General features: G+C 32.2%; 3 protein-coding genes and 1 long non-coding RNA gene across 7 annotated transcripts; 2 read left to right on the forward strand and 2 right to left on the reverse strand.

Annotated features, from left to right (window-relative positions):
* Positions 1–30,583: 30,583 nt before the first annotated feature.
* Positions 30,584–32,085, reverse strand: LOC115875547. 2 transcript variants are annotated; one of them, XR_004049027.1, is made up of 4 exons: positions 31,307–32,085; positions 31,176–31,250; positions 30,776–30,953; positions 30,584–30,717 (listed from the first exon to the last, which is right to left on the reverse strand). It is a non-coding gene; the product is annotated as an uncharacterized LOC115875547 (long non-coding RNA). The 2 variants fall into 2 exon arrangements; XR_004049026.1 differs by lacking the exon at positions 30,584–30,717 and having other exon boundaries at positions 30,729–30,953.
* A 2,381-nt stretch (positions 32,086–34,466) lies between these two features.
* On the forward strand, positions 34,467–36,488 carry LOC115875548 (cathepsin L-like proteinase). Of its 3 annotated transcripts, XR_004049029.1 has the most exons (4): positions 34,540–34,729; positions 35,330–35,507; positions 35,567–35,616; positions 36,124–36,447. XR_004049029.1 is itself a non-coding variant. In XM_030891039.1 (3 exons), the coding sequence occupies exons 1-3, from the start codon at positions 34,678–34,680 to the stop codon at positions 36,343–36,345; spliced, it is 324 nt and encodes a 107-aa protein (XP_030746899.1). In that variant the 5' UTR covers positions 34,467–34,677; the 3' UTR covers positions 36,346–36,488. The 3 variants fall into 3 exon arrangements, 1 of the variants encoding a protein (XP_030746899.1); XM_030891039.1 differs by lacking the exon at positions 35,330–35,507 and having other exon boundaries at positions 34,467–34,729; positions 36,124–36,488; XR_004049028.1 differs by having other exon boundaries at positions 34,542–34,729; positions 35,330–35,616; positions 36,124–36,488.
* Positions 36,489–38,828: 2,340 nt separating this feature from the next.
* Positions 38,829–42,522, reverse strand: LOC115875549 (pre-rRNA 2'-O-ribose RNA methyltransferase FTSJ3). Its single transcript, XM_030891041.1, has 10 exons — positions 42,323–42,522; positions 41,287–42,249; positions 41,071–41,223; positions 40,860–41,010; positions 40,545–40,660; positions 40,236–40,490; positions 39,691–39,882; positions 39,431–39,636; positions 39,189–39,376; positions 38,829–39,137 (listed from the first exon to the last, which is right to left on the reverse strand). The coding sequence occupies exons 1-10, from the start codon at positions 42,387–42,389 to the stop codon at positions 38,900–38,902; spliced, it is 2,529 nt and encodes an 842-aa protein (XP_030746901.1). The 5' UTR covers positions 42,390–42,522; the 3' UTR covers positions 38,829–38,899.
* Positions 42,523–43,002: 480 nt separating this feature from the next.
* LOC115875550 (RNA-binding protein cabeza) lies at positions 43,003–60,714 on the forward strand. The gene is made up of 11 exons (XM_030891042.1): positions 43,003–43,161; positions 43,476–43,652; positions 44,150–44,305; positions 44,421–44,484; positions 47,954–47,982; positions 53,855–53,967; positions 54,216–54,374; positions 55,951–56,125; positions 57,949–58,113; positions 58,856–59,042; positions 60,570–60,714. Exons 1-11 carry the CDS (start codon positions 43,152–43,154, stop codon positions 60,631–60,633), a joined length of 1,299 nt encoding a protein of 432 aa, XP_030746902.1. The 5' UTR covers positions 43,003–43,151; the 3' UTR covers positions 60,634–60,714.
* The last annotated feature ends 234 nt before the right edge of the window (positions 60,715–60,948 follow it).

A 60,948-nucleotide genomic window follows, 5' to 3' on the forward strand; every position in this document is an offset into this window, starting at 1 on the left:
ACTTGGCTTAAATTAAGTGGTGCCCAACAATATGCAAAAATAATTAAATGAACCTACACCTATTGTTCACCAGACGAAGAGCAGCCGTACGCTGTGGTTTTCTTTTTAATTTTTACCATCTTTTTTTATAATTTTTCCTAACCTTTTAAAAAGTCGCCGCAAAGTTTATTGTAAAAGAAAGGTAGTTGACCGTTAACTAAATGATTTAGGATAGACATTCTTGGTGCATGCTACCTATGGAAGGAGAATTATCTTACTGTATTGTAATAAGTGGTCATTATAGATTGAGAGAAGCGCCAAAAAATTTTAGAACATGAAATGGGTTACCGTCTGGAAACTCTGTCATGCTGTTGTTCCATGACAAGAGTGTATCTAGTAAATCTATTGACAAACACTGCTCATTCACGCCGGCGCGGCGCCGCCGATTTGAAGCCAAATGAGATCGGACACTCGCCGAGTCGGTAGGCCATTGACCACGATATGGCCGAGGACCGTGGTTCGGATTCCACATAAGGAAAGTAGGTCCCCGTCCAGATTAGTCCTGGCAGCAAAAAGGAGACGTTAACTTAAAATTATAGAGTGTAGAGGTAAGGAAAAATATTTTCGTGCATAAAAAATGGTCATAAAAAAGGAAAGACTTAAGGTGGCGCTGCTGTAGCTAATATCTAAAATTTAAAATATGCGCCGAAAAATCTTAGAACAGGAAATCATTCAATAGAGATAAATATTCGACGTGAAAGCGCGGTTTTCAAAGAAATACAAATTTTATTTTCATGTCACATGAAATAAATTATCGATTTTTATCTTCACAACAATAGACTGGATCTCTAATACATAAAAATAATTGTTTTATATTCTAAAAAATAAAAACAAAACTTTTTTTGCTAATGTTTGGTTATATTACTTTTATTCCCTTATCTATAGCTACTTTTCATTTTTTACATTTATGCGTCATTAGCGCCAGTGTGGTCATTGGGGAACCCTTATTCTTCCCATTTTTGTGACCACTTTTTCAAATAAAGTCCCATAAGAAATATTTCTCCTCATCTCTACGCTCCATAGCTCGATCCCTTATTGCGTATTAGCGCCACTATGTTTATTTAATGAGCACTTATTTTCCCCTTTTAGGTGACCACTTTTTCAAACAAAGTCCCATAAGAGATGATTCTCCTTATCTTCTACTATCCATAGTGCTACCGCAAAAAATTCTCAATCTATAGTCAACCTCAATATACATAAACAATTTTTAATAAAATGTAAAACTGTCAGAGTTTCAATAAATTAAATCTACAACAATCGGATCTAATCTAATTGTTTAGATGTAAAACAATCAAAAAGAACTACAGCACATAGGCTGGCTCCATGGGCCTTCTTATACACCCTTCTCTGTAAGACGCACATCTGTAGTCCTATCTTGGAGTAAAAAGTGTAAAAAACTGCGCACTACCTCTAAACCCCATTTCCAATTAGTCCATCTTATGTTTGTTGACGGAGGATTCTTTTGCTATCTTTGCATGTTTAGCATCGTATTCTGACCTGCAAGGCGCCTTCATCAGTCGGCAATTCCCAGTCTCATTTTACAATATGGCCAAAATCACAGAGTGATTTTGGCCATATTCTGGGTTACCCATTTTGTTCCCATTTTTCAATTACTTCACTTCCCTGTTGGGTATTGGATATTCAGCATTCTTCGTTGAACAAGGGACACATTTAGGGTATAACAACTCTGTTTCGAGTTGGACTGCCAGCTACTCGTTCCAATGAGCGACTTCGACTTTTATTCAGGTCCTCTTATTCTCATTCCTTCTGCTTCAGTTCCTCTTCAGGTTTTGCCTATAGGTATATTTGTTTACCCTTGCAGAGCACTATACTATCAAGTATACCTATCATCATCTGGCTAATATCTCACCATTTACCTCTGGTGATACAGATATAGATATTTCCATCAAAGCCCCATTCCTCAAGGCAGAAGATCAACATCATACTGCCTTTTGGCGAGGCGAACTGACGATAGGTGGAAAATAGATTATAAACCGATTATAAAGATATGCCGATGACTCCTTAATTCTTGCATGTTCAGAGGAAGTGCGGAACAAAATGTGTGGTATCAAATTATTCGCAAAAAAATAGTTTTTCCAAATATGCTAATGAGCCACCCTCGTTCGATTTGAAAAAAATGAGATATGCTTAAACATACGATTTGAGCATTTCCTAACTGGCCAGGACAAGACACTAAAAACATTAGACGATCCAATCCATTTTTCCAAGGCTCATTGATTAAGAATTAGTGTTTTTAACATAGCCATGGCACTCTAGATTGAAATTTAAAGTACGATTTTTTATTAAGCGAAAATGTCAAAAGTTGGTATAAGATATGTTATTTCATTCAGAATGTCATTTTCTATCGAATAAAATACCGATGGTGCTACTTAAAAATCAAAAGTTGTAGTCATTTCCGGTGAAACAGGAAGTGACCAAAAACAATTGAATATTGAATACGTCAATCAATCCTGATTTATGTCATATACTAACATACCAAGTCTCGTTATTTTATCTGAAAAAATAAAAAAGTTATAGGGTTGAGCCACTTTTGAGACGCACCCGATTGATCTATAAGGTCGCGGTGATTAACTTCCCCGCTCACATACAATCTACAAACAATTTTGGATAAGAATAAGAAATACTGGGACATCTGTTTGAAAAAATTGCATACCTACATATCTTTGTTCTATGAGACGTTTCTTTAATGATTGAATTAAAGCTGTTCCAGAGAGTAGAGCGTGTGGTATGCTGACGGCGACAACGCAGGAACATCAACGGCAACCGCAGCAGCAGTAACAAGTGAGTGTACCGACGTGGTGCGAAACTGGGCCGCGCCAGCAGGGGTCACCTCTCGGTACAAATCGATGCAGCTCCGCCAGGCGGCTTGCAAGGTCAAGGCCGCTGCCGACGACCGTGAATAACGGCCAACCGGTGGGCCTACTATGCAGTGGCGCTTGTCGAGAATGCTTCCACCAACGCTACGAGAAACATAAAAAAGAATGACAATGATAATATGATAGTAACAATAATAATAGATAAGTTGTTAAGGACGCGAAATTTATCGATGGCTCGGATTGTCTGTCGCTTTGATACAACAACTCATCGGTTACTCCTGCAACTACTAGGTACAAAATCTTTCTATCAACACTTTAATTAGGTGCATAGAACAACTTATGAATAAGATTATCACGGAGTCTATAACATCCAAAAGGAGACTATTTTAGTCGAGACTATATTATTTTGTTTATCGCTGATATCTATGTCTGTGTGTATGTTTATCGCTGATATCTTTGTGGTCTGCCTTCTAATGCGGTATTGCGGTGGACAAAATAACGTACTAATTCTACACATTTCGGCGCGATTTCACAATGTTACGATTCCAGGAATCCGTCCAAGAATAAGCAAAAGCATCGGAATAGAATTAGGGAAATTGATCATTCTTCCAATTCGAGAATTTTTTTCCAGAAAACATTATAATCCCTATCTAATAAATAAATAAAATCAGCGAAGGAAGTACATCTAGCTCATCAACGCGTAATTGGTTGCACTAGTTACATACCTTCACTGTAGAAACAATTCCCTTGACTGTCCTTGTAGAATGTATTGTAGAATGTATTGTAGAATGTATTGTAGAATGTTTAGGAGGGGAGTAATCATCGCGACCTTACAGATCTATTGTGTGTTTCCTTTTCTTGAGTTATAATTCATCATACAGTCTCAGAGCTTTAACAAAAGCCAGTATCTGAAACGGCTCCACAGAGACCAGATTTCCATCCTCGACATCAGCCGTACCAAAATTCATGGCACGAACGGTCGTCGTCTCGGCGCACTCAGTGATAATGTGTTCTGGTGTTTCCCCATTTTCCCCACAAAACCTGCAGTCGCCGTTGTTTCTCAGCTTCAGCCTACTGAGGTGTTCGTTGAGGAGACAGTGTCCTGTTAGAAACCCCGTAGCTCCGAAGATTGTTTTTACTTAAATCAAGGAAAATCTTTGATTTTCCCGGTCGTAAGTTCTGAGAACTTTTCAAACTTTCTTTAACTTTTTCTGGTGTCTTAGACCGTTGGAGGACACCCATTCCAGATTACGGATGGTGTCATCCAAATTCTTCACATCAGTTGGTTCCCGCTTGGAAACAAACATCATCAAATTCTTCAGCTTTCAGTTGGTTCCCGCTTGGAAAACAGAACGGATCTGGTCCAGTTAGTGGGGAGTGTTCTAGCTAGATCATTTGCTTTTTCATTGCTTTCTATCCCTTGGTGAGCAGGCACCCAAAGTAGGAGGACTATATTTTCTTTACCTAATTTGTTGAGCTTCTCTAGGCATTCTTTGACCAACTTCGAATTGACGGTTACTGAGTTGATCGCGTTTAATGCTGCTTGTCTATTGGATAAGACGGCCTTACTAATGGGCTCAAGTAGATCAGCAGCAACCCATTACGGGTACGCACACAAAGAAAGCTGGTTAATCAGCGCTTATTTCCATGGAAAACCAGCGCCAGAGCCAGCGCCGAAAACCACAATATGCACACCCAGCGCAGACAACTAGCGACCAAGAATTAAAAATTCGTTCCGGTAAAAAGTCGGCGCCGATTTACGCTGGAAACAAGCGCTGACAAATTTTTTTCTGTATGCGGATGTGTTTAAAAGCGCATTTAATTATTGGCGCTTGCTTTTTACGTTCATTGTGTATTATTGAGACGACTTGTAGGCGCTGGTAATAAGCGCTTATAACCAGCTTTCTTTGTGTCCGCACCCTAACGCTGGAAAGAAAAGAAAATGAAGAAAAATGTGGAAGCAATAAACATGTTTAACTATTTTATGTTTATTTACTGTTAGCTTATGTTTTGAAAAAGTTTTGTTGAAAATGGTTTGTTTTATTTTAACAAGTTTTGAGTATAAATATTTTTAAGAAAGTAAGAAAGACAATCAATCGCATACCGTTGGCATAAATTTTTGGTAAACTAGACATTTGGCCCAGGTTTCAAAAAAATGTTTCGCCTGTGCCTCTTTTTTACCCTCTCGTCATCTATTTTTTATTTTGAAAGTTGGCAACCCTAGCTATATTGGATCTCCGCAAATGGAAACAGTGTTCAAACGATCTCACTAACTCATCATTTCATCAAACGTTACAGGGAGAAGAACCTTATACTAATATAAATGCAAATTTACATTACTTCCTACATCTCTGACTGGCGTTTTTTCTTTGTCGTTAGTTTTTAGCATAGTAGGTCTTGCTTAGATTTTTATCCAATGACCAGCTATAAGTTTCTTTTTAAATAGTCGAATGACGTCAAAGCATCAGGGCCACGAAAGGACCTGAGCTGCATTGACCACGGACGCTTGTTTAAATTTCAAATAATAGACCCTACAGGCTCATTGTCTGCAGGTAGGTGTATGAACATAATGGCGCAATCCTATATTTAAATTCGATTCGTTTTGTTCGATCACACGGTATCTCCCCTTAATCAAAAATAATAGATACTACTACACTACTAACCATGACGACGACTGTCATAAAAAATCAGCAGTAAATAAAATATAACTTAGACAATAAAAAATCATGCTAGTCCACTGAAACAATTTTTTGAGACCGACTAAAGAGGTGTTCCAATTTTCAATTTTCCTCCACACAATAAGACAATGCCCATAATAATATGAAGTCACCAAACAATTTCAATAATCTATAATCTAACATTAGTGGAATGATAATTTTTTCGACCTTCAACTATTCTCATTTACTAATAGAGTTATTTCACGATTAAACAGGTAAAAAGAAATAAAAAAACGGTATTACCGTAATGGTGTCGGAAAGCGTACCTAGCACCTATCTCCGTCGGAATTTGACCTTATTCAGTGGCGGCTGGTGCATATGCATAATCACTGCAGCGCGTCCTCAAAGAATAAATATAAATTCACAATTTAATCTACTAACTATACTGTCGCTCAGTCATTGCAGCAGTCTTTAACTAGACTACATGACTAATGATGGGATTCCGTTTCTCATAGTCCTCACTATGAGAAACGGCATGTCACATCGCAAGTCCGCTTTCCCTATCCCTGCAGCAGCGGTTTTAAATCAGCTAAAATTGTCCAAAATAAATCGGTGATTTACAGTGCACAGTAGAGATGGGATTTTGCTAAATAAATCGATAACTATCGACTGTTACGAATACCGAGAGGTAACTGCAAAATTATCAATACAATGATACTAATCTATTTATTGATAGCATTTCCATTAAATATCGGATATTGTTGTCTATATAGATATACCGGGTGCGTCTCAAAAGTGGCTCACCCCTATATCTTTTTCTTTTTTCAGATAAGAAAACGAGATTTGATATGTTAGTGTATGACATAAATTAGGATTGATTGACGTATTCAAATGTTTTGGTCACCTCCTGTTTCACCGGAAATGACCACAACTTATAATTTTTAAATGGCACCCTCGGTATATTTTTACTTTACCTAATGTTATATTCATTAATGACACTCTGAATAGAATGACATATCATATATCAACTTTTGACATTTTCAAATATGGTTTATTTGAAATTGCAACATGTGGTTATAATAACAACAATTTGACTCGAAATACCACGTGTGCGATACCAAATTATTTGTAAAAAAATGCCCCCCACGTTCCATTTGAAGAAATTGAGATATAATTAAAAATACGATTTGGGCATCTTTTAACCGGTCAGGACTAGACACTAAAAACGTTGCAGCCATCCTAAGACTGATGTTCTTTTCAATATAGCGATAAGTATTGATAATTATCGATATATCGAATAACAATCAATACCTTCAAGATTATCGGTATATCGATAGGCATCGATATATCGATAGTTATCACTTAAGTAATAATACAATAAGTTCACTTTTTTGGGGTTCACTACTACACCCACCTTCAAGTGTTCTTTGGTGTTTCTGTTTTTAGTACGGAAATACTAAAAACACTTTATTTTTTTACTGGGAACCGCCACTGACTTTAGTGCTCTCTGTGTCGGCTTTACATCCTTTCGCCTCCCATGATGCGATACATGTATACAGTATAATAGTATAACATACATATTTGCTTGTTTATTAATAAAATTATTATTGGAGCTGCGACGGCGACCTTGGCATTAACATTCGCGTCGCGATAATATTGCCGTACATGACACCGCACTCTTGCAAGCACCGTTGCCACTTCAATAGGGTTTCAGTTGAAAATATGAAAAAGAAAACATGAACAGTTACTAGCAAAACAGAATGGCTAAGTCCAATTGCAGGTGAGACTCCTGCTTAATACCTATCGTATCGTAACATTGGTAAGATGACATTACTGCTAAAACAACAGAAAAAAAAATAGGGGTAGTTATAGTTATGGTTGTATGTGATTAGCGTAGGCCCAGAATACCTACTTCTATAACGTCCCAAAACACTAACGCGAATGGCCACAAAACGATAGGTGGCCAACAAATCTCTAGTATAGTGAAGAAATTCACCAGGGCACAGAAAGAGTTCATAATAGAATATTTGTCAAGAGAGAGTTAAACGTGTTAAGTACCATCAGTTGAGGATACACAGCCGCAGGGGGGCTTCGGGAGCTCAAGCTCCCCTTAGTCAGTCATGTAATGCGATATTATTAATTTATTATGTCAGAAACAACTCCGGAGTATGTACTTTGAGTAAAATTTTGTGTCTAGACCCCATCCCTTTCCCGAATCCTGGATCCGCTCCTGAATACCATGTGTTTAAGTATTAGGACCCATGGGATGTGTAGAAACATAATATAGCACGTATAGGTATAACAGAAACATTACTTAATACCAGAGGTGGATGGGCCATATGGGAAAACGGGAAAACGGGTGGATGGGCCATATGGGAAAACGGGGGTTCCCGGTGGGCCGGTGGGAACATGGGCCGGTGGGCCGGTCCCGATCAGAGCTCAAAAAAAGATTGGATTAGCAAAAATTAAATGGTTAATCTTCTAACTAAAGTGACGTAAGATTCTTAGTGACTCCATAACTAACTAATCAATTTGCATCAGTATAATTGTCAGTTGATTTTAAACATAAACACCAATTTGTAAAATAACTCTTGTAAGATGTCTTTCTCTGAGACACTTATAATTTTAATAAACATCTGTTGTTTGTTCGGTTTGAAGATTTCTATTATACATGGTTGATTTATAAGTGCAAATATTTTCAGGGCTGGTAGATCTCAATAAAAGAAACATAATCTATTCTCTTTACCGTGTTTCAAATAAATCTAACAGAGTTATTAAAGTTCGAAAAAAAAAATTATTTAAAAAAAATTGAGCCACCTAAATTTTTCTGTATTTGCATCTCTTTGAGTGCCGTAATGTCAGATATTAAGAAACTATACTGTGGGAAAATTTGCGGTGAACAGGTTCTAAAAAGTTTTTTTTTAAATATACAGGAAAATTTTAAAAGAAAATGCACGCCCTTTAATATCTTTTTTTGCAAAAAAAAACTCATAGACGTGTTCTTTGGGTCAAAATATACCAGCCTTGAAAATATTTGCACTTATTTAAGACTCACCCTGTATAGTTTTACCACTATTCTTTTTATTAATAACTAATAAATATGACGATATGACTGACTGGCAGCAGAAAAAAGAATGAATAGCATTAGGTAAATTTAAATAGTCTCGATCTAAGTGTATACTAAGAATAGGTAATAGTAGTACCGTAATCTACGGTAGCGTAGATTGACAACTGGGGGCCTCGGTGCAATATTTTTAGACATCCCCTTTGTAAAAAGGTAAACGAATTTGACGGGAACCCTGCGGTTGACGGAGAAAACATGAAGATGGCTATCTCTATGCTTGGTTTAAATCTTAGATTAAGAATAATTTGAATTGGGGACGGACTAAAATCCAAGTCTGAGATCTAAAAGCCAAGTCTAAATTGTTGTTTAAAATGTTGCTAAAATTAATTTACTAAAAATTACTGAGACAGCAGAGATGAAGAGTTAAATAAGGTTTAAACTAGATTAGATAATAAAATATTATTATGTCTGGAAAATCCAAATATTCTTATTATGGACATAGCATTACCTCAGAACACATTTATATCCACTGCTACCTAGGCAGGATGTGTATGGATATAAATGTGCCTACACCTAAAAAACCTAAGCAATACCTAACTGCCTAGATATTGCCTAGGTTTTTTTCGTTTGAGACATGGCATTATCATACAAGATGCTAAATATAGAAAAGTATAGAGGAAAAGTGATAAGAACTATATAATAATAATAATAGCTCCCGTATATAGCGTTTAACGCCTTCGGAGTAGCAAGGTACAGCTTGCTATACTAGAGCCGTTCGGTATTCAAGGAAGGTAATGTGGCTAGCACTACGCTTCAACCGCCTATTATTACCTCAGGATTGTGAATCCCAAGTACTCATTTAAGGCTGAGTCAACCTAGGTACCCAAATTATTTTTATTTTAATAAAAATAGTCGGCTGATGAAATGCCGGGTGTGGGAATCGAACCCACACCTTGAGATTGGTAGACGAGAGCCTGTACCTCTACGCCACCGGGCACATAAGAACTATATAATAACCTAAAAAAACCTAAAAAATGCAGCAGTTTTAATTTTTAATGGCGACCGCGGTTCATTCAGTTAAAAACTCGTATACTCGACGAGGCTACTCCTACTGCTGTACCAGAAAAGAGAGAATTTCTTTCTACAATGTGTAAGAAAGTATATACCTGAAAGGCTAAAAATAATGTATTTCACAGAGGATTGGGCCAGCTGAATTGAATGAATCAGGCAGTCTTAAAGTTTCTCAAAATCGTGACTCAAAATCGTAGCCTATTCAAGATCAAACTACTGTTATCGATAATGGAAATAAAGCAGTAGAACCCTGTAAAACTGAGCCATTTTGTAGTAAAAATCGAGGTAAAAATTCAGATGTCCGACCCAATATTGATCTTTATGAAAATTTTGATCTAGACAATTTCAATTTTTTAAAAAAAAAGGAGGCAAAAAGGCTTTTTTTCGCACGAGCGAAATACTCACTTATGCATATAAGTATTAATAAATAAAATATGTTTCTTCGTTATGGTCATTTTGTTTTTGTGGATTTGGGCCGGTTGCCTATTATTCCCGGGCCGGTTTCTACTTCCCCATCCACCCGTGCTTGATACGCAGCTACAGCTAAACAAAGACGAACTGAAAAGTCACTAAAAAACTTGCGACACGAACTCTATTTTAAATTCAGGTGAAAAATTTGATTTACAACCCAGAGCGGTACCTATAGATACAGCGGCATATGTATTTGAGCCGACCCTGTATGTAACCATATTACCAGTAAGTAATCTTCCAACCTCTGTTTTCGTCGTAATTACATACAAGACCTTTGCGTATGTAGTGTGTGAACAGATGGCTTATTTAATTGTTATTTAATACAAAATATGTTCCGTTTGGGGTAACCATTGCGTGCCATGCCTTAGTATGCACCTGTTATGTTGAACATCTAGTGTTTCAGTTTGTTAACCTTATTTCTTAATTTTGTACACCTTTAATTTTATTTGTAATTATTTCCAACAGCTTGGAAACTTTCGGTTTTAACTACCATTTGGTTAATGTCTACTGTCTACTGTTGCTCTTTTAATTTAAAGATCCTTTAACCTCAATAAGTATAATCATTTCCAACAAGCAGCAAAATTTGATAAAGATAATTTACACCGATAAATTAGTAAAATACCTACATTTTGGTAATTTATCTTTAATATCAAGGATTTGTAAATAACAGTTACAAATATTACAAAGTAATTAAACTTTAGATACGTAATCAAAGGCGCGATTTTTAAATTCATTGTTGCCAACCATGGCAACATATTCGTCTCCGGGCTGACTAACTGGAATTTAAATTTCCCGTTGGGGATTCAGGTGGTAGCTCTGCTGTAAAAAATGCGAAGTTGCCACATTTATTTATTTATTTTCTGATATTGACATTCGTTTTGACACTTTAGTATTGTATTATTTGCATTACGAGTTTTTGGTTTAAATAAATTGTGTATAGTCGTAAAAAACTCATCGCAACTTTATTAGAATATTTTGAACGGGAAAGCGGTAGTAATGGCCCTTTATGTCCTTTAAGTGCTGGTAAGGAGGTGAGTTTTGTTGATGTAAATAATAACTGTTTATACAGGGTGGCGCACCTCATTCGCCTCGGTTGATTATACGCAGTTCTTCAAAGAAACGCTTATCAGGAAGATTCCTATTTGGATATCTTCTTGAGCTTTCAGAACTAAGATCCATATCAAAGTTATATTTTTTCTTATGGGACACCCTGTATTTTATACCCAAAAAAAGGTAAAATATCTTTAAATATCTCAAAAACCAAAGGTTTAAAAGTTAAAGTTAACTAACAGTTAAAAATGCATCCTATAATAAAAGAGTTTGTCAACACCCTGTACATTACTTTTCAGAGTTAATTCTTGTACTGGGTTTAAAGGTAGAGAAATAAACTTATTAGAGAAAAATGTTATTCCTTCCTTAAATGTGTACAGGGGTATCAAAAATTGCTGGTCTATTTTAAATATTTATTTTACATAAAAACTTTGTTATTTCAAATGCAGAAGCAATTTTCCTCACAAAATAATATCACTAGTAACATATCTATTCGTTCCGCCAGCAGATACTGCTTTATTTCTCTTGATAAAGTAATAAATACTTACTTATTAAACTCTTGTAGGTAAATTTAAATAAACTGTTATAAAATATAAATAATAATGTCCATAAACTAATGTCGGCTTTGAAAAGAGTTACTAACTGTCACTAGAAAATTGCCATGGCAACACCAGCCATCTTGATTACAATTTTATTGAAAAATCGCTTTTTATTCAAAACCTGAGCTAGATAGGTATAGGAAACCCTAATATAGTTTGAAAGAGAATTTGAATCTGCTTCGATTTATTTAAAAAAATACAGGGTGTTGCGTTTGAAATAACGAAGTTTTTAAATAAAATATATCCTTAATATAGATCAGCAACTTTTGATAACCTTGTATAAATTTAAGTAACCAATACCATTTTTCAGTAAAGTTTATTTCTCTGTCTTTAAACTCAGCATAAGAATTAATTCTGAAAAATAATGTACAGGGTGTTAATAGTTATTCTATTGTAACATGCAAATTTAAATATCTCTAAATATCTCAAAAACCAAAGATTTTAAACGTATTTAACCCTTATAATAAATACCTTTTTTTGGGCCCAAGAATCCAAAAATGAAATAAAATACAGGGTGTTCCATAAGAAAAAATATAACTTTGGTATGGATTTTAGTTCTGAAACACCCTGTATATTTCAAAATATTTTTAAATTGTGCACATTGTCTTCCCACATATATCCATAAAATATTTTGTTTCTACATCTTTCCGTTTTCGTATAATCAACCGAGGCGAATGAGGTGCGCCACCCTGTATATTTATAATTAATTTATTTTTGTTTCCTAAAATATTTTGATTAAAAGAAAATTCCAAACCAGAAATTCTTTTTTAAAACTAAAGAAATTTCTTTGCAGTGGAGATATAAACTTAGATTTAAGAATAAGAATGCTCCGATGCTGCGTGTTTTCGACCTTAAGTTATGCTGTCGAAGCGTGGACCCTTGAAAGTGCCGAAATTAACAAACTGGTGGCTTTCGAAAGCCGGTGTTATCGTCGCATGTTACGGATTTCTTAGGTCGATAGAGGATAGAGTTACAAATATCGAGGTGTTACGCCGTATGAATAAGGTAGAAGAAATACATAAAACCCTTAAGAGAAAAAAAATCCAAGGAGGACGTAGTCGGGGCAGAAGACGAACATCCTGGTTGAAGAACCTCAGAGAATGGTATGGAATGACGTCGAATGTATTATTTAGAGCAGCCGCATATAAAACCAAAATAGCCATGATGATTTCCAACCTCCGTTAGGAGACGGTACTTGAAGAAGAAGAGTTATTTTCAAAGATATTTAAACTCGTTAAGGAGGATAGTATGATCCGTTGGCTTGAAAAAAAGCGTGTCCAGTTGGCTTGCAAATGACAATTAATGATATTTCTGAAATTGAGTTTAAATATCTTTGGTTATTTTCGAAGCCTTCTGTTTTAGAGTTTTGTCAATATTGCAGTGATATTATCAGTGATTTTCGCCTCTTCAAAGCAAAATATAAAAGAAAAAATAATGGTAACGTCATCATGATTATAATAAATTGCTTCAACAAAGCGTGCAAATTTATAAAAACTTTCTTATTGTCCCGTTCACGAAGAATGCCAATATACTATTAAGTATATATTAGTAAGTTTTTTTAAGTAATTTATTTCAATTGCTGGGGAGAGCGTGCACTACTATAAATAATTACTCTATAGATGTTTTCAGTGTATGTACAGAATATCAAGGATACTAAATATAAATGTTTTATTTGAATTGTGTCTGGGCTACATAGCGATGTGTACATGCCTAAGCGAATTGCTGGAGAACCAACAAGCAAATGCACAGCAATATTGAGGCTACAATTGGCATAGTTTGGTTTAGCTGCGGGATGTACAAAATTCTCAGTAATATATACATAATTCGCTTAATAATAGCACAAATACTTTAGTTATTAATCAAAAATATTTATTATCGTACCATTAAAAATGCTTTACTAAATTGTAAAAGTTAATCTAAGTACGCAACAGTACCTATGTTTGAAATAAACTAAAGCAAGATACAGAAACATAGTAAAGTTCTTTTGAATACTAAAATGTTTTATTTTTTTGACTATGTATTGACTCCTAACTGTAATTTGTAATCAAGTAAAATATACAAAATTTAATGAACATATAATTTACAGAAATACCTACACCGGTGGTAGTGTACGCAGTCGAAATATATAAAAAGATAGGACTAACCGTTTTTTAAATAACAAATATTGTAATATGTAAGGGGCGTTTTCACCAAGTTTTCACCCTCTTGGAATTTGAAATTCGAGAAAACCCTCCTTATCGAATCTCTACACCTCACAGTCAATCCATTGGCCAAAAATCAGCTTTAAACGTCAAGCAGTTTAAGCAGAATCGTGATTACTCAATGGTCATATTTTATGAAACACCCTGTATACATTTTTAAAAAATCTTAAAATATGTAAAACAACGGAATTAAATATACGTGTTTAAGAGTTTTTCCGGAAAACTCACCGGTTTTTAAATAAAAATATTCTAATATTTGAGGGGTGGTTTCACCCCCTTAGAATTCGAGTTTCGAAAAATCCCTTCTTATCGAACCTCTACACCCTAAAGTCAATCAATTTTCCAAAAATCAGCTTTTTACGTCAAGCGCTTTAAGCAGGATCCGTGATTAATTAATGACCAGATTTTTCGAAACACCCTGTAAACATTTTTAAATATCTTAAAATATGTTAAAAAACAAAATAAAATATACGTTTTTAAGCGTTTTTTCGGAAACTTGACCGTTTTTTAAATAAAAAATATTGTAATATTTGAGGAGTGATTTCACCCCCTTGGAACTGATGGTATTTCGAAAAATCCTTTCTTATCGAACCTCTACACCCTAGAATCAATCTGCATGCCAATATTGAGCTTCTTACGTTGAGTGGTTTGAGCAGGATCGTGATTAATCAGTGGGTCAGTCACTTAAGGATTTTATATATTAGTATAGATTGTATCACTTCTTTCAAAAATTATTTTAACCGGGGATATTATCAAAAATAGGACATTCATAAATATTATATTCACTTCGTGAATGAAGTGAATTCATTTTTACTAAATTTCAATCAGTTCGAACAAATTAGATCAGAAAGAAGAAATATGCTACTGATGAGTGATAATAATTTTATAGGGTAATATTTATTTCAATTAGAACCGGTAGCTAATCGTTAAATTGTTACATCCTTATTTGCGATAGTCTATTACATAAAATAAAATTCTCCGCTATCTTTCAAGGTCCGACCTTGAATCATTACTGCGTCAAATGTCAAATGGCAAAGTCAATAAGCAGGGGTCGAGAAGAGGGACAGGGGAAGAAAGGTAAATAGTGGAAAGAAATAACAGTACTATCAATACCTATTAAATTAACCCTTCAGTCGAAGCTCGCTCAAAGAGCTTATAATTTATAGATAGAGTATCTCACTGCTCAATGAATAAAAACCGTGTAGGGACAAAAAATCTAAACTAACTGCTATCTATACGTCATTTTTGTAGCTCCAAAATAACTGGGAAATAAAAATATAAGTTAAGGTAACCAAACTCTGTCATGATGGACAATCCGTTGTTTAGACGCTATACCCTGCTGGCAAGCGAAACCTTGGGTCGGCGTTTACATGTATAGTATAGGAGTGAATCGCTATGGCAATCTTGAGATTCGGAGAGAGCAACCATAATACATAACCACTTAATCTGACGCTAGATTCCATGCGCCTGGGAAAATACCTACCTTCTGTCTTTATTCAGTACCTACATCTTATTTATTGGTGTTGACCGTACTCTTCATACACACGAAAATCGGCACCTAAGACCACAAATGCCAGCCCTAGTATATGTCTCAAACGTATCGGTCCCTGAAAAAGCTAGCTGCGAGAGCGTTGAAGTCATGATTACTAAATCCCGCTCAAGATCATCTGGTCACGCATGCAGGATGCAAGAAAATCGCCTACCAAAATCTCTTCTTTACGGTAAGCTTGTAGACGATAAGAGGACGGCGGGTGGACAACTCAAAAGGTACAAATATTTTCCACGAAAACTTAAAGGGGATAAGCATTCAGAATCAGTGGGACAGTGGGAAGAAGCAGCGCACAATAGAACGCAATGAAGAAAAATTGTAAACTTAGTTAACAGCGACAACCAAAAAGTAAAGAAGCAATTAACAAAGTCATGAGATTTTTGAATGTCCGGAGTGCGGAAGTAAGATAACATCACGTCGTCATGAAAGAAAACGCCTTGCGTAACCTTCTGATGCGTGTCAAATACTCGTCAGCGAGTAATAGTAGTAGTCAGTAGCGTAGCGTAGGCCCCGCTGCACCCGCAGCGGCGGGGGGGCCTCGTGATTTTGAGGGCCCCGCATTATTTGTTCCTTTTTTACATTTTATATGTTCCTATTAATTTATTTTAATTTGAATCATATTTTTATTAGAAAAATTCTATTTTATGTTTATTTATTTTTATTATTTAGTTTTCTTTTAGTACCTAAGTTTTGTTTTATGTTGATTTATTTTGTAATGTTTTATTTTTTATGTTCCTTTATTATTATTTTTTCTTATGTGGATTAAGTTAAATTTTTGTTTTTATATATTAAATGACTTGATATACCTACATAAAGCTATATTATGTTTTTTAGTGTTTTGTTTATTTTAATATAATGGCCCCTAAAAAATCTTGCGGGGGGGCCTCACATTTGAAGTTACGCTACTGAGCAGCAGTAGTAGTAGTAGTAATATCTGTCCCCAAGACTTGTCTGTCAAAAAGTCTAGCATTCAATATTGTCCGTTGAAATGTTCGTGAACTAAATTCAATCAGTTCAAAATTATGGTAAATTCATGGTTGGAAGCAAAATGATGCTGAAGATATAAAATGGGTGTAGGATTTTCTTTGGAAGATATTCACTACTCATTGGCGTAACTAGAAGGCCCAGGGACTAAAAATCCCTTAACTAAAACCCTACTGGTTCTACCTTCTTTAAAATTGTTAAGTAATTACAAAATGCAGTATGATTGAGTCCGGCGAATACTTTAAAGCGGCGCGGCGTGGCGGGGCGGTTAAAAGTTTAGAGATTCTTCCAAAAAATATGCGAATTTTTGGTAGAATGAATATTTTATAGTTTCCACTGTATTTCTTTTAAGTTTTTTTTACAGATCCTGATATAACTTCCCTGTCGTAAAATAAACCCGGTAGCAAAATCGAAAATTTATAAACAGGTGCGATCATCGTGATCGCACAAAACGATGTATTTTTATTAACCTTAGAATGACCTTTGTTACGTAGTGACCTTGAATCTGAGCATATTTTTGGGATATTTTTATAAGTTTAGGTAATTGGTTTAGTGCCGAGTATAGGTTTACGGGGGCTTTCCAAGAATATCTAAACCACCTATTATTAAATTTCTCTTTGACATTTTTAAATTTTGGTTTTAATTTTTACTGAATCTACCAGAAGATTAGTATTTATCGTAAAATGTGGTAGATATAAGTTAACATTATAATAAAAGAAATTATCAATAATCAATAACAATCAAAATAGAAAATTCAGACCAATCCAAGTATATTTTTTCCACAGTCACAAAACAGTTCAACGCAAATTTCATTTAAACCTGCTGGCGGCTCAGGGTAGGCCTCTGGGGCCGCGCCTCACCATTAAAATGGAGGAACGATTTATTTTTTGTATCTATAGCTTTTTATTCAATCCCAGTATAACTTATAGCAATTCTACAACACATTCTAAATAAAGAGGACGCCGAACCGCCGCGCCGCACAGTGTAACGAAAACTAAAATAGAGGGACATTGGCATTTTTCTTCAGTTATCACTATTCTTGCTGACATTTTCTGACAGAAATTAAATAATACGACTAGGAATTTTTGCTACAGGGCGAAAGGAGTAAAAAAAAGCGTAATGGAAGGTCAAGAAAATACGAAGTTTTATAAAAGGACTTTACAGGTATATTTTTTTTATTTACGAAAAGTTTATAGCTCTTATGGACCAAAAACGTTATCAAATTACTGTCGAACAATCATTTATCTCCTGCTAATATGTCAAAACTCAATCAACATTCCTAAATATTCAAATAATCAGGGATAAATTAGATAAGACTGCAAAACTCAAAGAGAACGACACAAGTGGCAAATATCATTTAACAGTATTAAATAATATGATAATATGCGAAAAAAACGTATTCAACTTCAACAAAGGAAACCATAATACACGCCTCACAAAAAATTTCGCAACACATATTTTTCGTAGTATTTATTCTTGAAACGCTTCAAACATTTTTATGTGAAGAACTTAAATCTAAGGTCTGCCTGAGTTATGATATACTTTCCATTCCTTAACAAGTTGCTATTAATGCAAATAACTTTTGAGATTATTGTTAACCAAGAGAATTTAAGAATACTTTGCAGTTTTCCAAATTAATAAGTGATGCGATAATTTATGTGGGGTGTATATTATTCCAAAATAACATAATATGTAAGGCACTTACATAAAACATGCTTAAAAATAATTCTCAATTAATTCTCCATCCATATACAAGAGCTCTTTCGCTTCCGGAAACAAGTCTACTTTTTTATTTTTAGAGTGATTTGGTCGCAGATGTGAAAGTAGAGGATCTGAGTATATCAATAAGTTGTGCAATATAACTTCAATAGGTTGGCACCAACAATGATGCAGCATTGAGGGTGGAGTGTTAAATATATCGAAGAAAATTTTGCCGGTTTGAAAAAATATTCTTTTAAGTAATTTTTCTCCAATGTTGAGATTTTCTGAATTCTTGTAAGCTGTCCCCCACCCCAATGTAAGGATGGTTCCTCGCCCCTAAAATAGCATTCAGTATGTTCATAGCAAGCGTATAGCTTTTTCAATAAAGAAATTATAGCACAAAAAATTACGGATAAAAACTACGGTCGAATCAATGGAAAACGTAATTATTGCCGAAGAAATTTATTTTTACTTCCAGGTTCGGATCTAGGTGGATGAAATTTTTATGTAACAGTATACTAGAAGGTTCACTCTATGACATTTTGTATAATATCTTTAACCTTGCGCGAATGTAAGCGTTTTTTTGAAAGTCATAATAAACATGTAGAAACTAGACTTTCAGGTTTGTTGTTGGTAAAAGACCTCTCTTTACGGAAAAAATTGTTGGAATTGAACAACACAAGGAAACTTCTGAAAATAATAAATTTCATTGTATGAAATTTTTGTACAGATTTGGTAAATTAAGGAAACCATAATTTTAACCCGCCATAACTCCCCGACTAAGAGGTCAACTCAAGAAATATCTCACATGGTGGGGCTCTGGGATGTCCTTTATTCATCTATATAAAAAAATTGATGAATTAAGTGTTTTGTTTTTTGGGCTAATGTCCCGCATTTCCCGATTTCGTTACACTGTGCGCCGCGCCGGCGAAACGGCGCGGCGCACAACCCATCCCATCGACACATTGGCGCATTAAATCGACGCATTGGCGCACCGCATCGGCGCATAGTAAGTATGTGGGACTTTGTACGTGTTCCTAGGATCGAAATATACCACCGTTAAAAATATGCGCACTATAAGCACTTATTTAAGACTCGCTCATAAAGAAATGTGAATTTGAACTGTGAATGTTAGAACTGTTAATGTTAGAACTGTACTTGTGTTTATTTCAGTATTAAACAACAATAATGCGTAATATTAGTAACACGCACTAAATTAGTCTGAAAGCTTTTGTTAGGAATTAGGCTACAGACATAAAGTTCATACCAAATAAACTTTTAGTCACGTGATCAAGCTTGACAGGCACAACATTGGAAATATTTTAAGAAGCAAAAATAAATGAATTATTAATATATAAACAGTTATTATTTTTAACGGCTATTAAGATATCTTGCACACTTCGCACTAAAAGAGGTTCTAAAAAGAACAATGTTCGAGTGCAAAGTCTGCTAGTAAACATTTTTAAACTTAAAGTATCACAACACTATTTATTTAAACTAAAAACTCACAATAAAAAACTAAAGTGTCAAAACGAATGACAATTCCACTTAGTCAGCACGGCGCAGAATATGTCCATGGTTGGCAACAATGAATTTAAAAATCGCGCCCTCGATGACGTAACTAAAAGTTTATTTGATATGAATCGTACTACCGTATGATCGAAAAAGAGCAGCATCAGTGATGGCTATGGAATGAGGATCGCTATCATTTTATATGTAAATTTATATGGGAAAATTTCATCGATCGTCATTTCCCAGCCAACTAGATGCCGTTTTTTTTTCGATTACACGATATTAGACTGCATTAATACGTTGTGATCATAATTCCGACAGAACCCGGTATCCAATCATTTAAATAAAACGGATTATTAACTAATTATTCATTTTTATCAGTTTGACCATGAAAACGATTGTCAGGAGATTCTACGCTTTGCCCTTGAACCTAGCCGCCGCCGTCGACGTGCTTTTGTTATTCGTTCGAGCACCTACGTCACTCCAATGTCAACTTGATAAAAATTGTATTATTGACGGTTTTAATAACGGTTATTATTCGAAATATTTCTGGCTCGAGTTTATTAAAGCCAATTGTCGCCTTTAAATTACGATTGAAAACTCATTCCACAGTAGAGATAGGTATAAAAATTCTAGAAAGGTAGAACGTGCAAGAATGAGAGATAGATAGGTACCCAGTTGGCAAATTTTTATCATTTTTTATGTTTTACTCGAAAAAAGACACGAATGATAATCACCAAAGGAAAGGCTAGGTTTTTTATTTTATTGACCTTTTAGTAATTTTTATAATAGGTAACTCGCTCCTGGTAATAGCATTAAACTATTGATTGAGATTGAAAGAATTGGGAAGACAAAGGTTGCGCATCTTCTTATTTCTTCAATCAACGATCAAACTTAAATTTTAGCAGAGATTTATGAAGAGCAAAAATATTGAGTATTATTTAACTTGACGTTATCAGGCTATTGTTAAAACCGAAAAAATATAAATTATAACATCAAAGCATAAATAACTATAATCACAAACTGACTTGAGTAGGTTTATGCTGAAGTCTATATTTCTAAAATATTATTTTTCCTGGCAGCGCCAGTGTTACATTTTAATTCGCCATTTCGTCAAGTAGAATGCAGATCATTTAAAAAAATAGAATAATAAGTTTTATAACTACATAATAGATATTAAAAAGTCTGAATACGAGCCCATCTGTAGAAAAATATTTAATGATTGTTCTAATCCAGAAAACCTCGGTTTAATTAACTTTGGAAAACTTTAAATGGAGATTTGTGGAATAATTTTAAGTGATTGACTGATTGACCCCACACCTGGTACAGCTGACGGAATTTTTATACAAAGAAAACTAATTATTTAGTAAGTGCCATGTTTATATAAATACAAAGGATAAAGTTAGCCGTTTGAAATTTAACAAAGTTGCGTTAGTTTTGATTCTCCTTGGACACGTCCTTGGATTACTACGTACTCTGATGATAAACCTGTGCTGGGGGCATATAAAAAGGATCTTCTATAAAATTAGATATATTATTATATAAAATACTTAAATAAGTGGAATTAATTTTAGGGGTCGTTTATTTCGACCCCAGAAACACGACGTCTATGATATGTATATTTTTCCACAATTTTTTTTGGAAAATTTGGATAGTTAAAAAAGCCAAACATAATATATATTTACAACATGACAACATTGGCAACGTAGGTAATAGATTAAATTTACAGGAAAGAAAACTTACAGATTAAATAAGATTTAAGCAAAAACTCTTTTTTTTAATTTTTAAAGTAAAATAACTCGGTTATTTTGGACATATTTGTAAAACGGTAAAGACAAAATATGTTTTTTATTCAAGATCTGCATATTTGCACTTAAAAAATTGGCGCCGGGAGGCACGTATAGCCGCCCATCCTAAAATGTGTTAATAAAAAGTTGGTAGGCAGTCCTTTTAGTTTCAATTATCTCAAAAACTGCAACTTTGACTGATTTTGATGTTATTACAAATTTTGTTGCAAATAGTATTCTTAATCTTAAATTGAAAACCGCGTTTCGCTAGCTACTGTAATTTTGGAGTTACGATTTTTTAAAATGTTTAACCCCCTCCCATACCCCCTTACCAACCCCCCACCCTCACCAAAAACTAATGGCCAGATTCTCAGGTGCCACAGTATTTTTGTGCCAAATTTGGTTAAAATCGGTTTAGCAGTTTTTGAGTTATCGTGTTACAGACAGACGGACAGACAGACACCATGAAAATATTTTGTATATAGGTTATTTATGACCAAAATAACTCATTTTGAGTGAAATTAAAAAAAAATTGCCAATCTTTAGCCTACCATACCTGTTGGTGAGGTTAGGTTAGGTTATGGTCAGCTAAAAAGAGGCTTGTTCACTGCCAAATATTTCCAATATTAATGTATAACTCCGAGTCCTGGGCGATGATACAATCAGAAACGAAGATTAGGAATGAAAAAAAAAATACGCAACTAAGATGTACTGCTGCCGACAAATCACAGTTTTCCCTCTTCCCTGGACTGCCCGACGAACCAATGAATCCATAATCCAAGAATTTATCACAGAACTAGTGATGGGCAAAACTGTTATTTTTAGATAACAGTTGAAACTGTTATAGTTATTTATAAAAAACAGCTTAAAATAACAGCTTAAAAATAACAGGTTTCTTTATTTTACTGCTAAATATCTGAAAGAGTATGAGACGGTCATCGCCAGGCGTATTAACGCACTTGCAAGTTGCAACAATGACGTGCTCGGTGGTGGTATTTCCAGGGTGTCAAAACATTTCTAAATATCGATTGTTATCTAAAATACCTCTCTAAAAACGGTGGTTATTTACAAATAAGCGCTGTTTACAAATTGCGATATAAAAAAGCCAAAATTCGGCCACTCGTCTATAGTATATACCCCTCGATCCGCGTAGATCCTGAATTGCGTAGCAGTGTACAGGGTGCATCTCACTCGACGGGCGAGAAGCTCTTAGTTATGATTTTACCATTTGCGGTCAAAAAATAGCAATATAAGAAAATGTGTAGTATATTCTTCATAAGTAAACCAACTACACACTAGAGTTCGAATGAATTTTACACTTAAACTAGCGTGTACCCGCGCCTTCGTTCCCGTCGAATTAATAATTTCTAATGGAGATGATAAAGCAAAACAAGAATTTCCATTAACATACAAATTGGATACAATTTTCTCACATTTGCCAAAAAAAGCTTTCTAACGTCGAGCAGTTTAAGCAGAATCGTGGTTAATCAATTACTCAACTTTTTGGAACACCCTGTATGATTTTTTAAAAAATTTCAAAATATTTAAAAAAACAAAATAAATTATGCGTGTCCAGACGTTTTCCCGAAAGACTAACCTTTTTTTAAATAACAAATATTGTAATATTTGAGGGGCGTTTTCACCCTGTTGGAATTTGAGATTCGAGAAACCCCTCCTTATCGAACCTCAACCCCACAGTCAATCCGTTTGCAAAAATCAGCTTTAAACGTCCAGCAGTTTAAGCAGAATAGTGATTACTCAATGGTCATATTTTATGAAACACCCTGTATATATTTTTAAAAATCTTAAAATATGTAAAACAACATATTAAAATATACGTGTTTTAAGAGTTTTTCCGAAAAACTCACCGGTTTTAAATAAAAAATATTCTAATATTTCAGAGTAGTTTCACCCCTTAGAATTCGAGTTTCGAAAAATCCCTTCTTATCGAACCTCTACACACTAAAGTCAATCCGTTTTCCAAAAATCAGCTTTTTACGTCAAGGGCTTTAAGCAGGATCGTGATTAATCAATGACCAGATTTTTCAAAACACCCTGTACACATTTTTAAAAAATCTTAAAATATTATTCTGAAAATTTTTCAGAATAAATATATACCTAAATATTGAAACTTAATAAGTAAGTACTGAAACATACAGCGCCATAATATCTCGACCTCCGTCCGTTATGCTCGTAACAGGTTGAAACAGAATGTATCTAAAACAACTGATGCATTATTCCCCAACCTGTTTCGAACCTCCATCGACAATCGACCGATGCAGCAGCGTTCCTTTCCCACACCTATTATCTCGTCCGCCGCCCTGTTATACTTGTAACAGGTTGAAAAACAACATATCTAAAATGACTGCTTCTCCAACCCGTTGCGAGCCTCCATCGACAATCGACCGATGCAGCAGCGTTCCTTTCCCACTCCTGTTATCTCCACCGCCAGGCGTTATGCCCGCAACTGTTTCAGAAAACCTGCTTCTTTTATATCCTATTATTATTTATATAATATTTAAATACGACCATTGACGGTATCGACCGAAGCAGCTACGTTCGCCGTAGCGCTTTCCCCACTCCGTTGTCCGTTGTCTCGCCGCCTGTATCGATGGTTGACGAAATAACATGTTTTCCATCCATACTAGTTGTTTTTTGGAATTGCTTCGAGCAGCATAGAATTTCGTGGTGATGCAGAGCGCCGACTTCGTTTTTCCTTTCACGAGCGGCCCATCTCTACGTGTCGTTATTTTATATCTGTTATTTTTAAAAAGTAGTAACGGTTGCGTTATGTTATTTATAAATAATTGTTATAAAATAACAGATAGTTAAATAACAACCCATCACTACACAGAACGTCTTTCAATTTCTATACAATAAGGTATATTTAAATATTTCGGTCATGTTATGAGGAAGGATACTGATTAGAAAGCTCAGCCACAATAAACCATGACACAAGCAGGTACATCATGAAGGCCATGAAGCACAAGTCGGGGAACTGTAGAGACTAACAACAGACATCACTTGACCACTACAGAACATTCCTCTAGTAGGAATAAAGACAGACAGAGAGAGAAAGAAAGACTCACCCTGTATTGCAGATAAAAATTTTATCAGCCTAATCATAGACCTGTACCTTTGACTCTACGTTCCAGAGTCCAGAGCGCTAACAAAAATAATCAAGATCAGGAATGACATTCGCGCCAATGTCATTGGTAGTATAAGTATACTCCAACTTTATTGTAAAAATATATTTAAATCAACCAATATTCCAATTTATTAAAATATTTTTAAAGAGAGATCGAACATTTCAAACAGGAAACCTGATATGGAAATATTTCAGAAGCTTGGCCACCCTATATACATCTTACGGAAAATTGAAAATATGTAGTTCTATAATGCGACGTTACTTTTTTATGTTTCCAATAAAATTTCAACGGCGTAATCATACTCCGCTACGTGCCGGAGCTCTAAAACAAAAATAGCCAAGGTCAAGAATGGCAAGGTCACTGGCGACGGCCGCGTCGAGGCCATTAGTAGGCGCTCAGGGCCGTTATCCAAATCGCCTCCTCCCTCCACACAGTTTCAAACAAATTAACCTGTCGTATCAGGGATAAAAATAAAGCATTGTCCGTGATATTGGATCATTTCCATCGGGGACGCTTATTCTAAAGTCTATTTTGGTAGTTTTTTACTTATTTATTCATATTTCCATATTTGTTTTATGAAATTTAATATCTTCCTGGACTGACATTATTGTCTTGTATGCTAAAATTTTCTACGACGCGACGTTTCTACCATACGATCGAAAAAAGGGCGTCAGCGTCAGATATGGCTTGGAAATGAAGATCGCTATCATTTTGTACGTAAAACTTATATGGAAAATATCATCAATTATCATTTTCAAGCAAACTGGATGCGCTTTTTTTCATACTGTTCTCATGTTGACCACTGTACCATGTTTAATGACATGGCACTTGGTAAAATCACTGTGGCATCAACTCCTTCAGGCTGCTGATGAGGGACTTCGATAAGTTTATGATCCCAGTGGTGAACTAACATGCTGTTCAGATTGTTGTTGAATTTGTGCAAGTGTTATGCAAGGCTTCCTTTAATTTTCTCCTAAGTGCTGCTCCTTATCATTTATCACTAATTATTTTAGTGTTAACAAGTATGTGCTGCTTTGCTCCATACATACCCCGCGATAAATGAAGTATTTCGGTACCTAACTTAAAAAAATGTATTTTTTAGATTAGTTTAATCCAATAATTTAAAACTTTTTAAAATTTATAATATTTAAAGAGATTGAAAATGTTTCACAATAATAAACTACCTGTATTATAAAAAATATATTATTTTTCTGTAGTATTATATTCCTATTAGCACAGAATATCTAGCTAGGCAAGCTATCTAGCTATTAGTCATTTTGTCAAGAATATAACTTGCGCATTTATATTTTGTACTGGACGAAAACCTTTGGCACAAACTAACTTATAAGTTATAAGTTAGTCTGTGGTATTGGTTAATACATTTACATACAATATCAATATTTTATTATTGAATATATTACTAAACGTTCTCCAACCCAGTGTGAGTACATATCAATGTAAAAGTAAAACCTCCGACGAGGGGTAGGGGATAGGAGACTCAAAAAACTCACAATCTTTTAGGATGTTTATTTCAAAATTTAATTCGATTTAAAATTGGGGCTCCAATTATGAACACAATGAATCTTGATCATTGAAATTAACCAAGTACTACATATTTATATTATTTTAAAAGACGTTGTAAATATTAGTGTTAAAATTAAAAATAACCAAAAATAATATTTAATATAAAACCTCTGACGAGGGGTAGGGGACTCAAAAAGCTCACAATCTTTTATACGACGGGGCCCCAATTTTAAATCAAATTAAATTTTGAAATAAACATCCTAAAAGATTGTAAGTTTTTTGAGTCCCTTACCCCTCGTCAGACATTAAATATATTTTTTGTTATTTTTAATTTTAACACTAATACTTACTACGTTTTTTAAATTATATAAATATGTAGTACCTGGTTAATTTCAATGATCAAGATTCAAGATTCAATGTGTTCACATAATTTGACAATATGGTGAATGCCAATGTTATTATTTATAAAAATAAAATAAAATAAAATAATTTAATATATTTTGCTTTAGTGGGCCGATTTTGATGATTTTTTAAGCAATTTGTAGCACAATATACAGTACGTCTGTCCGTTCTGTAGCTACGGGGTATCCGTGAGAGGGAAAACGATATTCTCTCGATGTTTTTCGTAAAAAATTAGACGACGCGTCCCATCAATAAAAATTCGACAAATTAGCAAGTAGCCAATAAAATGAGTGGGCGGAGCGATTTGCGGTGACGTACTCGTCAGGTTGACGTATAAAATATATTGCTATTTATTTAAATGTTTTTTGTCCGCATTCCTTTCATAGACACAGATCCAGCAGGCGTACAGTACGTCTGTCCGTTCTGTGGCTATGGGGTATCCGTGAGAGGGGAAACGATATTCTCTCGATGTTTTTCGTAAAAAAATAGACGACGCGAGCAATATATTTTATACGTCGACTTGACGAGTACGTCACTGCAAATCGCTCCGCCCGCTCATTTTATTAGCTACTTGCAAAATTGTAGAATTTTTATTGATGGATTTTTTTACGAAAAACATCGAGAGAATATCGTTTCCCCCTATGGTTTCCCCTCTCACGGATACCCCGTAGCCACAGAACGGACAGACGTGCTGTACTTTATATTGCTGTTTATTTAAATGTTTTTTTGTCCGCATTCCTTTCACAGACACAGATCCAGCAGACGTACTGTATGTTAACAAAGCAAAGAATTTAAAAATTATTTTATCATCTAGGTACATCTTTTTTCGATAGTTTTTTTTATTCATCTCAATATCTTTATTTTTATTGGAGATATTTGGCTTTTGAATAAGACAGTAATGATTTACAGCTTCTTAGTACTGATTTTGGGTCCTCATCAACACACTTATAAAATAGTGTTTATTGTTTTTGTAATGTCACTGTAATTGAAAAATCATATTATTATTGTTATTGGCTGTTTATTTACTCTAGTAAAGATGGTTTGAAGTTCTAAAATATCTGCTAAAGTAATTCTCCATCAGACAATAATAATATGATTTTTCAAAGACAGTACATAAACAAAAAACACTATTTTATAAGTCTGTTGACAAGCACCAGAAGCAAAGTTTTAATGTGAAAAATACGAAAAAATGTTAGTGTCTTCTTCAAAAGCGAATATCTCCATATAAAATAATGCTATTGAGATGAATAGAAAAATAAAATATCGAGAAAAAATGCAATTAGATAATAAAATGATTTTTAAATTCCTTGCTTTGTTGATGTGTTCCACAGGGTGTTTCAACCTTTCACCAAAATTTTAACATTTTGTCTTTGCTCGTATAATTGACAGATGGCAACTTTCATTTTTAATTTCGAAAGAGATACTAAAAAGTCAAATAATTTAGCTACAAATTGCTTAAAAAATCATCAAAATCGGTCCACTAGAACACTACATATAAAACTTTAAAATACATCAAAATTTTAAGGTGTCTGTTTTTTTAAGGTTGTCTGTGTTTTTCTTGCCGGTAAGGGTATTTATGGAAGGTTTAATCTCCAAGTTGCTAGACTTTGTGAAAGGCACAAATAACAGAAGTGAAAAGGATAAGACTGGAGAATATTGAACAAGGCGGTAGCACATAATATACAGGGTTGTTCACCACATACGACACGGAGTATTGTAGCTAAACGATTAGATTTTTACAAATTGTAAGTTTTGGGTTCGTTGAAGGATTATTAGAGCTACAATTTAAAAATATTTTTACAAGATACAGAGTGTCCCAACTAAGTAAAAAATATTATAGTTGTATTTTTTTAAACGGAACTCCCTGTATATTATTCTATTTTTAGATTCTACGATTAAAATAAAGGTAAATTTGATTAAGGTGCATCATACTTAAACATTACCGTTTTTGAAATATTTTCAATTTTATGAAATTGCAGTAAAAATTTTAAGGCTTCATTTCTCCAAGGGCATCAAAGTTTTTAATACTAAATATTTACTGAAGATTATTTATTGACCAGATATTGTGTTGCAATAATAAAAAATTTACTACCTTATACAGAGTATCCAAAAATGTATACTGTAAAATGGGGTGAATAGAAACAATTTCGTAGGCTATTAGCGATATACCGGTTGATAAAAATGTGGTATTATTTTCCCGAATATTTTAAAACATGGGTCTTTGTTTGTTCTTTGTATATACATATAATTTGATTTTTGAAAAATATGCATATAAATATTAAATAAAAATAACATTTGTGTTTCTATTCACCTGCTATTCGGGAGAATAGAAACACACATTGATGTTAAGGTTTTTATCTATTCTATTTCCAACAAGGTGATTAGAAACAGTAAATTATTACATATTTATTATACATACAAAAATTATTAAATATTTAAGTAGGTTTAACAATAATTAACAATACATATAACAACTTACATGTACCAGCTTATGTATTACTTTAAAAATAAATATTTTATTTATAAAGTTTTCGCGCCATACAAAATAGGTGATAAATCGATCTCACCATATCTCACATTTATTGATCAGCTGATTGACAGAAACAGTGCTGCCACAGATAAAAATATAGTTTTTACATTTTATTGTGTATTACCTATGGAGTGTAGAGGTAAGGAGAAACAACTCCGTGCATTAAAAAATGGTCAAAAAAAGGGAAGAATTAGGATGGCGCTGCTGTAGCAAAAACCTAAAATTTAAGACATGCGCCGAACATTTTTAGAACAGTTGATTCAAAAGACATAAATATTTGACGTGAATCATATACGTGAAGCCGCGGGTTTCAAAAAAATACAAATTTATTTTTATGTCACATGAAATAAATTACAGATTTTTATTCAGCAGCAATAGACTAGGCTCTTTTTATTGCTCTCATAAGTTATTTCGCAAATGTCATTCAAGACGACGAAAACATTATTCTGATCGTTTTAGCTTAAAAATTAATGTTATTATAATTAAGAAAAAAATTATTTAAAGTAATAATTGGTGATGGGTTTTAAAATAAATATAATGCAGCTTTAAAATAACTTCATACCTACATTTATTTAGTATAAAAAGTAAGTCAACATGTGGTTTTATTATCAATTATTCAGAAGCAATAGACTGAGCCTCTTTTTATTTTTTCTCATAAGTTATTTCGTAAATCTCATTCAAGATGAAAAAAAAGCTTTAGTTTAAAATTAATGTAATTATAATTAGGAAAACTTTATTAAAAGTTTAATTGATGATATGGGATTTAAATAAATATAATGCAGGTCTAAAATAACGTAACACACTTTATTTAGTATAAAAATTAAGCCAATATAATATAATTTTATACTGTACAAGTATTTATTTACGTTTTGCCCCATCGTAGTTGCCATTCATTCAGAATAGTGGATTTTAAATGTTCGATAGTAGGATGGTTTAACTACCTTAATATCAACTACTTCTAGACAAGAATGGTGTGCAGTATTATCTTCTTTTTCACTCCCAGCTATTCCAACATGGCTTGAAACGTGAAATAATATAATTTTATAGCCCTTCCAGATGCTCATGTCTTCCTTGTAGTTCACCCAATAGAATCGTTCTCGCAGCTTCCTCTCAAGTTGGTAGTTGCTATTCATTCAGAATAGTGGATTTTAAATATATTTGGTAGTCGGATGGTTTAACTATCGTAACAATAACTACTTTTAATAATTCTTTTTCTCAATTCTTTGCACTATAATTTGCATCCAACGTATTGTAATATTTTCCTTTGAATTTCGTTTCCTATTGTCCCATGGCTTGAGACGTAATGTTATAGCCCTTCCAGATCCTCATGTATATGTCCCTTTTCCTTGTAGTCCACCCAATTGAACCTTTCTCTTAGCTTCCTCTCAAGTTGGTAGTTGCCATTCATTAAGAATAGTGGATTTTAAACATGTTTCGTACTCGGATGATCGGTTAACTACTGTAACATCATAAATAAATTGTATACCAACACATAATGGCCAAACTTCAACAGACTTTAATATTCATAAACCTCATCAGAAGAAAATATTTTTTGATCCAAAGTTTTTTTTTGTTATTAGAATAAATTACCTGCAATTTGTTAATTCATTACAACATTGAATAAAAGATGCAAAGTGTTTATACATACTATAATAGATAAATCTTCATTTAAAATTATGTGATAGATCTGCTTGCTTGTAGGATCTAGACTCATAAACTCAATAATTTCTTTTATTGATATAACCAATAAAGTGGTAATGCTGAAATTTTGTTTTTGATTTGAGCAGTAGGGTCCATTATTTCCATTATTTGATGCTGTTATTGCTCTACAAAATGTTGATCTTTATCAAGGGATGTTTATGTGTATAATATTATTATTTATGTGTATAATAATACTGTATGATCGAAAAAACACGGCGTCCAGTGGGCTTGGAAATGAACATCTCGATGACATTCTCCATATCATTTTACATATAAAATGACAGCAATCTTCATTTCATAGGCATCGCTGACGCCGTTTTTTATTCGATCGATCAAATTGTACTTACGTGTGTAATATTCATTTAATGGTTCCTGTTTTAGTTGCTGGTGTTCATATTTTGGTTTTTTATTCTGTTGTTGCTCTACAAAATGTTAATATTTATGTGTATAACATTACTCTTTCTTTGAATAATAATACTTATGTGTATAATATTCATTTAATGGTGCCCTTCTTGCTTGTTGCTGTTGTTGCAACTCAGAATTTAAATTAACCTGAGGCAGTAGGTAGAGCTTCATCCTCCAACATTTTCCTATGTAAATACTGCAAGTGGACAGTATTTCTGATGACAATTTTATCATAAACTTTAACATCTTGTTCTTTAAAACGAAACTGCCATACCTTATCTGTAGATTTCAAAGCAATATCTAAATGCTTTTGACCATCGCTGTAATCTAATTCTTGTTTGAAAATCAATACCTAATATTATCCTGATGATTTTAATTTTTGATAGATTATTAAAATACAGCACTTACAGTTAACTATATTTCTTGAAAGTACCTACAACTTTATTTATTTCCTACTTTTATTTGTTTAAAAAAATGCCAACAATTTGTGCATGTCTGTCAAACTTTAAAATCATTAAAAATAAATTTTATTCAGGTTGTAACTTTATAGAAAGGATTGTAAAAATATACTTTGTAACATGTATGTCAATAATCTTACGAAAAATGTTTACTACACTTTTGATTGACTCTAATTTTTACATATAATACAAATAATACAATACTGAATTATAATTATGTATTTTACAGGCTTTGCCTTTGTTCTTTATTTTTCCAACAGCTATTCAATCAACTTCGCACCACACACACTTTAACCATTGTTAAATAATAAATAAAGCACAAAATATTGATAAACAATAATTATTTTATATTCTAAAAAATAAAAACAAAACTTTTTTTGGGTAATGTTTGGTTATATTTATTTTTATTGTCTGATCTATGGTTACTTTTCATTTTTTAGATTTATGCGTTTTTAGCGCCACTGTGGTCATTTGGCGAACCCTTATTCTTCCCATTTTGTGACCACTTTTTCAATAAAAGTCCCATAAGAGTTATTTCTCCTTACCTCTACACTCCATAGTATTACCCTTGTTTATAATCAAGGGTATTACCAATGATAGAAAAATTAGATATGTCGACTCTTTTTACTTTGAATATTTTTAATCGTGATTTGATTTTTTTCAGAAATGTTGTTTCTATTCACCACTATGTTTCTATTCCCCCCATTTTACGGTATTAAATAATTACTAGCTTTAAACGGCAATAGCGTGTTTAATTTAATTGGAACACCCTATATATTTTGCGTGAATCAGATGCATAATGTAATTGTCTATCAAATTGTATTATACCATTTTTTGCCTATCTCTTCAAGTTTTCGTAGAAAATGCATTTTATTATAATTTAGACCTCATTTATCACTATACCCATGGAATATTGACATTTTAGATTATTTTTAAAGATGTAACAAATTTTCCAAGAGTACAGATACTAATATTGTCGATATAGCTCGCTTATTTCATAAAAAAAATAAAAAAACTGTTTAAATATTTTTGTTAAAAAGGACCAATTAATATGATCCCAGTATTCAGACTACATTAATTGACTGTTTATGTTGATTAATAATAATTGCTCCAAATACTAAAAAACTGAATTTTGTGTGTGTATTAGACAGTGTGGTAAAAAGTAACGGCCTTATAAATTTTATTTAATTTTTTGACGAATGCTGATTTATAAAAACAGAGACGTTTATTTTCATAATTTATTATTATTTTGATTTCTGAGCCAAATCCACATTTATTTAGAATATTTTATTAATTAAAACAATTTAAAAGTATGTAATTAACTAATTTTTGGTCGGAAATAATGGTGGTATATTTAATTCGTATAGTCTTTTATAAAGATTTAAACAGTTTTTTTGGTATATCAATAGGCTTGCAATATTTACCACTTGTACATTTTCTGCATATATGTTGCTTAAAAAAATCTGAAATGTAAATATTCCATGGGTATAGTGATAAATGAGGTCTAAATTATAAGAAAATGCATTTTCTACGAAAAGTTGCAGAGATAGGTAAAAAATGGTATAATAAAATTTGATAGACAATTAAATTGTGCATATGATTCACGTAAAATATACAGGGTGTTCCATTTAACTTAAACACGTTATTGCAGTTTAAAGCTAGTAATTACTTAATATAAATTTTTGGACACTCTGTATAAGGTAGTAAAATTTTTATTATTGCAACACAATATCTGATCAATAAATAATCTTCAGTAAATATTTAGTATTAAAAACTTTGATACCCTTGGAGAAATGAAACATTAAAATTTTTACTGCAATTTCTTAAAATTGAAAATATTTCAAAAACGGTAAGGTTTAAGTGTGATAAACCTTAATCAAATTTACCTTTATTTCAATCGTAGAATCCAAAAATAGAATAATATACAGGGTGTTCCGTTTAAAAAAATACAACTATGGTATTTTTTACTTATTTGGGACACTCTGTATCCTGTAAAATATTTTTAAATTGTAGCTCCAATAGTCCTTCAACGAACCCAAAACTTACAATTTGTAAAAATCTAATCGTTTAGCTACAATACTCCGTGTCGTATGTGGTGAACAACCCTGTATAGCTAGCTACGCCGTTGTATATTGAAGTACCGTATGATCGAAAAAAAACGGCGTCCAGTTGGCTGGGAAATGACAATCGATGACATTTTCCATATAAATTTACATATAAAATGACAGCGATCTTCATTTCATAGCCATCGCTGACGCCGTTTTTTCTCGATCATACGGTATATTCTGTGCCGATAGCCACCAAGCTACCTCGAAGTATGTAATAAAAACTAGTTCGCCATTTTGTCAAGAATGTTATACATTTACGTATATATCAATATTTTATTAATAAATACATGTTATTCTAAATTTTCAACAGCTCTATTTACTATTACCCTTACCCTTTATCATAAAATTACTAAATATTTACATCGATACTTTTCAATGTATTCATAATTTGACAATATGGTGAATGATACCTTAATTATTTATATTTTTTAATTTAAGAGAAAGTACGTGTTTTTTTTTTAATTTTACAAAAGTAGAAAAATTCGTAGCATAAATGAAAAAAAATCCAGCTAGTTACGGATGGTTTAATTAAAAGAAGCGCATTTTTATAATCTCACAATTTTTAAAAACAAAAAAAAAGTTTTAATGGGGTAAATGCCATTGAAATTAAAGTGTCGAAATTCGTTTCAACTTAATCATTTCAGCCTCTGGTTTCAACCATTCCATTAAAGTACGTAGCGTTGGTACGTTGAGTCAAGTAAACAAATGAAATTTGAAAGTCTGGCAACGTTGAAAATGATTCTGTTTTGTGTAAGTTGGTGTAGTCACGTCGATATTTGTATTTGTAATCATTTGTAATTTTTGTAATGAGTCACGGAAATGAAACAGTGAGATTTCCTTGGGTTGTTTATGTATAATGTGGTATTAAATAGCATTTAATGTACATGTTTAACATTGTCTCGATTTTATCTCTCATTTTTTTCGTAAACGGTAAGTGCACTTTCTATATTTAAGATAAAGTAAATATTCTCCATATCTCTGTAATTATTAGAAAAGCGTAATGTCGTATTTTTTACAAAAATTTGTAAATACCCGATTGTTGGATTGAAGATTTAATTTCAATTTTATTTTTAGTGCTCTTTTTTGCAAAATAAATACCAATAATTACTAAAAAAAACAAACATTTTTGAAACGTTTGCAAATTTTATGCCAAAGTACTTATTATAACTATATCACTTATACTTTTTAAATATGTATTATAAGAACAAATAATAAGAAAATCTTAAATTAAAAAGAGATTAAATGTTTGGTTAGATACGCACTGCCGGCACTGCGCACTATTTAGTAAAGCAGTGTTGCCAAATTTTTATCGATTACTGAACTTTTATTATATTTTGATTTTTATACGAAACTTATATTGTTTGTTATGATGTTATTTATGTGGGTATTTAATTGCTGCGTTGGTATAGTAAATTTTACCTCTGTATATTATAAAAATGAATGACCATTTAAATCCATAAAAGATTTTTTGTATTTAGATTATTAAAAAAATAAAGATCTGCTTGTATTTATTATGTGTTCACCTTTTAGTCAAGAAAACGAAGTGAAATCCTAATAATATACCTATAGGTGCTTATATAGAGTAAATATGAGATAAGCATAATATTTTTTACCGCTTACTGCCTACTTACGAGAGATTAAATTTAATCAGTACAATCCCAGCGTTTGAAAAGCCGTAATTACATACTGTCAGATACTGTCCAATAACGTAATTCTTTACCATTACTGTAATGTTGAAGTTTTTAATACTTTCTGTTTTGGTTGTAGTATTATCAGCTTCACAAATGACAGACAAGGAAGAATGGACCTTATTCAAGGTAATTAAATGTTTAAGTAACACTAATAGCTTCTCTTCATTTATAAATATTTTATATATACCGTAGATAAACACGTCTCTTGTCTCTGAGTATACTACTAAATATTTCTGTATTATTTAAAATGTATTTTTGTCAAAGTACATTTTGTACAGATTTTTTAACTTTAACCTTCAGTTTTCTTAATTGAAAATTCAAGCAGACATCGATAACAAAAGATACAGAAAAAAATTACACCTACTGTTTATTTAACGGTAATAATCTAGTGATAGCTACACTTTTATATTAAGTACTACTTCAAGATACTACTAAAAATATGTTACATAGATATAATACCATATAAATTTTCTACATTTATTATAAATACAGGGTGAGTCATAAAGAAGTACAAATATTTTTAGGGGTAAATAACAATTATTATAAAACTGTTAATTTCTAGCTAGAAAGCTAAATATATCTTCAAAAAGATTTTTTATTGAAAGTTTTCAAACGAATGGCTTGTATTTTCAGTCTACTCATGGAAAAAATTACCAAACTGAAGAAGAGGAACAGCGCCGCTTTCAGATATTTCAAGATAATTTCAAAAAAATTAAAGAACACAATGAAAAATACGAAAGAGGCGAAACAACATACACAATGGGAATTAACAAATTCGCTGACCTGACACCAGAGGAATTCAAAGCAATATACGGACGTGGAGTTCTTCCAAAGAGAAAAGAGGAAAATGAATAATGGATATTTATATTAATTTCATACACAAAGATTTAAATGTATACAATTACCTTAGATTATATTACACTTACTCTGAGTAAAATATAACTTTTATTTATGAAATTACTACTCTGTTATATTAAATATACTTGTTTTCAATGTTACTTTACACCGTATATATTTCCTCTATACTTTATTTTATACCTTAACTAGCGTTTGCTAGCGTGTACCAGCGACTTCGTTCGCGTCGAATTAATCATTTGTAATGGTGATAATAAAGCAAAGCAAGAATTTCCATTAACATACAAACTGGATAAAATTTTCTCACATTTATGTTAGCATGAGAAAAAACAATATGGCGATATTATTATATAACTTGGTAATATTTGAGGGGTAGTTCCATCTCGTTGGAATTTGACTTTCGAAAAATCCGTTTGCCAAAAATAAGCTTTTTACGTCAAGCAGTTTAAGCAGAATCGTGGTTAAGAAATTACCCTACTTTTTGGAACACCCTGTGTGCGTTTCAAAAAATTTCAAAATATGTAAAAAAACAAATAAATTATGCTTGTCCAAGTGTTTTCCCGAAAGACTAACCGTTTTTTAAATAACAAATATTGTAATATTTGAGGGGCGTTTTCACCCTCTTGGAATTTGAGATTCGAGAAAACCCTCGCCTGATCGAACCTCTACACTCCACAGTCAATCCATTTGCCAAAAATCAGCTTTAAACGTCAAGCAGTTTAAGCAGAATCGTGATGGTCATATTAACACCCTGTATAAATTTATAAAAAATCTTAAAATATGTAAAACAACAAAACAAAATATACGTGTTTAAGAGTTTTCCCGAAAAACTCACCGGTTTTTAAATAAAAAATATTTTAATATTTGAGGGATAGTTTCACCCCCTTAGAATTCGAGTTTCGAAAAATCCCTTCTTATCGAACCTCTACACCCTAAAGTCAATATGTTTTCCAAAAATCAGCTTTTTACGTCAAGCACTTTAAGCAGGATCGTGATTAATCAATGACCAGATTTTTGAAACACCCTGTATACATTTTTAAAAAATCTTAACATATGTAAAAAAACAAAATAAAATATACGTGTTTAAGCGTTTTTCCTGAAACTTAACCGTTTTTTAAATAAAAAATATTGTAATATTTGAGGGGTGGTTTCACCCTCTTGGAACTGGAATTTCGAAAAATCCCTTCTTGTCGAACCTCTACACCCTAGAATCAACCTGTATGCCAAAATTGAGCTTCTTACGTTGAGTGGTTTGAGCAGGATCGTGATTAATCAGTATGTCAGTCACTTAAGTATTTTATATTAGTATAGATAATATGAATTTATATTCCATTATAAATTTGAGTTATTAAGAAGTTCTAGGAATATAATATACAGGGTCCGGCAATAGTGCGTCGGGCATCTGTAGCTCCTAGAATAAATAAGTTGAAAATTTTGTAAGTGTATGTACGAGGATGTATATCAGGAAAATGTTTTAACTTCTATAGTGTGGCTCAAAAAAGTGTGAGTGAATTGGGATGATTTTTTTTTAAATTGAACGCTCTGTATGTTATTGCATTTGGCTTCCTTTCAGATCACTTTACATAATCCTAAGATAGTATTAAATACGGTTCGATAGTTTCAGAGATATTAATAAATAAATAAAAAATAGATATTTTTCAACCTTCCTTAAAAAAATTATTAAAAATACAAGAACTGTTCTGAATTAAAAACTATATTACGTATTTATTTCAGAAGTACTTACTTTGCTGCAAATATCGTAATCTTAAATTATACAGGGTGGTCAAAAATGTACGCTAAATTTTCTAAAATATTAAATAATTTTTCTTTTTTAAATGGAACACCCTGTACATTATCTTTTTATCAGATAGAGAATTAAAAAATAAATATTTTTTGTATATAAAGTATTTCAATTTTTTAACTCATCTCAACGGTAAAATCCGAGAGAAAAATCATTGGGTAGCTTGATAAAAATTTACTGTGGAAAATGCCACATGAAATATAAAATTGCGAATATCTGCGAAACCATTAAAAATTTTGAAATACAAAAATGTTCATTTTTTAATTTACCATCTATTGAAAAAATAATATAAGGGTGTTCCATAAAAAAAGAAGAAAAATGATTTTAAATTTTAGAAAGATGATTTACGATTACCATATTTATAGCAAAGTAAGTACAGACCATCTAAAGTAAATACCTAATATATACTTTTGATTTCAGGACAGTTTCTTCTATTTTTAATAATTTTTTTTAAGAAATGCTGAAAAGTATATGTTTTTATTTATTTATTAATATCTCTGAAACTATTGAAATATATTTACTCATACTTTATTATCCTACTTCACTTTATAACATAAATTCAAATGAAATTCAAACGCCACTGATATTCCGATGTCAGGCGTAATAGTCTCATGTCTCATCCCCGTTGCGCTGACTTTGTTGATATGATTATACTAATGGTTGATTTTTTTAATGAAGTATAGTGATTTAACAACAGTTTTATTCAGTTTATATACAAATATAAAATAGTTGAAATATTTTAATTTATATTAATTATGCCTTTTTCTTCTTATTATGCTGTTTTGGTTTCCCTTTTCCACCCTTTTTACCTCTACCCATAGTTTTCAACTTATTTTTTTGCGCTCGAATATCCTTCTTCATTCGCGGATCAACAACTTTGTAATGTCCCTTGACGCCTGCTGGCCGCTTCACCCTTTTTGCAGCCATATGTTTTTTAGCCACCACATAAGTCACCTCTTTTTTTGGTTCTTGATGGGCTTTCTTATACAATCTAAAAAATGATATAGAGAATAACAACATCATATAAATATTAAATTATTACTGTTTGATTTGCTGGGCCTTTTCTCTCTCAGAAACATCGGCATTTTCTAATATGGACTCTGCTTTCTTTTTAGCTTTTTCTAGTTTCCTAAGGGCTCTCTTCTTCTTTCTTGCCTTAGCTTCAATTACTTTTTTAATAGGTCTGACATTAATTTCTTCTAATTTTTTCTTGTACTCTCCTACTAGTTCCTAAATCAATATAAGTTATAACTTTAGCAATTATCTACACAAAGATCTATTTACTTTTGGTACAGGTGCTTCTTTCTTCATGTGTTTTTGTTCGTCTTGAACAAACCAATCTGGCAAATTATCATCGTTAAAAGTATATCTGTTCCAGGCTGCATCAATAAGATCCCTTTTCGATTTTTTGCTATTGATCATCAGAGTACCCAGTGCCAATTCTTCTTCAGTTAGTTTATGCTTTTTGCTCTTTTTATTCGTATTGACAGCTATAATAAATCTAGTAAGTTTATTCATAATTATTCATATATGGAACAATATACCTGTTCCTTTTTTTACAACTTCAAAACCATCTTTTTTTGTGTTATTGACGACTACATTAATTTCTTTATCAACATCATAATCTGAATCACTATCACTATTGGAATCCTCTGAACTGTAATCACTATCACTACTGTTATTTTCTTTCTTATTTATTTTTCTTTTTTGATCAGTTTTCTCAGTAGGTTCCTCACCTATAATAAATCATGTCATTTTAGAATGTTAATGTATTTAGCATTTCAAATATTACAATATGAGTCGTGGTTTAAAATTATAAATATTACTACTTCAATGACACTCTTAAATTCTTTGACAGATTTCTAAATATTATAAGAGTATCTACTGTATTTAAAAAAATGAGAAAAATATACTTTAAGAGTAAGATTTAAAAAAATATATATATTCACCAATTCTTTGCCACTTTCTATATTTATTTTTTTTACTTTTTATCTAGTTTTCATTTCCTTTATTCAAATTATTACTGATAAAATAATACTGTTTTATTTTCATTAATATCCTTTGTTTGTTTGATTATATATTACTGTACCTATTACTGTTGCCCCCTTCTTTTTATATTCTTCTACTGTCTTATCCAAATCTGCATCTTCAACTTTGTCATCAATTAAATCTTTAAAAACGTCTCTTTCAAACCATAATTCTGCTTTGTGAGTTCTTTTTTCTTCCTTGTCTCTATAGTCTAAGTCAGTTATTAATGGATGATCTTTCTTTGCTTTTTTCTTTGTTTTAAGATTTCTATCCTTTTTTGCTGTCTTTTCGTCTCCTGATTCATCACTATCAAAACCTTAAAAAATGACAATTATTAACAAAAATAGTTCATAAGCAAGCGTTCTACTACCTAGGCCTTCTTTTGTATCACCATCTTCATCATCGTCACTTTCCATTTCTATTTCTGAATCTGAATCTTTATAATACAGGCCTGAACTATCTAGATGTTGTTCATCCTTATTATACCTATAATATTACCAGTTAAAATACACAAATAATAATAATAAAATATTATTGCAAAAAAATAAAAAGAATAAAATTTAAAAACATTATGAATTTGTAGATTATCATGAAAGTGGATGAGTATTGCATTTAAGTTTTAAAATGTTAACATAATTAAATTACTGAAATTGGTAAAATTCAATAACAAAATATAAAAAATTACCTTAAATACTTCTGCTTGGAAGTGTCATTTTCATCATCAGATGAGGCTACTACATCTGGTATTTGATCCATTAGTTTTGTTATTTTATCATTATCCTTAATTTTTTTTAAAGAAAACATATCATCACCTTCTACCATAGGGCCATCGTCACCTGTAAAATTATATTATATTTTAAACTAATAATCCGGTAAAATTTAAATCAAACGAATACCTTTTAGAACCATTTTTAAGTTAAGTTTTTCATTTAATTTTTTTCTTTCCTTCTGAACCTTTTTCCTCTTTCTTTTTGCATCCTTCAACTCTTCATTTTCAAGATCAATAACTTGTTGATCAATATTTTTTAAATCATCATCATCTGCATCTTCTAACCATAAAAAGAAACATAATGAGTATTAATAAATAAAGAGAAATTAATGAAGTTAGGTACCTTTATTTTCTAAATCATTTTTCTCCAAAATGGTCTTTTCTTCAACCAATTCTTTATTCTCTTTTTCCCATTCCTCATGTAGTGTCTTCCACCAATTCATAACATTTCTAAGGTCTTTTCGCCCTAAGACTTTAATATCTTTAAAACATTCTTGTATTTCTTTAGTTGTTTTAACATGATTTAAAATTTCGGAATTATCTAAGACTATTTCAGATGCATGTTGAAGAATATCTATTCCATTTTCATGTTTAATAAAATCAGATGCATTTACTTTATGGTGAAGTGTGTAATCATTTTCTGGATATCCTTCTGCTTTGTCTTTTTTCTTTTCTGGATGAAATATATTTAATTTATTTTTTGGCTCAATTTCTAATTCTTCAAATACAAATTTAGGATCCATAAACTTAGAATCAATTTTGTCAGGTGCAATATAATATTGACACACAACAAATATTTCTGCAGACTCATTACGAGAAGCTTGAGGTTTTGTTGCATGTACCTTTTTAAACAGCTGTTTAAGAACCCAAATAAGAGAGTTGTAATCTTTTGACCTGAATACTTTAGTTACAAACCAGCCACCTTTGCGTAAAAACTGTGTGGCCAGTTTTAAGGAACTTAAAGTTAAACAAGCTTGAGAGTATGCATCATGCAACCAATTTTTACCCACATTGGGGGCACCATCATGAAGAACTACATCGGCTTTCCAAGTTTTGAGTTCTTTTGTAATTGCAACTTTACATTTATCAGTGGTAATATCTTCTGTTAGTGATATAGTGCCCGGTATAGGTTTTATAGGAAATAAATCTACCCCCAAAATGATACTCGACACTGGCATATTTTGTTTGGCAACTTGCATCCATCCTCCAGGAGCTGCACAAAGATCTAGACATACTCTTGACTTTTGTAAAAATTCGAATTTTCTATTAAGTTGGATTAATTTAAAAGCCGCTCTCGATCGAAATCCTGCAAAGTGTACAATTTATGTTTAAATATATATATATATATCATTATGAAAGTAGGTATAACAAAAAATTACCAGTTTCTTTAGCCAAATGATAAAACTTATCCTTTCTCTGTTTTCCAATTTTAGTTTTCTTCCCCATTTTTACAAATTGAGTTTTGTAGAAAGAAAAAATTCAAAACATTTCAAATTTGAAAGGAAAAGGAACGTGCCTTTTATAGGTTATTGTTGTTTTGTCTTCGTTTTCATTGCTAATGGCAAAAGTCCATTGGTTGATACCTGGTTGCTACATGGTTGCTACTGTAGCTGCTAAGGCTAGCACCTACATTCAAAATTCAAAGAGCTACATTGACCTATATCTATGGAGGGTAGACTCCATACCTCCCTACATATATAAACCTAACCCCTTGACATTGCCCTTGACCTAGCCCGACCTAACCACTAACCACTAGGCCACTAGACGGTAGACTGTTATGGTAAATTAATTATTAATGTTCATGTTGTGTCCTTTAATAATGAAAAGTATTCTCTATTTTTTACTAAATATTTTAATAATTAAAAATGTTTTTTTTGAAATTTATCTTATACGCATATTTTTATATATGATATGGAACTCTTCAATAGATTAGCAAAACCTTTGTAGCAACATCAAATCATATATAATTCTTCGATAGTGATCAGGTAGCAACATTTTTATTTCTGCCTCTGTGGTAACATTTTTTCTACGAATTTCGGTCTTTGGCTACGATTACTACGAATTACCAGTTCGCCACACCGTGGCCTTGTGCCGTGGCCACACCTCCAACGACGCTTTTGGGCGATAGATGAACTTTCTATTGGTCCGTTTTTGAAAACGTTTTAAATTTTTCGTTCCCGTCGTTCATCGTTTGCAATCGCCGGTAAAATGGGAGACAGTAAGTAAATTATTTCTGTTTAATCCTTCAACGTTTTACATTTTAATAAACCAAAATCGTATTGATAAGTTTTAATCTTTAACCGGCTCTGAATATTTTTGCGTTTGAGAGCAGGATATTTAATGGAATAGATGTATATTATCATTGTTTTATTCATAATTTTTTGCATTTTATATATTTATGTACTTTGATATTTACCATGTTTATTAACGCATATTAAAAATCCTATATTTACAATCTAACTGAAAGAGTTTTCATTACAAAATGGCTACCGGTGTATTTAATGGTATTTAAAGGAAGATGCATCTTTTTAGATTACGGTGGTGGAGGATCTTATGATTATTCACAACCTCCCCCAGCTGCTACTGCTTATCCCAGTTATGGGGGTTCACAAGGCAGTTATGGCCAACAAGATAACTCATCCTCTGGAAATTGGGTCTCACAACAAGGGGGTGGCAGAGGTAACTCTGGTGGATATGGCGGAGGCCAAGGTAATTATTGATAAATACTTCCAGTATTAAGTTTACATTAATTTGTTTTCATATTTCACATTGTCTTAAGTATTTTTCAAATTTGACATAGGCATAGAAGAAAGTTTTTTAAGTAACTTTTTTTCTACCTACTATGTCAAAAATTAATTCTAAGAATGATAGTCCTTGCCTTTAGTTTATAAATGTAAGGGTAGAAAATCTATAGAACATTTTCTTATTTTAGATTTTTTTTTTATATATGTATGTCCCAGATTGTCTTTACAAGAGGAAAAACTTTTATTATGGACATAAAGCTTCATTCAGATGATAACAAACTATCAGAGAATGAAAATGAAATTATATTACCATACAAATACAAACGCGTATTGATTTTTAGGACTTTTCAATTATATTTTCACATTTTAGAACAAGCAAATTTTTTTAAAGAATGCATTTTTTTGAAAATGTCAAAAGTTTTTCCTCTTGTAAAGATTGTATATCAAAAAAAAATTGTTTAGGTGGCTATCAAAGTAGCGGAGGAGGAGGAGGAGGATATGGCGGCCAAGGAGGTGGAGGTGGATATGGAGGCCAAGGTGGAGGATACCAAGGAAATCAAGGTGGTTATGGAGGTGGTGCAACAGGAGGATATGGTGGAGGTGGTGGTGGATATGGAGGTAAATTCATTTAACAGAAAAAATCTTTAACTTTATGTTTTGAGCCAAAATGTTCATTGAAATAATAAATTGCCAAAACTGTATAAACCTATTTCTTACTATTCTGTTTTATTAGGAGGTATGAAAGATCGTGGCAATGACCGTGGTGGCAGAGATTTAGATCGTAGAGATAGCTATGGGTAAGTTCAACATCTCATTATTAATTCTTATAACATTGATATGGATGTAAACTGATTTTTAATTGTCAGATGCCCTAAGAGAAACAGAATTAGTGTTTCCATAAAATTTGTGTAAGGTTCTAATGTAGTGGGTACCTACAACAGTTTTTTTTCTTACTAGGTCATATTAAAAGAATTTTACTGTTCAACATTTAACTGTATTCAACATCAGTTTAGTTCATATAATTTCAAAATGTAACTTTTCAATAAACAGTAATTTGCTTTTCATATAAGCTTAAAAGAAGGGTTTTAAACAATTTTTTTTGACATATGTTTTTTTAACTGTAGGTATATAACCAAGCAAATCAGTTTCTTCACGTCTTAAGTGTATTTATGCATAATTTAAAGTTTATTGTGTTAATAAAAAAAATTATATATATTTTATTATTCAAAAATATGGATAAAAAAGTAATGCGAAGTTACTGATTTGATAAAATTAAATCATTTTCTATTTATGTACCTTGCCTTATATTAAATTTTGTGGTTGAATTTTTCAGAAAAATAATCACGTCTTTTTTTCTGACTGACTGTATACGTGCTTAAAAATATAGGGGGCGTTTCTCACTTATACAAAATTGTTCGTAGAACAACTGACTCCAATTATTCTTTGCGTATTTTTTGGTATTATAACTTTTCATTGGCTTTAGATTGGTTCTACTGTAAGTTTTTTTTTACTATAAAATGCGGCTTCTTGTTCCCAATGTGTGTTAAGAAACAAAAATAATTCTTATCACTAAATAGAGGATTTATTTCTTTTGAGTGTGTGAAAAGGTACACCGACAATCTTATATTTCAAAATATAGAAGAAACGTGTTCACATGGTTAAGAGAGAGAGGATTATATTTTAAAATATATTCTGTAGAAGAAAACATGCTAAAAATATATGAGATTTAGAAGTTATCTCTTAAGCAGGGAATTGTTAAAAATGGGTTAGATTTGAAAGTATGTATCTAATTGTCTTTTGTACATATACGTAGAAGTATATAAGCTTATCTTTATATAGACTTAATTGCTAGGTTTTCAAAAATGCTGATTTTTACATGTAGGAATATAAACCTTGCAAAACAGTTTTTCATGTTTCAATAAAAAGGGTTTTTCACGTAAAGTCTCGTTGACACGGTCAAGGTAAACTTTGCTGAAATACACTTGGAAGCTTTGGCTGATATAAACTGACTTAAATCGGTTGATACAAACCAAGTGACGCCCAACCCCGCGCGCGCGCGCAGCATCCAAGTGTATTTGAACCAAGTATACTTTGATTGTGTCAACTATGCTTAAGTGGTTCATTAAATGCGAAAAAATAATAAAAAAAACATTAAAAAAAGTACACTTGGAATTAACATTAACCACATTCAAGTTTCTATTTGAACCAGTTGTGAGAAAATAATTGTATTCATTTTGCAATGTAAATATTATCAGGGTGAGTCTTAAAAATTGAAAATCTGGAATTTTTTTAAAAAAAATTTGGAAATTTTTAGAGAGAATCTTTACTTAAAAAACATAATTTCCTGATAATATGGCAACATAGGTCATAGATTGAATTTACAAGAAAGAAAACCCAGAAAAGATCCGGTGGTTCTCAAAATTTAAGCAAAAAGTTTTTTTTCCGAAATTTTCACTAGTAATACCACTAGAGGTCAAATTATTTCCGAGCTCATGAAATTTTTTTCGAGCTCATGAATATTTTGAAAATTATCCCGAGTCGAAGATAAGGGATAATTTTCTAAAAATATTCATGGAGCGAGAAAAAATGTCCGGATTTAATTTGACCTCGTGAGGTATTCGGTAAGAAAATTCCACACCAAATTGTGTTTGTAAATCAAGTAATTAAAATGTATTTTTCGATTTTTGGTCGAATTGATTATTTAGTTACTATGATAACTAAGTGACACCCAAACCTAAAAAACTATTTCAGTTTTGAAGCTGTCAAGCGGCACGGCTTAAAAAAAATGTTTCGCTTCGGTCATGAAAGCAAAGAAAATATTCGCCAGGAGATTAAGCAGTTGACACCCGCGAATACGAATAGGAAATCGAAGTCAAGCGTATGGAAGCAGTTTACAAACTTTCATCTCAGCTTTGTAATTGAAATGTATCAAAATTATCATCTCAAAAAGATATTCTGTCATTATAAACGTCAAAAAATTTCCAGTATAATTCGCTGTTGGGTGCCCACAAGGAAAAAATTTTCACTAAAATTTATCCGTTGCCATGGTGATTTGTCAAATAAAGACGTTTTGATTGGTTAAAAAAATTACAGGTGTGGAATTTTCAAAGTAAAATAACTCGGTTATTTTGGACTTAAGCTTGATTTTCATGCATCCGTTGTCCGACAATACGTTGATACGATATTAATTTTATTGGTAGAATTTATTTGGTTAGAAAATAACGCAGTTTCTAAATTTATTGCATTTTCATGCCTCCGTTTATCGGATATACGCTGGTGTTATTTTATATTCGATTTTTCTATTTTATATTTTTATTAAGGTTAGATTAAATTTCTCAAAAAAGTGTCAAATCGCCCGTTATCGTGTGAACGGGCCCGATGACGGGCTGAAGTAAAATCTTTACGGATGAAAAGTGGCGCGAAAACGCTATGACCAATCAGAGCACCGTCGGACCATCGTATCAACGTATAACGGATGCATGAAAATTAAGCTTTATTGGAAAAACGGTAAAGAGATGTTTATTTTATCGAGATCTGCCAGCCCTGGAAATATTAAGACTCACCCTGTATATTTTGTTATTCAGATTATGAACAAAACAGAATGTAAAATTACTAAATTGGTAACAAAATAATTTTTATGCAGCTTTATATTATCATATATGGTTGAATTTTTCAGAAAATAATCACGATTTTCTTTCTGACTTGACTATACCTGCTTTAAAATATAGGAAGCGTTTTTATGAAATTTCTCTTTTATATATATCAAAAATTAAAAATCTTTGATTTTTTGTTGTGGTTTATTTTTTCTGGTGTAAGATAACAGTATTATTTTGTTCACAATATGCGTTATAAAACAATAAAAATAATGTTTTGCCACTGAAAGAACTGTAAAGTGGTAATTATTTTAGGTGTGTAAAAAGGTATAATTACGATCTCTTTTATATTTATATTTCAAAATATAGAAGAAACATTATTTGTTTACATGGTTACAGAAGACATTTTAAATATAATTGGTGGTGTATTCCCTGAGTTTTTTGAACCATAGACTTATCGACTTACTTAACTAACGTGACAATTACAAGACTCAACAAAAACTAGGTGTATCATCAAACAAGAAGAAGATTGTCAGTGTTAACAAATATCGCAAAGGTTGCGCATGCCCGAGTTGGCCAAAGTAAGGGTCAGCTGGTGGTATTCCCCCCGGCCTCGAGAGGCTATTTTGGTCAGTGTTGAAGCATTTACTCATGAGGTTATCTTCTGTTTTAGAGGCGGCAACCGCGGTGGTTATGGCAAAGGTAAAAGCACCAAGTCTACACACTTGGTTGCATTTTAATTATTTTTTACTTATTGTATTGTTGGTTTTGATTTTAAGCGTATATAAGGTAGAAAAAAGTTGTATTAGGTGAACATAAAATATTTTTAAAAAATAATTATTTGGTTGCAAGAATGGTTTATTATTATACAATAGATGTGCGTTTCGAGTATGAATATCGAAAAAAATGTTGGTCTGAGTTATAAAGAAAACGCTAATTTTAAAACATTTGAAATGGTACTTTTTACTCAGCGTCCATTTACGTATAATACTGAAACAACTTCAAATTTATGATATTGCATGCTGATGAACTGTTTACAGTATGTTTGTGTGTTTTCAAACAAAACAAAAAAACAAGTAAAAATGTTATTTTGAAATCTAGAGTTTATGCTGCTTTAGGATCTTCACGAATTTAATATGCGTTAATAGAGACCAGCACAGTATGTATCCCATTTCAGAAAATGGAAATGAATCTGATGCTACCGTAAAACCAATTTTTATATGTATTTCGGACTTTAGATTAGATCATAGTATAATATAATCAAAGAGTTTTATGATCAAACATACTTTGAGTGGTGACAAATAAGCAAAGCATGTGAATTTCATTTGCATTTTTAAGTCCAAAGCTCCTAGTTCATAAATATTTTTGAAAGCGCAATCTAAATAAGATCTGTTCAAGTGTGATGACATAGGTGATGAAGTATCATTTTATATCATTCGATTGTGGATAAATTTAATACAAACTGCCAATGGACTTAAAATTGAGGCTGTATGAAAATAATTATGAATGGATTTGATGTAGACGAAATTTAAAAAAAACTATTAACGCGGTTACTGTAATACTATATCTTTACATTACCCGTATATGAAACTCGAAATTTTACAAAGGTTCTACTATAACTTGAATAATTGTATGCCTACTGATAAGTTATAGTGAGGTACTTATGCTATGGAAAAATCAAAATTATACTACAATGTTTTTTTTTCTGTGAAATTCGGACACCATTACAAAGACCTTGTATAAAAATATCACAAACCTAAATGATAAGCAATGTATATATTATCTAAATTTTTTCAGTTTGGTTGTTTAGCATTCATACATGAGAATAAGACAATACGATGAACTTAATGCATCACATAGAAATATATAAAAACAGGAATACATGGTCTGTCTATTGAGCAATATTAATAGCTAAACCAATTGCAGTGTAATTTTCTGGAGTTTTTATCTGTAAACATCCACAGCTCACTTAATCATAAGATACTGATCATATACATATATTTTATTCAAGATTTGGTCATTAGAGGCAAAATGTATTTGACATAAATATATAGAGTATATATATACCGGGTGCGTCTCAAAAGTGACTCACCCCTATAACTTTTATTTTTTCAAATAAAAAAACGAGATTTGGTATGTTAGTATAAGACTTAAATTAGGATTGACTGACGTATTCATTTGTTTTTGGTCACTTCCTGTTTCACTGGAAATTACTATAACTTTTCATTTTTAAATGACACCCTCTGTATTGTTTTACTTTATTTGATAAAAAATGACATTCTGAATAGAATACCATATCATAATATGTCAACTTTTGACATTCTCGCTTAATAAAAAATTCTATTTTAAATTTCAATCTAGAGTGTCATAGGTATGTTAAAAAAACTAATTTGTAATCGAGGAGCCTTGAGAAAATAGATTTGATCGTCTAAGGTTTTTAGTGTCTTGTCCTGGCCGGTTAAAAGATACCCAAATCGTATTTTTAATTATATTTCAATTTTTTCAAATGCAACGAGGGTGGCTCGTTAGCATATTTCGAAAAAGCATTTTTTTACGAATAATTTGATACCACACACTTGGTATTTCGACTCAAATTGTCGTTATGAACCACTTGTTACAATTTCAAATAAACCATATTCGAAAATGTCAAAAGTTGACATATGATATGTCATTCTATTCAGAGTGTCATTTTCTATCGAATAAAGTAAAAAAATTCCTAGGGTGCCATTTAAAAATCAAAAATTGTTGTCATAATGACCGAAAACAATCGAATACGTCAATAAATCCTAATTTGTGTCATATACTAACATACTAAATCTTGTTTTTCTAACTGAAAAAATAAAAAAGTTATAGGGGTGAGCCACTTTTGAGACGCATCCGGTATAGTATAACTTCAAAAGTCCGGACAGTCGCTAGCACGGGCACTCCAGTAATCCGAATACTACTATTATTTGGACATTATGCAACATTTGCCCCAAAAATCCGGGTGCAAAAACATCATATCTGAAATCTCAGGCTTCCCAAGCTATACAAGGAAAAAAGTTTATATTTTGTTTATGAACTGAGTCTGCATTTGATTATTAGGCATGTTAGACGTAATGACACCAATCAAACGAGCAAATAAGACTTACACTGGCCGAAAATTTTAAAATACCAGAAATCTTCATTCGTGGAAAAACTCCTCAAATTACGGAGCAGATTATGTTATTTCAAAATCTGCAGTATTTGCTGCAGACATAAACACAAAGAACAATGCAATTGAGTTCATTAAAATGAAAATTTAGCTCAATGTTGAAATATCAAAGGCCGACTAACGTTTATGCCACGTTTCAACGCTGCGAGGAATCAGGTTTTTATGGGAAGAATATTTTTATATTACGTTATAAGTGGTTCCAGTAATCCGGACGCTTCGATAATACAGGTGTATACCGGAACGATATCTGCCCCGACTACTGAAGTTATACTGTACTCTAAAAAGTTTTGGTTTGGTCTTAAATCGATATGTGGATATGTGTTATAACAGAGTTTTTATCATAAATTGTGAATTGCACACATTTCTGTGGGAATTCTTCTTGAATGATGGAACTGAATTTTGTGTGCAATATAATAATAGTTTATTGTTTATTAAAGATTCAACAGTAATCGAAGGTAGTGTAAATTACGAAACTAAGAAACGATGGATGTACATTCCGATTTGAAGTGTTAGCTTAGATAGGTCTAAAGGTCTAACAAGGATTACTTCAATATGTATTAGCGACGTCCAAAACGATTATATTTTATGATAGAAATTAGTGTTACCATTTGAATATGACATGATGCGAAATAAATTTTCCAAATTGTTGCGTGAAGAAACTTTTACATTAACCACAAAATTGTAAATTAGAACTAGGTTTGTTTAAAAACCACAATGCAACCGTTGTTTTGAAAAACATTTGAATTGTCCAGTTCATAAAATTATGCGGCCAAAATAATCAGTTTAGGTTAAAACATTAAATATGTTTGACTACCAAGCAAGAGATTCATTCTTGAATTCAAATTTTCAAAAGTTTATTCGTATAGTATGATTAAAGGATTAATCCAAAGATTTGAAGTTTAAATGTTTTAATCTAGTAGATGAGTTTTTTGTTAAATGTTGTATACAGGGTGGTTCATGATGATTGTACTTAATGTTTATGGAGATCAGATAGTTCTAGCATTTCTTAAAATATCAATTACTAAACATACCAAGCTCAAGAACCTAACTAATAACTGGTTTATAAAATAAATAATTATTAAAGAGAGTTCAACTAAAAAATATGTTGTAAATTCAAAACATTGTATTGCACTTAAGGCCTCCCTTAAATAAGGAAGTTACTTTTTTTCCTGATAAAGGTAACGTTGCATAAAGACGTACTAGTATATGAATCCAAAATATTACAAAGTAACTAAGAATTAATAGTCATTCTCCATAAACCTGTCACCTGTCATTAACTTAGCAAAATATTTGAAATCTGATCTTTTCATATAAATATATTCCTTTAATCTACTATATTGAAATTCTTGATGCTATATTATATAGATATACGATATAACCTTAATTATCAATAAAAGAATAAATATTATATTAAAACTTAAGTTTTAAGAACATATTTCTCTAGATATTTTGATGGCGACAAAAAGACGTGGTTTTAAACGTCAAAACCATTTGGTATTCAAAAATATCTGCACTTTAATTATTAAACGAGGCATAGTTTAGTGTTCATTAGCAGATGATCACAGTATCTTCCATATTGAAAGACGATAATGGTTTTATATGTGAACAATATGAATAAATTACATCATTAATTTTGAAATCAGTATATGTTTTATATTGTATGTTCATAAATCATAGGCTCTGATAATTAAGGTTTTACTGTATATCTATGATGAGCTTTTATCAAACTAGTTACGTATGTGCGCCACATATATCTGATAATTGAGCGTCCGGATTGCACAACGACCTTAGCGCGTGGCCGCGGGCGGCCCAGTAGGCAAGCGAGACATCGACGCTTTGCTGCGCGCCGATTTAACAAAATAAATAATTTTAAAACTGCCGTCATTTCGTTAATAATTATCGTATCGTGTTGATTTTTGCATAGAAATACTCATGAGTCTTTAGCGCTTCCGACAAGCCTAAATAACTCGATTATATTTTATATTTTCGATTTGTTTACATTGCCCGAGCATATTATAACTTTGAGATAAAAATCTCTGTTATAAATTTTAAGACTGACAGATATGAATACTATCATTTAATTAGTTATCCATTTAGTTACAACATATTCAAAATTTAGGTCTATCCGTTTATGCTAGCAGTAATAACGAGTATAAATAAAAAAAAATGGTCAGTACAACGCTCGCCGTTTTTAGCGCACGTTTAGCTTTGATCAGATGACAAGAACATTATCATTGCCAATATCATTCCTGGTTATAATGTAGTTGTTTTTCCTAAATATTGCATTGTTTTAGATTAAAAAAACTTGAATTATGCGGCTTTTTTGCGAGAGTTACCGGAGCTGCGTTAATAAAGAGATGGCTTTCGTCATCGTAATGACGTCAATCATAACCACAATAGACTGTGATTTTACCTCGCCACGAAATTTTTTGGAAATATTGCACTTTCATTTATCCGGATTTCTACTAATTTTTGACCTTTCTTTTCGGTCGCATTTTCCTCTATTTAATAATAAATAATTTAAAAAAAACGCACAAATACTACTTGTAGTAAACAGGCTGTGGCATAACTTTTCTATACTCAGTCTAAACAAAAGACTATCGCAAATACTGTCTTTCGATTGATGTACATAGCCAACTCTTTATTAACGAAGCGCCGGTAGCTCTCGCAAAAAAGCCGCATAATTCGACTTTTTTTAAGCTAAAACAATGCAATATTTTGAAAAAAGAACTACATTATAACCAATGATAATGTTCTTGTCATTTGATCAAAGTTCAGAATTTATTTTCTGTAAAAATAGTGCTAAAACTAAACCCAAAGCTAAACGTGCGCTAAAAACGGCGAGCGTTGTACTGACCATTTTTTTATTTATACGCGTTATTACCGCTAGCATAAACCGATAGACCTAAATTTTGAATATGTTGTAACTAAATGTATAACTAATTAAATGATAGTATTCATATCTGTCAGTTTTAAAATTTATAACAGAGATTTTTATCTCAAAGTTATAATATGCTCGAGCAATGTAAATAAATCGAAAATATAGAAAATAATCCAGTTATTTAGGCTTGTCGGAAGCGCTAAAGACTCATGAGTATTTCTATGCAAAAATCAACACGATACGATAATTATTAACGAAATGACGGCAGGTTTAAAATTATTTATTTTGTTAAATCGGCGCGCAACAACGCGTCGCTGTCTCGCTTGCCTACTGGGCTGCCCGCGGCCACGCGCTAAGGTCGTTGTGCAATCCGGACGCTCAATTGGGTATCTCATTTAAGACCTTAGGTTAGTCTATTTTAATATGTTATTGATAATCACACTTAGCCCATCTAAATAATTTTGTTTTATTGATAAATTCTAACTGTAAATAATTTACAGCTGATGACGGTAACCTGGTGGTACAAATCGATACAATATTTGTTTCTGGTATGAATCCTGACCTGACTGAAGATGACATCGCCGATCATTTTGGATCAATTGGTATAATCAAGGTTAGTGTTTTTTTAGATTATTTTTAGTAATGTTACGAAGATATGCGAACTGCACTCTGTGCTTGAATTTAATTGTGTTCAAGTCCAATTTTGATGTTACGCTATATAAGAAGTCAGGTGATATTCATCTGCTATTTATTAATTTATATAGTAGACCTATTCCGCCTGTAACACTTCCTCATGAATTATCAATAATAGATTTTCATAGTTGAATTTATTATAGAAAATATTAATAATTGTTCTATTAGTTGGACAAGCGCACACAGAAGAAGAAAGTTTGGTTGTACAAGGACAAGGCCACAGGAGCGTCAAAGGGGGAAGCTACTGTCACTTACGATGATTCGAACGCCGCTCAGAGTGCCATCTCATGGTTTGATGGTAAAGAATTCAAAGGCTCTGTGATTAAAGTACGTATAGATTGAAATTTTGCATATGAATAAATAATTTTTAAAATGTATGTGGAAGTTGACTATCTTTACTACTAGTGAAATTTTTAATAGTAGTAATAGTGATATCCACCCACATAAGCTTGCTGAAGACAATTCTCTTTTATTTATTTAACTGGCTTTTCATTAATATTTGTTTTGTTTCTGAACTCCTTTGAAAAAAAATCATACCATGCATAAAATATAAAAAAGCTGATAAGAAATTGCTACTATTGAAATAAATCAACACTCAAAATGATTTAGATAATTTTAGAACTCTTAGAAAAAAAATACATTTTCTTGTTAATTTGATTTACATTTAGAGGGTATTAAATTAATTATTTTAGTAATCATTTAAATAAAAAGATTGTAAAATACAGCTTGAAAGAGTGGGAATGTCCTCTAAAATCCATTGCAAAGTTGTTACTGTTTCTGAGTATAATTAATTGTATACAGGGTGGTCCGAACTGTATTCCGGAAACTTCGGCAGCATATTCTGCAGATAAAAATAAGTAAAAAAGTTTGTATAAATATATGTCCTAAAATGCTTGGTTTCGGAGATACAGGGTGTAGAAGTTTCATTTTTATTTCGATTTTTTCCAAATAATTTCTGAAGTAACGTCAATATTTCGATGAAAATTAGTGTCTGGGAGTTTGGTGACACGAGAAATTTGATTTTGATGTCAAAATGGCTCCTATTTGTAGGGGGCGCCACCTACATGTGTTTTAAGTGTTTTGAAGAGTAAGAACTTTTCGTTCGTACCTGTATAAAACTACTGACTGAAAAAATATACATTTCCACGACTTTCTACGTAAAAAATGTCTCTTGGTAAAAATCGCTACGAGCAACCGTTCTGAAGATATTTAGAATGGAAATAGTCAATACATGTCATTAATGACAAAAAATAAGCACACGGTGAGTATAGCTATTTGACTGAAATAATAAATTTTTATTTTTTTAAATTAATCATAATTTTTTCTGCGAAAAAATGACGATTAAACAATTTCTATTGAACTTTTGGCACAAAAAGATTTCAAATTTATGATTTCAGTTTAATAACTATTTAGTCGACATGTTTAATTATGTCAATGATGACAGGTATTGATAATTTCGATTCCAAATATCTCGAGAATCATTACTCTTAGCGATTTTTACCAAGGGACCTTTTTTATGTAATAAAAGTCGTAAATGTATATTACCACTCAATAGTTTTATATACGAACCATGGACAAGTTATCTTCAAACCAATAAAAAATATGTGGAGGTGGCGCCCTCTGAAGTAAGTCTGTTGACATGAAAATCAAATTTCTCATCAAAAACTCCCAGACATAATTTCATCAAATATTGATGTTACTTCATAAATTATTTGGAAAAAATCGAAATAAAAATGAAACTTATACACCCTGTATCTCCGAAACTAAGCATTTTTGAACATACATTTATACGAACTTTTTAACTTATTTTTATCTGCAGAATATTCTGCCGAAGTTTCCGGAATACAGTTCGGACCACCCTGTATAATAATAATAATAAATGTTTATTAATCACATAATTTAGGTACAAATGGCGACAAAGAAAGATAATTGGAGTGGCGGTCGCGGAGGTGGAGGCGGTCGTGGAATGGGAGGTGGCGGCGGCGGCAGAGGAGGTGGAGGCCGTGGTGGCGGCGGTGGTTTTGGAGGAGGTCGCGGAGGAGGCGGCGGTTTTGGTGGACCACGTGGTGGTGACCGAGGTAAATAAAATTGTTTGTAACACAATCCTCAATAATAATTATGTTTATACCGGGCTAGTCATCCAATTATCATCAATATGTGGTCTGGATTTTAATGCGTGTGACAGAATAATATAAATGACCAGTGAACAGACAGAGAGACAAAATCAAAAGCAGCAAACCGTTTTTTTTATGTTTGTAGGAAAATGTGCGTAGAAAAATATAAGCTATTTTAAAAACTTTTATGTATACTACTGAAATGATAATATATCTAAACTAAATATCCATTACAGCTGTAGTAAAATGAGAATGGTGAAAAATAAAGTTCCAACCCTAGATGCAACATTTTTTGTAAACGCCTACTTGTGCGGTTGGAAATTTCGATGCAAAATCCGGCAATACCGCATAGAAGAAGTGTGTCGACCCAATTTTTATCTCTTTTTAATACATTCGATTTTCCATTAAGCTGTCTACATCACTGTCTTAATGTTAAAATTGAGACCGCACAGTTTCGATGACCAAATCGGTATACCGTGTGTCGGATCGTCGACCTGAACATAGGAAATGCCATGCAAATTTTAAAAATAAAGAATGCGTTTTACATGAGGTTTATTATGTTCAGGTTAGCGATGCAACAGACTGTATATTGTTATAGTCTGTAAAACGAATAACTTTGAATTTGACAGTTCCCGCGGGCTTTTCTAGTGTAAATTTTATTAGGTTAGCAACTTGCGGCCATGCTGATGCAATGCCGTCTCTAATAGAACAGCCTCCGAGCGAGATTTATTACGTCACGCTATTTAGATACTACGGATTAATTGTTGTAGAATACATGGAAAACATAATTGTTCCTCGTATATGTAATAATTTTTGGATTATATTCGACACTATTTTTTTCATATGACACAACACTGATGAAGGCTATAAACGTTAGCTATAACGTTTTTTTAAACCAACAAAAATAATGAAAACCCAAATAAAAACTTAATCAGCGTTTTCCCCGAACCTAAATTCCAAGGAAATCAAAAATTTTAGAATAATTTTACAAATAAAATGACAGCGATCTTTATTGCATAGCCATCGCTGACGCCTTTTTTTCTATGATATTGTATTATTTGCAAATATAATTTTTCGAACATTGATGCTTGCAAAATATACATATAAATTTTGTGAATGGAAATAATAATATATCACTATTAGTAGATATTGAGTGTTTTTTGTTAAATTAGATCGATTTTCAAACCCCAAAATTTAAAATATATTTTACATTTTACCCATTATCTTATGTACCTATTCATTATTTGTATATTGTAAAACATTTATTAACTGTATATTATGTATATTTCATGTAAACTATATCATTCTTAAAATACAAACCAAAAATACGAGGAATAATTATGTTTTCCATGTATTCTACAACATATTTATTAATCCGCGGTATCTAACTAGCGTAACGTCATAAATCTCGCTCCGAGGCTATTCTATTAGAGACGGCGTTGGTCTGATATTTAGAAATGTCAAAGGCTGATGACACTTTACTTTTGTCAGTTATGACATTTCGCGTTGATTTTTGCAAGAAGAGGAAGAACTGTCACTTGTTTTATTATTTTCCTTTTCTATTTCACGAAAGTAAAAAGAGTTACCTATCTGATTCGTTCAGGCACTCATTTTAAAGAATATCAGTAATTTTTTGGACAGAGAGATTTTATATTTGCCATCTTGGTAAAAAATAACGGTCGAAATTCAAAGTTATTCATTTTATAGACTATAGTTTGTTTTTGAAGGTATAGAATCTTTCAACTTATTTTTCTGTTGAGATTTTATATCTATTATCTTTCTTTTAGATGATTCATTCTCAAGCCGAGGTGGTGGTGGAGGCGGTGGCGGAGGCCGCGATCGTGAAGCTCGGGATGGCGATTGGAGATGTCCAAATCCGGAATGTTCTAACACAAACTTTGCTTGGAGAAATCAATGTAATAGATGTGGAAATGACAAACCCGAAGGCGCAGGTAAGATGAATATAATATGTCCAACTTGAGAGCGACAATTCTGTCATTTTTTGAATGTCGTCTTGTGGAAAATCTTGAGAAATAATATCCCAGAATTTTTGTTATCTTCCTCTTTAATTATTTTTGCCATTAACTCTCAGTGGCACTATTTAGTTTATTTTATTAGTTAATTATATATACAGCATATACTGACTGGTTAATTTATTAAAATTCCTCTCTCGCTCTCGGCAAAAGTATTATCTCTGTTAAAACACACCTAAACCATAAAATATGGTTGTGAGTGTATCCTGTCTGGAGAAACATGTTTTTATATGGAAAGTTTTATTCTTTAATCCAGATGAAAAATATTTTGAATACCGTCCTTATATAGTCCCTTTTCTCGCTAGACATTGGTTTAATGCTGATTGACTGATTATACAGGTAGAAATAATAGTTATTTTTTTTTTCCTTAAAAACTTGTGGACAAATTGAGCAGTAGCATTCCACGCCGTATGATAGAAATGATAAGAATACTCATTTTTTTGTCGCACTTTTTCAACCGAAAATGTGCACAAAAAATGCACTTAAAAAATTGTATCTTCTCTAGCAAATACTTCTTTTATGAACTGAGTCAAATTAACCAACTGAACTTTTTTTTCATACAATCATACGGTACTTAAGATATATATATTATATAATAATTATAGTTTATAGTGTAGTGTAATTATAATGTTAGATAAACAATTTGAATATTACCTTTCAGGTGGCGGTAGTGACGACAGACGTGGGGGCGGTGGTCGCGATAGAGACCGCGGAAGTCGTGGCGGTAGAGGTGGCGGCGGCGGTTTCCGCGGAGGTGATAGAGGACCGGGAGGCGGTCGCGGAGGTGGCCGAGGAGGTGGAGGCGGCGGATTTGGAGGTGGCCGAGGCGGCGGCGGCGGTGGTGGAAGGTAAGCATCTTTTCATTGATTGTACAGAGTAATCTAAACCAAGGGTGGAACAGTACCTGTATCTTTAATGTTGTTCTTTAAAAAATTATTAATCTGTCTTTCGCTACTCCTACTTGTTTGTACAGAAAAGAAAATGAAGAAATATTTGTGGAAGCGATAAACATGTTTAACTATTTTATGTTTATTTACTGTTAGCTTATGTTTAAAAAATGTTTTGTTCAAAATGATTTGTTTTATTTTAACAAGTTTTGAGTAATTTCTTGAGTAAATTTTTAAGAAAGTAAGAAAGACCATCAATTGTATTATCAATTTGTATACCGTTGACACAACTTTTTGGTAAATACTAGACATTTGAAACAGGTTTCAAAAAATGTTTCGCCTGTGCCACTTTTTTATCCGCTCGTCCTCTATTTTTTATTTTGAAAGTTGGCAACCATAAGTATACATACGTGGATGATATGCGCGTTACTTGTAAGCTGATTCTATTACATCAGCTGTTTTATCCAACTCTAGTTAGAAGGCTTTGTAGCATCCAAGTAAGTTCGCGATCAGCTTACTTGGATGTTATGCAGCATTCCAACTTGACTTAATATGATATAAAACAGTTAATACGATACAAGCAGTGTACAAGTGAGACACTCGCCATTTTTATAAGTACAGTTATATGGCAGCGTCCAAGTGTTCTTGGTCCAAGTACACTTGGACTGTGTCAACCTTCCTTTACGGGTTATATCAACCGTGAATATAAGTAATTTACAAAAAAAATAGGAATACACATCAATAGTTATATGTCTGCCATATGGAATTTTTATATAAATAATAATTTTATAACAAAAATATTAAAAATAGCAATCATTAACACAATACTTCAATTTTTTAAGGCTTTCAAGCTACATAAACAATTTACAAAAAAAACATGTATTTAAATTATTATCTCGTTAATCTCTGATTTTTCTAGTTTTTGTACAATAGCATAACAATATCTCTTATCTTAAGTACTAGAAACGTGCAAAGTCATCAAAAGCGTTACTTCTGTTTGATGTTTTGTGTCATTTCAGTGTCATTAACCAATCCTTACAAATATTCTTCCATTTCTTTTGCATCTAGAGTCATTTTTTATGTCCGTTGCATTTATATTTGTTAGGACAAAAGCACAGCAAAAGTATATCAGTAATGACTTTGGTATGGCTTGTATTCTGGTATCAGTGGCTTTGTATTTTGTTAACATGTTAAATAAAAATATGGTACAATAACTCCTCTCTCGCTCTCGGCAAAAAGTAAAAACAATATTTTTGTCTGATTTCCATATTGAGGAGAAATTATTGTCTCTGTTAAAACTCACCTGATCCTTAAAATATGGTTCTGAGTGTATCCTGTCTGGAGAAACAGCGTGATACCAAGGAAAGCAACTTGTTCGCGGTATTTTACTAAGAAAACCAATTTATCTAGATTAACTGGTGTTTACAAAAATGTAATTTATTTTGTTAAATTATACATAATTCTAATTCGATTCTTTCTTCTTTTTAGAGATCGTGGAAGTAGAAACAGTGGTGGAGGAGGCGGTGGCGGTGGCCGACCGAGACCGTATTAGGTTTAAATTGCTAATGATCAAAGAAGCATTTAATTTTAAATTTTTTTGTATGTGTTATCTGTCAATTTATGTAGAAAGCAATTTTTGTAAAAAAAAATACGCCTCACTTTAAATTACATGTTTTGTCCTTTAGGGTGTCATAAGACAAAAAATATATAAGTATTATGAAATTAAAATGTGTTTTTTTTTAACCCTTTCATATAATTATATCTAGCAAAATCTAGTCACTAGCTATAAATGATTAGAGCTATTTTGGTAAAAGTTCGTTCAATTTTTTGGCTAAAATGAAAAAATGAATAAGTTTTCTTTTAAAAG

The sequence above is a fragment of the Sitophilus oryzae genome, unplaced genomic scaffold (assembly GCF_002938485.1).
Source record: "Sitophilus oryzae breed Bouriz unplaced genomic scaffold, Soryzae_2.0 scaffold_1389_pilon_pilon, whole genome shotgun sequence".
Lineage (NCBI taxonomy): Eukaryota > Metazoa > Arthropoda > Insecta > Coleoptera > Curculionidae > Sitophilus > Sitophilus oryzae.

Bases quoted from the DNA above. Each gene is read 5' to 3' on its own strand.
- LOC115875548 (XM_030891039.1), top strand. From the start codon at position 34,678: ATGTACATGTTTAACATTGTCTCGATTTTATCTCTCATTTTTTTCGTA. The intron at 34,730-35,566 runs GTAAGTGCACTT...TTTTGGTTGTAG, and splicing joins TCTCATTTTTTTCGTAAACG to TATTATCAGCTTCACAAATG. The intron at 35,617-36,123 runs GTAATTAAATGT...TTGTATTTTCAG, and splicing joins AAGAATGGACCTTATTCAAG to TCTACTCATGGAAAAAATTA.
- LOC115875549 (XM_030891041.1), bottom strand. From the start codon at position 42,389: ATGGGGAAGAAAACTAAAATTGGAAAACAGAGAAAGGATAAGTTTTAT. The intron at 42,250-42,322 runs GTAATTTTTTGT...TACACTTTGCAG, and splicing joins TCATTTGGCTAAAGAAACTG to GATTTCGATCGAGAGCGGCT. The intron at 41,224-41,286 runs GTACCTAACTTC...TTTTATGGTTAG, and splicing joins AAATGATTTAGAAAATAAAG to AAGATGCAGATGATGATGAT.
- LOC115875550 (XM_030891042.1), top strand. The intron at 43,653-44,149 runs GTAATTATTGAT...AAAATTGTTTAG, and splicing joins TGGATATGGCGGAGGCCAAG to GTGGCTATCAAAGTAGCGGA. The intron at 54,375-55,950 runs GTACGTATAGAT...CACATAATTTAG, and splicing joins TCAAAGGCTCTGTGATTAAA to GTACAAATGGCGACAAAGAA.